The following is a 72,089-nucleotide window of genomic DNA, read 5'->3' as shown; positions in this document are numbered from 1 at the left end:
CGTAAGCCAACTGAGTTAGCATCAGGTAACCTTTCTGCCGGGTAATTAGGCCCAAAGCTAAACATATCATACGACCAATTTTGACCAGAAGTTGCCATCAATTTATTCCTTATCAATAAAAAAAGATAAGTTCTATAGCGTATTTCAGTAGTAAATTTTTTTTTTCATCAATAAATCTAAAAGTAAATTAAGAAAATCTGTGTAAAATACAGCATGGTGTTATAATGAGCACTTAAGACAGAAAATACTGGGCATTGCTAAAAGTATCATTTTCAGCCTCTCTATGGAGATTATTAATTTTCATGTATTCAGGCTTCTCAAGTGAATTTTTAGTAGCAAAGTTACAAACTTCATGTAAGATGCTATAATTCAATATAAATATGCTGAAATAGGGAATATTAGGGAGGTGTTATTGCTTTGTGTGAGGAATATATTAGCGTATGGTGTATAAACTGGGATGGTCCGGCTGTTGTCCAGCAGATCCTCTCTGGCTGTTGCCTGTTTCTGGAATGTTTCTGCCCCACCTGCCACAAGCCATAGGAACTGGTGATCTTTGAGCAGCTGAGCGGCTCCTGCGCCCATGCACAGCGCAGTCTGGGAAGGGAGACGGTGCGGCTGCCAGGCCCCTGGAATAAAAAGATGTGGGACCAGGGACCTATTTCCCCCAGTGCTCCTTTGGTAAGAACAGAGCCTGAGATTCTGCTGGGCTCTTGGACGCGCTCTGTCATGGCCTCTGCAGCAGTGGACTGTGATAAGGAACAGCTCCGACCACCCATGGATGTACCATTATGCTGGAAAACTTCGGGTAAAATATATTTGCTAGGGTTAGATCTTTGCAGTGCAAAGAACCAGAACAGATGCAGAATCAGAAAGTGAAAGGCATGAGGTAGGCAAACGAGTGGCACACATTCACAAGGACATTTTGCCTTGTCCCAGGGTGCTCACTTTTTCATAGTTGAAGTGTCTTCACTCCTTGTCATTCTTTGAAAAACTGACATTGTTGCGTGATATCCTCTCACGAAAATGCACCGAGATCCCATCTCACTTTACATTAAGACACAGAATAGCTGTTTGGGAGCAATACTTCGAAAAGAATTTTCCAAAGCACTCAGTTGCCTTTTGGGCTACTTAGAATTTCTATGTTATTTCCATTTACCAGGTACATTGCAATAGCACCAAGGTGCTCCAGATAAGCATCTCAGTCCTGCTGTGCAATGAACAGTGGTCTGCAATACATAGCAGCACTGTGTGTGGTGAGTCCACGGTGTCTAAATGCAGATGTGAATACTCTTGGCAGCGGTCATCCCTATTTCTTGGGGTTTGATTAACACTAACATGCTATAAGCCACGGAAAGAGAGATCAATATGTCTGAATATGCACCACCCAACTCCTTACAATGTGTAAGAAATACATTATACGTAGTTAGAATCTGCGTTTCCTTCTCAAGCTAGATTGTTCCTGCTTCCAAAAGTGCGAGACTGTTTCTACAACTGATAGCACAGTGTTAGCTGTCTGTGTCAAGTTAGATAAGGAAAATTAATAACAAACGGCAAAATAAAAGCTCTTTCACTGGCAGACAAATTCATAAATATAGATGACTGCTGAACCTAATACAACATCAAAACAGACATCAAGTTCCTCCTTAGCCACTGAAGTGGTGAATGTTTCCTAAGATATAAACATTTCTGCAGATAGTGCTGAAAATGAATCAGAAGACAAATCACAGCCAAGAGAAAATCAGCAAACTGGGACAAGGTTAACTTTATGACACAGAGCCAAAATTGTCTGATAAACATTAAAACCTTTAATTTAATTTTCATTGTATTTTAGCAAGCAATGCCATTATATAAGGGACCTAGTTCCTACGCTGTAATCAGTGGTTTGCATTACCACTCAATTTTCACATCAAGACTTAATTTTCATCTTTACTTTGAATTTAATATTTTATATGTGTCTCTGATCGTCAGCTTCCAGATGTTTCTCCTAATGATTCTTCTGCTTTACACGAAAAAAAATTCTTATTTCCAGTTTGTGTAGAGAAGAACAGAAGAGAGGCACATTAATGGCTCAGTGCAATAATTTTATGATATATAAAATATTTATATTTGCATAACTGTAACTGGGGAAAACCTTAGTTATGTAATAACTTGGTTCAACACAACTTTGTGTTGAAAAAAATAACATCATGTTAGCCATGAGTTGGTGGCCCAGGCATGAAATGCCCTTCTCTGTTGAACAGAAAATGTATTTAATAGATGATTATGATTTGCCTACCTGATTTTGGTCAGGATATTGTGGCTGAGCCCTGACTCAGCTCGTGCAAGCTGCAGAACTGCTGTTTGGTGGTAGCAATACTTTGGCCAGAGTTTGCCAATGCAGTGAGGTCCCATGAGGGCTCCTTCACAGTGCAGTGTCTGGGGGGGCTCGCCTGGCTTCTTGGCTAAGCCTTGCACTTGCCATGGCAGTGACGTTCCTCACTACCCAGCACAAGCCCTGCAGCTTCTTTTCTCACTTAGAAGGTCACTTCCTTTTGTCAGCATTGCCAATAGGAAAATGTTTGGGACTCGGTCGTGTAGGCGTTCATGCCTCTTGGCCACTTGCAGCCTGCTGAGAGCAGTGATGCACAAGCCAGGGTGGCACCGCCCCTGCCTGTGACCTTGGACCAGTGCTAAAGGCAGAAAGGTTGAACAGCCTGGTGGTTGGTTGTGTGCGTGTTTTAGATTTGATTTTCTGTATGTTCATGAGAACTGATTTATAACAATATCTAGCTGTTGCTCAGCACTTCCTATCAGTGGATCTAAGGCACTTTATGAGGGAGGCCAGGCTTGTTATACCAATTTACAGAAGGATAAACTGAAGCAAGACGTTCTCCCAGAGTAACGCAAAGGTACTATAGAAGTAGACCCCTAAGACTGGGCTCCTGTGAGCTTTACAGCCAGCTACATAGTGCCGAAAGTTGTCGACAGTCTGCTCACACGTCACAAAGCAGCTGGCTCTGGGACTCTCCACCCATGGCATCTTACAAACCATAAGAGTGCTCCCCTCTCACTGCAGCTCAGGTAGGTCACTCTGCTGCTGGTAGTGATGAGGCGGGTGCTATTCCTGAACCCCGTCCCTTCCCACAAAGTGCATTTCAGAACAATTTTGAGGGCTCCCCACAGGTCCCAGTGGCGCGCAGCAGCGCTCCACACCATGCTCCTGTGCTTGCCTCACGTGGACGTTCTCAGTACACCCAGCCAGTGTGCTGCTGGCAGGGAACTTCTTGTGACGGTGCTGAGACTTTTGGTGCCTGGTGTGCCTATCAATTTCACCTTCTGGAGATCTGATAATCCCTCAGTTGAGAAAATAAGGGGGAGAAGTCTCCTAGTTTTACTGAACTGTTTGATGACCGTTAAGTATTTTTGCTGCCTTCTAGTTCCTTCCTTCTTTCAAGAGCAGCTGCTCCTCCTCATCCACTTTGTGGCATCTCTCATTTAACACTGAACAAAGCTTTCATGTAAAAAATACATTTTAGAAAATACTATGGTGCTGTACAGCAATAGAAATTATGCCAAAACCAAGCTGCAAGTGTTAGGCAAGCCTGATGTCCTGTTCCCCACAGCAGTGGGGCCAAAACCCGAGGGCTGTCCCCCGGAGAGATGCCAGCACTGGTCCCCGAGGAGAGGGAGCCTGAGCAGGCAGAGGTCCTGGGGGGCAGCAGGGCCGTGGCGCAGCTCCTCGCCAGCCGCAGCCACCCCCTCCTTCCCTGAGCCCTTCTTGAAGGCTTCGGCAGTGCTGTCAGAAGGGAGGGAGCCGCAGAAAAGAAAATTGTCCTTCTTCCCATCTGGGGAACAAGATTTCTGCTGGGTGCAGGGGAACAGAGGCATTTAATTGACAACTAGTCCTTGGAAAGGACAAGGACACAAATTTGTGTCCACCCTGAGGGTGGCAGAATTGAAGTAGGCCTCTGCTGCTGAGAAGCCCAGAGTTACTCTGACCAGGTCCAAAAAGATATTGAATGTAGCTACAGTTGTCTTCCATGGGAGCTGAGTGAGCCCACCACACCCTGGATGAGTCTCTGCACTTTGCATCATCATGCATGTATTTATATTTTTTAATATGAAAGAGTACCATTGCGGTTGTTTCTAAGAGAAATTTTGACACAATAAAATAGGTGGCTGGCTTAGCTGTACTTCATCAGAGAGCAGGGTTTTTTCAGTCAATGCATGCATAACTCATTTTTGAAAGCTCTCATGATCATTATTCATTGCAGCTTCCAAGAAAACATGGCTGTGAACCCAGAAGTGAAGGCTTTGTTTAAAATTATTTATGACACTAAATGTATTCACAGCATTATGATATAGTTTGCTTAGAGCATTTTGTGGTAATTTTATTTGTCTACATTGGGAATAAGCATAAAATTAAGGTCCACTTTTTCATGTTTGAAAATTACCTAGTGCTGGGCACTTTTAATCAAGCTTTTGTACTGTCTGCCTGAAATGCAGAGAGGGGGTATTTTTCCTAATTATACATTAAATCTGAAGTACAGAGGAGAACAAAATTCCTGTCAGTTCCTCATGCCCAGGTTTTACATTGAAAGGCCAGGAATCCCATGGATGGCGTGGCTCTAAGTTCACCCTCTGCACAGTTGTGTATTCATGGTGCAAGGGTTTTGGTGACTCAGTGTTGCATGACTTATCGCTCCTCCTGCTTCCCCGTCTCTCCTGTCTATGCGCTGCCTGCAGCTGAGCACCATACCACCAGGGTCCATCTCCATGATCTCACCTGCACCTTGGTCCTCTCCCTTGTCCTGGCTCCTGTGCTGTCAGACCCTTCTCAGGGACACTTTGTCATGATACGCTGATAGAAACTTCTGGCTGCATTTCTTATTTGTTTTTATTGGTACTATATATATGGCTCCAGTGAGTTGTATCTAAACATGGTGTATTTGGGGACAAAGCAAACTTACTCAGATGGACTTTGTGTTCTGTGCTTGTCAACCTGTATGACTACTTCAGAGCAAGTCAGCCAAGCTCAAGGAAGGAAAGAGAGCAGAGTGTCACGTTTATCACTGCCGCTCAGGAATGGCTTAAAACTCAGATGGAGATAGGCAGTGTTGAGCCTTTGATAAAAGTTCAAAAGTCTTAGGAAGCTTGTGACTCTGGATGAAAGCTTCTTTGCTTGCTCTGTAACTATTGATCTATTTGTCACTCCTGCAGATTAAGTACTTTGTCATTTGAATAAACAGTTTCTTTAGCTTTGCTAATGTTTTTTTTTTAGTATATTTTGCTGAATTACTGTGGCTAGTTGCAAAATGTAACTTGTTTTTGTTTCCGTAATTTTCTTCTGGGTGGGAATGTTATAAATAAGTGATGCTTAGTTTAATGCATACATTGAACATTTTCTTCCATATTCTCTACAGACTGAGGCACGTGTTATCTTCAAATAGGTAAAGTAATAAGCAGTTATTTTCAGGCTGTGGGACCTGTGCCTGGTGATGGTTCAGGGTTGTGTCACACAGTTCTCGAATAAAAAAATCTATTATATGATTGTTGGTGACAGGAGGAATTCCCAATGCACAAAACCAGCCTGTATGTGCACCATACAAAAGACAGGGTAGGACTTCTCTTTCTTGTACCTTACTCCAAAACATATTTAGTTACTGAGAATCTCTGTGGACTATGTCCTTCAGAATTACCCAAGGAAAATAGTAATTTCCAACAAGCTAAGAGAAGGAGTGATTTAAAGTATTTATCCCCTGCAGACGGAGTCAGGGTGGTGCCGTTGCTGCAGAAGGCAGTGTGGGATCAGCATGGGCGAAGGATGCCCGTGCCAGCACTAATGGTGCTGGGCAGTCTGGCTGAGACCCCTGGCAGAAAATCCACTACTCGGTGAGAGTGGAAGGCTTCTGTTGATCTTCATGGGACTTGACTGAAGTCTTTACTATTTCAATGTTATACTCTGCAGGGGTTTCTCCAATCTTTTCTTCTGCTCTCCTATTTTTCCTCTGAGGTTCCTTCCTAACAAGGGATTAATTTAATAAGACCTTTTATCTGGCCTCTTACATGATATTTCATTAGGATTTTGTTCATGAAAGTCAATTGTAAAAACAATTTAAGTGAGAGAAATTTCAAATTATGTTTACATTGAAAAAGAAACCTACAGATATGTGAGGAACTTCCTGTTCCTGAAGATAAATCCTGTAGGACACCCACAACCAAAGATGCTCCACAACAGACAGATACATAGATGTGATGTTCTGTCAAACGGCAGATGGGAATTTAGTGTTTTTCCTTTTTTCTCGGGAATCTCCGGGGTAGGTGTTAACACTTATAACACCATCAATCTCATAGAATGAAATTTAGCCGTGAGAGAATAACAGACTTGGCCCCAAACAAGTATAAATAAATCTGAGTAGAAGGCAAGGTCGTGTTATGTTTGATTTATATCACGCTAATGAGATACCATTGGCTGGATAGTGACTCTTACTGATTTTGTTTTGTCAGAGAATTGCTTTGGAAAACTACCTGAGGAACTGGAGCTCAGACCTGAATCAGAGTCTACTGACAGACATAAATGTTCAAATTCAGGCTTTAAGTAGAAAGCAAGAGATGGCCACTATTATAGTTCACAACATAGCTGGCTGTGAACGTCTGGCTAAACAAATGGATGTAACCAAGTGCACAGGCCAGTGGTGTCCATGCTGCTTCAGAATAGTCTATATTTTTAGAAATTGCAAGTATGCAAATAATATTTCCCTTATTTCAGTACCATACTTCCAGCTAGGATTACAGGTACCACAAAGAAAGTGATTTTGAAGTTTTGGTAGGAGCCGCATAGGTCCTCACCAAGCTTTCACATACCCGGGACCCATCTCTCTTTCTTCCAGCTCTCTTCAGGCCCTGCTAGCAGAGGACTGCATGGGAGAAAGCAGTGCCATGAACTATATTTATTTTCAGCTGCATGGTGGCTAAAGGGTAGAACCCTTCTGCTTGTAGCCTTGGGCATGGCTGAGCAGCAGCGAGCCCTAGCCGGGCTACCCCAGCCTGGTGCTGAGGGTCGTCAGGGCTGTTTGAGTGGGAGACTCATTGCCCTCCCCTGCACTGGCCCATGTGAGCAAGCAGGCAAGTGGATGAGTATGTGGACAGTGGCTCCTTGTTGTTCCTGTATATACACCCTGGACCTTAGAACATAAAGCCATTAAAGTACTGTTTACTGACTGTCACCACTTAAGGCTACATCTGTACTAATCAACTACATGGGTTGGGACATAGACTTGAGCACCAGCATGCAAATGTTCGTATTCCTGCTTGTTAGCCTGTTCCTGACATGTTTTGGGTGAGATCAGGTTGTGCAGACCAGGCACGGTCTGGGGCTGCTCTCAGCAGCCACAAGCACAAGCCTTTCCTGCGGTGAGGAGGAGGAGAGTGAGCTAGATGGACAGATGTGCTCGTGACACTTGCACAAGCCCTGTCCCAAACCTAGATTCTTTTTTTAGGGCAGCATATGCTTACAGTTTAATTTCTGATACCTAAAAAAATATAAATAATAAAGAAATAAAATGACCACCAAATCAGTCACATGCTCACCGCAAGCTATGAATTTCTGAACTGTAGCCAAAAGTACTTGGCATCCCAGATCCAAGATTTTGTTTTGGCTCAGTTTTATTGGGAAGTAGCTTTTAATATGGGCATCAGAGAGGGATTTGAACAAATATCTTTCATTCAAAGAACTTCAGCTTTCAGGGATATTGGGACTTGGAGTTAAATATTGCAGTGTCGGCCCATTTCTAAAGGAACTAAAAATTGACTTCCCAGTGCTGGTGCTAGTCTGGTGCTCACTGTAGCTGTGAATGCTGACGACATTCTGAGCCTTCTCGTTTGCTTTCCTCCCGTCCACAGCTGCAAGGAGAATGTTAAAATGTCTGTATGGACTCTGTGCACCTCTGTTCAGTTTGCCAAATGGAAGAGATTGAGGTTCACAGGGACTTTGCCATAAAGATTTTAAGTGTTGAAGAAAACAAGTTACGTGAATGAACAGAAGATATTTGGAGTTTGGGTTGTTCTGAGATTTTTACTCTGTCTTTATTGGGTACCTAATGAACTTGTGAGCTAAACACTTCTGAGCCTGCAGGGACTTGCCTGCAAGGTCTTTGTGTGAAGTAGAACTGACTGCAGTGCTCACATAAATCTTCATGAAACCAATTTTAAAACCTCGTATCTTTTATTGTTTTCCTTGAACAAGTAATATCAAAAGGGAATGAACGTGTCTGTTGTCTTTTACCAGGAGCGTAAAGCTACAGAGTGAGAAAGTGTTGCCTCTGCTGGAAGGAGAGAAAAAGTCACCTTGTGACCTGCTGCTGTCTGAGGTCTAGACATGATAAAAATTGGACTTTGTTACAAAAATTAAGTTTAAAGTCAAATGTTGCAGAAAGAGTTTGTGAATATTGTAGGAGAAATAGAGAGGGATTTGTTTGCTTACTTGTGTTCTGCTTTTTTTGTGCATAAAGGCTTTTCTTGCTGCTGTTAGGTTAATTGCTCAGTGCAGAGCCAGCTCTAGCCTTGCTGAGGGCATAGAAAGGACTGGCTGCTCCTGCGCCAAGGATGGGGGCAGATTCAGTTTTGGAGGAGTTTGGTAACATTTCTGCCCCTGACAGTCTCCTAGTTCCCAGCCAAGACTGGCCCAAATGCCCTTCTCCTGCCTGACCCAGGTGTGCCTGCTGCATCCAGGGGCTGGTCCCCACACAGTCCAAGAGCAGGACGGCTCCGTGCTCTGGTGCTGTTGGGGCTGGTGTGCCCCATGGTCACCTCACAGCCGTCTGTGCCCTCCTGAGCGTGAGAGGGTGACATGGGGTACAGATGGCCCCAGCTGACTGATCTCCGCCATCCCTCTGCCTCTGGGCCAGAAGGGACCCTGAATGTCACTCGAGTCTGGTGCCCCCTCTGCGCCTCAGTGGGCTAAATCAGCCCGTACTGCACATGCTGATGTGACTGCTAGGGTAGAGTCTTCACTGATTCACAGCCTCTGCTATGACTACAATGTAGAAATGCTCGTATTTATCATTCGGCCTAGAGAAGAGAAGGCTCCGGGGAGACCTTATAATGGCCTTCCAGTACCTGACAGGGGCCTACAGGAAAGCTGGTGAGGGACTCTTTATGACGGAGTGGAGCAATAGGATGAGGGGGAACAGTTTTAAACTGGAAGAGGGGAGATTGAGATGAGATGTGAGGAAGAAATTCTTGGCTGTCAGGGTGGTGAGCCCCTGGCCCAGGTGGCCCAGAGAAGCTGTGGCTGCCCCATCCCTGGAGGGGTTCAAGGCCAGGTTGGACGGGGCTTGGAGCAACCTGGGCTGGTGGGAGGTGTCCCTGCCCAGGGCAGGGGGTGGAATGAGATGATCCTTAAGGTCCCTTCCAACTGTAGCCATTCTATGATTAAACGCCTGAAACAAATGTTACAGAAATAAAAATCTAAAAAAAACTCCTACATATAATCACTCCCAAGAAACACTTACTCTTAAGATGATGGTGAGAGTCTATTTGAGCATTGACTTTTAGGCCCCGATGAAACTAGTCATGGGCAAGGGTAAATATGATGACAAATGCAAAGCTGCAAATTGTACTCTGACCTTAATTTCTTCATGGATTTGGTCTCTATCTAATACCAATGTAGGGCAAATGCCATATACTGTCTTTAGGGACTGAAAAACAGATAAAATTTATTTGATGTCTCTAATAACAAACTCTTTTAATAATGGTTATTAATACTAAAGATTCTCATGTGCATGATCCTCCTCAAGATAGTAAGATTTCTTGCACGATTAAGTCCTCTTTCCTCTGAATGAGGATTTCATAACAGAAAAATCCTCTTAAATAAGAAATATCATGTGAACAGTTTTTTTTACTTTGAACTGCCAGGTGAATACACTGGATAACAATTCACAATGATCTTTTGGGGAATTTACAATTTCTGAGGAAAAACAAACCACAGAAGTGTTCTTTTGCTCATTATAGTGACACGGTCAGCTCTTTCAATGCTCATGGACTTTATTGCTTATTGTTAAAACAACAATTTCTTTCACTGCAGTGTTAACAGATTAGTATCATGTGAAAGCAAGTGGGTGAAAAAACTCAAAAATCTGTGGAAAAACTTTCATAGTGACAGCAAAATAATGTCAGTCAGAATCAGTAAAAGTAAAAAATCATTGCCTTTTACTTAACTGCTTTTATGCAATGCCCAAGGAACTGGGTTTAACTGTGCTTTGCAAAGCACTGTGCTATCATAAATTAAACAAAGCCTTACCTGCTCAGATGAGGCCCCAAACTGCAAGATATTGTTAACATGGCTTAAATAAATATAGCCTGCTAACAAATTATTTCTCTTTCTGATGCTCAGTGTGTGCTTTTTTTTTTTAATTTTAGTTTCTTATTCATAGTTAACACATTTTGTTTAGCTACCAGCTTTGTTATACATTGCTGGTTACTGAAATTCCTGCAACTATGCTGGTATCTTTCCCAGCGTAGAACACCTCTTTTGTACACAACTTTTATCTTTTGACAAAAAGAAATCTCCACTCCCATTCTTTTAATGAGTAAAAGAGCAAAATAATTCCTCCAAGTCACCCAAAAGGGCAAGGACAATTTTTTTCCATTATGATAGTTCAGTGTTTTCTGACAGGCTTCAAATGTGTAATTGCTGGCTTCCAGGAACTGTGAGAAGATAAAACTGTAGCCAAAAAGAAAAAGAAATGGTTGTAGGAAATCAGTTTAAAAAAAACAGGTGCCCGTCTCTGGAGTACCCTCTGTAAAGGCACACTTGCAAACCAGCCACCTAGAAACGAATGCTTCAGCGAGACAGCCTGATCAACTGGAAAAGCCCACTTTACTGATGATTTTTTGCATTGGCTCTTGGATGTTCAGCGTGTTTTTTAGACAATATCCTCTCACCGAAGCTTTTGCATGGGTTGTATGAAGGTACTTTACAATATCTTTATAATATTGTACTGCACAGAAGCAGCAACGCTCTCCTCTGCTCCCACTTCTGATGCTCCGAATGATTTTGGTTCAGTCAGGCAGCAGGAGGAGATATTTATCTCAACGTGGCCTGGCCAGGTCAGTCCCTGGGACAGACACTCACATAGGACACCACAGCCTTTGATGCAGGCACTTTGGTTGTACCTTAAGTGAGTCCTTCACTTCAGAATCCCACAAACCATCTGTACAGCAGAAAATGGTGTTTGCTCTAATTAAATGTGACGAAATGAAATCCTTCTTGGGGACAAAGCAAATCTTTCACCATCAGTTTGAGGAGTGAAGGCCACTGCTGTCATTAGCTGGCAGCACCTTGGGACTGACTGTCACTTGCTCAAAACCTGCGAGAACCAATTCAAGTGCACCACTAGAAACCTCACACGGATGTTAGAGTTTAATTCGGGGCCAGTTCGCTAACTGCCACATACAATTTCAGGCACCAGATCTGATCTCAGTTAGCACAGTTCTTGTCATCCCGATTTTGCCTAACAGCTGGAATTATTGGCGGTGCATTACACAGGTGCTGTGAGTTACACGTCCCCTTCACCTCGCCAGCCGTGTGTTCCCTGCTCCAACCAGCAGCAGTTTAACCGGAGCCTGAGGCTGTTTATTGTCCACCAACTTACCTCTTCGTAGGAAGTGTTAGTCAGGAGCACCTTTGCCAAGGAGGCATGTCATGCTTCAGCTCTGGCCAGGAAGATGAAGACTTCAGTAGGTCAGTGACCAATGGGGACTCCTCAGTTTGCATGTGCGCCAAGTTAATCCACAAACTCTCAGTACATGGAAGTCCAGGAAAAGGAATTTAACACTAATGGAAAACTCAACCTTAATAAAAGGACCTAAAGATCTAGTGATGTCATGCCAGCAAACAGCTGCCTCTTTAAATGGAGGCCACAGACCTGAGATGCTCCTGCTCTCCCTGTGCTCATAGAGTGACGCTTTGACTTTCTGAATTTATCTGATACTGATTTCAGAAAAAAATCTCAACAGTACTGGGAAAAAAATAAATCTATGTCTGTATTTTTTGGGGGAAAAAAAGGCCTGCAGTGCAAGATTGGTAGCGAATGTAGAGCAAAGTAGCAAATGCAAACCCATCATGCTGGAAGAAGTGCAACTGCTGTAAGTTGTAATAGGCAGTCGAACTGCACTGAATCATGCCGTACAAGGACCGGTTGGAGGCATTTTAATGTTGCTGTGTGTTGATCCTTCTCTTATATATGTAACTTGGAATTTTTTAAGATTCCTGTTGAATAAGTATTATTTTGTGAGTATTTTTATTACTGGATTTGATCTGCTTAAGCACTGTCTCTTTCCTTTTCAGCTGAGTATATACTAACCATTTAAAAATATCTTTGCTATTTTGGTTATGGTAAGTAGGAGTTGGGGTTTTTTTCTGGTTCAAAATATTCTGAAATTTTCTGATGCGTAACTCTTACTGTAAGACAGCGTCCAGAAACCCTTTTGATTCCATTCCTGGGTACCAAAAGATTTTAACCTGCATTAACAAAGTGTTTCACACAGAAGCCAAAGCAAATGCAAACTCAAGGGAATGTATGGGCAGGTGATGTTACTCATTTTCACTCTCACTCAGCTGTTGTTTGTTTATTCATGTGCTGTGTGTGGTGTGTGTCCGAAGTGTGAAGTCTCCAAGACAGAAACTGGCTTGCTTTTGTGGTTTTGACTCTGGTTAACACTGTGAGGCTCTGATTAATGATTATGGTCCCCAAGAATTATCTCACAGCATAGCTGAATGATTTCCATATTATTGGGGTATCCAGCTTAATTTGTGGAATAATTACTGGCAGCCCTTTAGAATGGGAGCACTGGAATATCTGTCACAGTATTGTGTCTCATTAGGGTGCAGAGATGACTGAGCTGCTCGTCTTGGGAAGTGAACACAAGTAACCTTAGCTGATGATGATTATTAAGGAGTTCAGATTCATCCAGTCATTTTTATCAGAAATATATGACTAGCTATTTTCCTGCTGTCTGTTGTCATGCTGTACTGATTTTATTTCTTTTGTTGTTATCTGCAAACTCTATCTTTAAAACATCGTTGTGCATCTTTGAGTTTTTATCAATAAAACTGCAGTTCTAGTCATTATGCCTTCATCAGGGATAATATCTATTACTGTCTGATAGAAGCTGAAATTCCACTGAATAACATAGAAAACTTATTTAACTGGGAGCTTCAGCTCCGAGGCGGTCAGCCGGCCTGAGGTGTGGGCAGGGTTTGTAGTGCCAGCTCCCTGCCCCGTCCACAGTGGCTGCGGTCACCCAGCGTTAATCTTCTCAGGGCTGCCCTTTTTCCAGACATCGACTCCAGTGGGAGCCTCCCCCTTGCTGCGCTCCGGGCAGGAGGAGATCTCTCCACCCTCGCTGTTAGCCACAGGAAAGCTTCATTTTCACAATGCTAAAGGTCAGGGCGGGTTCCAAGCAAACGCTTCATTTTCCCCTGCAGAGTGGGGTGATCTGAGGGATGTTTGAGCTCTGCTGTCGGCTGCTGCAGAAGGAGGAAACCTGCAGCTTCTGTAGCCAGGTTTTACTACAGATAAAGACACGTCTGCAGCAGGCAACTACGGGCAGAGAGGGGCAGAGGTTGCTCTGAGAGATCTTCTCACTCATTCCTGTTCCCACATTCACTGCACAGCACTAAACTTTCCTCCGACCAAAATTTTGTTTCCTGGACTATTACCGGAAAGCAGAAGCATGGAGAGTGTGTTCACACTTCTGTTGGAGACAGCAAATTTCTCCTTTTAATCCTGAATATTATTTACAGATTAGAAACTCCAGTATTATACAACATTATTTTTGGCAGTGGGAGAGAAAAAATGGATGCATTTGCAGCACCTGAAAATGAGTCGCTGTTGCCCAGTTCCTCTGGTCCTGACAGGTGGGATCCTTTCCGCCGTCCCCTGGACTCCATCCAGCCCTGGCACTTCAGGCTTCTGGCAGCAATAATGTTGGTGGTGACCTCCCTGTCGCTTGCTGAGAACCTGGCTGTAATCCTGGTAACTTTTAAGTTCAAGCAATTGAGACAACCTGTCAATTACGTTATAGTCAATTTGTCTGTGGCTGATTTCCTGGTCTCACTGACTGGTGGCACCATCAGCTTTTTAACGAATCTGAAAGGTTATTTTTACATGGGATACTGGGCTTGTGTATTGGAAGGATTTGCCGTCACATTTTTTGGTAAGCCAGATTTTGTTTGTAGTTGTATGTTCTTTTGCTTCAACTTCCTTCAACGTATTCTGCCAGTTTTCCTGCAGTGTCCCAGGTCACTGACTTTGCATGCTCTGAACTCACTGGTTCCTTCCCCAGTTACACTTTGTGTAGCGGATCTCATGTGTGAGTGAATAACGTAGATCACTATCTCTGTCATGTGTCAGTGGCTTGTCGCATGTATACTGGTCATTCAATATGTTTAATATAATGAGAAAAAGCTTGCTAATAGAAAAACAGCGTTGTGGAGGGTTTGGTAAAACAACGTCAGGAAAAAATTCACTATGTTTAGCTATTTTCAAGGTTTGTATTTAGGTTCGTGCATATGTGGATAAGTAAGAGAGAGAGAGAAAAACAGCGAGTGGCTGCTCTTAAACTGTGGAATGTATCAGGGCAAGGAAAGATCTCATGTTAGCCACCCTGCAGTGGCTCAGGGACCGGGACACACCGGGAACAGGCACTCCAACACCAACACCTTTTTGTGATTCTTTTTCTTGACTTTGTTCTACTAACACAAAAGTATTAGAACTAAAAGGGAAAACCCTCACCACATAGTTCCCTGTGTAAATACAGCTCTGCGGAATAAATGGGGAATTAGTTTAAAACGGGACATCTTATTTGAGACAGATGTTCACTCCTGCCTCCCTGTTCCTGTTTGTGAAGCTGCGTGGCAAAGGCAGCCTCCCAGCTCTTGTCACTGCTCCAAACCAAACACGTTGCTGATCCTCAGCTGAGGAGTCCCGCAGGTGCTCTCAGCCTGGTTAAGCTAGACAGAGGTGAGGGACAATGCTACGAAACCCTTCTGTGGGATGTCAGCCATGTCCCATGGGGAACAGTCAGGCTATTTGAAGATTTTGGTGGCTAACCAGGTGATATGTGCCTAATAAACTGATACTTTGATGTTGTGGGCTGCTGTCTGTAGGTGAGTTTTATAACACTGATATATGACATTTTCTTGCAAAGATAGCATTCAGAAGATATATCTTAATTTGTTAATTTGGAAGCTACACATAATTTGCAGCTTTTCAGAGTAGAACCAAATGAAAAAAAAAAAAGTAATTCAGTTAAATGGCCAGATTAGCTGATTGGTTTTGTAGTCATTATAACTTAGACTGACAAAGTAGACAAAAAGAAAATCTTGTGCTCTTAATACATATTAGAATAATGCACATAAATTGTACGCCCTTTCATAACTTGGCTTGATGGAAAAGACGCCTGATGTGGTGGGCAGTCAAACACTGGAACAGGTTGCCCAGAGTGGTTGTGGAGTCTCCGTCTGTTGAGATACTCAAAACCCAACTGGACTTGGCCCTGGGCAACCGGCTGTGTGGACCGTGCTTGTGGGGGGTGCCTGGGTGTCAAAGTAGATGGATTTCAGAGATGCTTTTCAACCTAAACAATTCTGTGATGTGGGGTGGTGTTTGCTTTTCAGTGAATCTGCCCGATTTTTGATGGTGACTGTGCTTTCTTACTACAGGCATCGTTGCTCTCTGGTCTCTTGCTCTGTTGGCTTTTGAACGGTACATTGTGATCTGCCGCCCTTTGGGAAATACGCGCCTGAGGGGGAAGCATGCAGCCCTAGGCATTGCCTTTGTGTGGACCTTTTCCTTCATTTGGACCATTCCACCAACAATGGGCTGGAGCAGTTACACCACCAGTAAGATTGGAACTACTTGTGAGCCCAACTGGTAAGGCCGCTCTTGCAGAGTATGATAAAGAAATGAAACTTGCAGCTCAGAACGTCTCAGGGGCAGGAATTTAAAGGAAAGGTTTAAAGATGATGTACATCTCTGCAAAAATGGACATAAAGAAATTTGTAACAAAACTCAGCAAAATTTGCTGTGAGCAGATTTAAAAAAGAATAATTCTAAAGGGAGGATCTTCCATCTCTAATAAAAATAACCGTCCTATACCTTGTGCTTTTTTCAGAATTCAAAGAGGACAATGAGAGATATTTTTCAGAAGACAGGACAAAGCCCCGAGCAACCTGGTCTGACCCCATAGCTGCCTCCACTTTGAGCAGGAGGTTGGACGACACGTCCCTTCCCACCTGAACTGTCCCACAGTTCTGTCATACTGTCCCTATGGCCACAGGATCCTTTCCTCAGTTCTGTCATACTGTCCCTATGGCCACAGGATCCTGTCCTTGCCACAGCCAGGGAGGTGGCCCAGGGCTCCATCTGCTGATAGGACTAGAGCTGTAAAGAGGCACTTAGAATAAAAACAGTTGACAAAAATACTAGGGGCAGCTTTGAAGAGCAAAATTAACACTTCAAGAAAACAATACCACATGTTAGTAATACATACAGAATGTATTTTGTGTTTTATACAGGTACTCGGGAGCTTATACTGACCATACGTACATTATTGCATTCTTCACCACCTGCTTTATAGTGCCTTTATTGGTGATTTTGGTATCCTATGGAAAACTGATGCGGAAGCTACGAAAGGTAAGAGGCAGCACTTACAAGTAAACTTTTAAAATGTGTATGTATGCAAACATTGGGAATTTTTCTGATTGATTTTCTATAAAGATCAGACATAAACAGATCAAATTTCCAGGCAGCAAATGCACTCAGTTATCATCCCATGTTATATAGTTATCCTTAATACATAGAAATTCATGCTATGGTTACAAATGACTTTTCAAAGTGTGCAGTTTGCAGCACTTACCAGTACATCTCATCAACCAAACATCATACAAATAATGGAATGTCTCCCTCATAAATAAATAAATTGAATGACCCACTATTGGTTTATTTGCAATTGTACTTCAATTCAGTGACGTTTCTTAAGACTTGAACCAGGTATATCAGAATTTAGCTTAAAATGACTGCATTTGTAAATTTTAAGAGTGCTGGCTAATACTCTATACCATTTGCATGCAGAATAAGATGTAGCATTTGTAAATAATGTCATACTGTTTAGTAAATAAAATATGAGATTGTCCAGGAACATTTAAAAGACTTGAGAAATGCTTTTGAATTTTATTTAATGATTATGTTGTTGATCTGATCCAAAAGAGAATCTGCAAAAAGTGAAAAAGAAGACAATAGAATAGGAAAATTCCTATTTGGGACAGGATTTGGGGACAATATTTTGGGACAATATTGCTATTTCTGTTTACTGAAAAGTTGCTTTGTCATAACTGCTTCAGAAATAAATTCAGTAAAGTTCTTCAATTTACTCATGTTTTTAAAGTATTTGGGGTAGTCAAATGCTGGTATTTATTCTGAATGTTGTTTTCTCTAAATAAAACAAAACAGAAGGGAAATGCAAAAATATTTTATTTATTCATTAGAAAATACAGGTTAGAACGTGCGTAGTTCGGGTGACATCGCAATTCCTCTAAAGTGATTTTTCTTGATCTCCTCCTCCAGGATGCATTTAGGGGCAGGAGGTTAAATGGCTGTGGGAGGCTGATTTCAGTATTAAGCACAAGACGTTTCTGGAGTCGAATGTGACCTGCAGCATGGGCGCGTTGCTGCTGGCAGTGCTCGTGGTGGGGTAGTACAGTGTCTGCTGGTGGGGGGTGCAAATGACAAAATATAGAGATGACTGAAGAAAATCATTGCTGCTGGCTTTGACTCTCCTAAGAGAACTTGTAAAACCATGATTCTGTTTTCTGAATATCCATCTGCAGGGATTGGGAGGGGGCCACCTCCAGGAGGGTGTCCTGGGAGGGAGAGCCCATGGGGTGGCCCGGTGGCCGGGCATGAAAGGGAGGGATGTTAACCCAACACAGGGGGTGTGAAGGAAACAAGACCACTTGTCAAGCACCCAGCACTGTGATGGGTCTGCCAGAGCAGTGGCCAATGTTCTACTGAGATGCTTCTGGAGATGCAAAAAAAGGACCATTTCCTTCCTCTGGGACAGCCACTTAAGAGGCGGCAAGTTAAAAACAAAGTAGGGGAGATGAGGAACAAGGGAGGCAATGAAGGAAAATGTCACCATCAGAAGAAGCCAGTGGGTGGTCCATCTTGCCATTTGGGCCAGGTCGGGATGTCTTCTGGAAGACTGATCTGTGCCATGCGGTGGGTCCCAGTGTTGGGCTGGAGGCACTATGGTGTGATCTTCCTAGGCTGTCTCTCCCACTCCTCTCTCCATGATCCAGAAAGAATAGCAGTAATATTTAAAATGTCACACTTCTCGGCAAGTTGTGTGTTTCACACTCCCCTTGCAGCTTGGAGACCTGTCAGACCACAGGGTCAGGACATGCTGGGGCGGCTTCAGGACGCCTTGTCACGAATGGTTTATCCGTGGCTCATGCCAGTGCTTGCCCTTGGCTTTTGTTGGCTTTTACAGAGAGGTGTAACTGACGGAGTTGGCCTCTGTTACTTAGAACAGCTTAAAACACAGTCTGGTGCAGAAGAGCCAACCACCTGCAATATATTCTGTAAATTTATAATGAATTGCCATAAGGCTCTATCTCACAACTAAGCTAATATTTGAAAATCTGACTATGGTGAATAGGCACCAGAACTGGGGTCTTGATGTTTCCAACCAACCCTCTTCCCAGATTTTGCCTGCCCTGTCCCATGGCTGCCACAGGGCGGACGTGGTCCTGAGTGGCACCGTCTTGTCGTGGTACACCCTGCTCGTCCCTCAGTCCCTCTGACCCCAGCTTCACGATACCAATAGTAGCTTTCAATACAACTGCAAAACTAATGAAAGAAATGAATCTTTAGGAAAAGATCTAATTAACAGTTTACAACAGAGATAAATTATTGTGTCTCTATTCCTTTGTTTGTAAGATAAGCACCAGTACATGGTTCCTTATCAGTTTCATGTTCTCAGTTTTACAGGGAAAGGAATCCACTGCCATCCACGAAAAGCCATAGCTGAGAAAGAGGCCAGGCTGATGAGACACAGACGAGACAGTCAAAAGCACAATCCAGGAGATTGTGTTCCTTCCGCAGGGTGACTGCAAGGGAGGCTGGGCTGCTCTCTGTGTAGGTACAGTGAATACGAAAAAATGCTATAGAAATGCCATATATTGGCAGAGAATATCTTAGGGATACTGCTCCTACCAGTATCTAGAGACAAAATGTTGTCTAGTCGGCTTTCCTGCAAGCCAAGAAGTCTAGTTTTATTGGTCTTTGGGCAGATCCAGAGCTGCTGTAAGCTGAGGTAGCTCCGTTGAAGTTAGTGATGTACAGCAAGTTGTATCACCCAAAAATGTAGCCCTAATTTCTGTTTCACATTTTTAGAGGTGACTTAGTGTTATCAGCCACTGCCAGTCACTCATTCTGTCAGGGGTCATTGTATTCTGTTATTTGGCGTTCTAAATAGAGGCCAAATCTTGTTTCTGATTTGACTAAAATCATTAGGATTACTTTTCGCACATGTGGACTTTAAAGGCATTTCTGCACTCCTTGGGGCAGCACCCATGAAGTTACCTGAGCTACACTGACTTTTCTGAGGCTGGACAGCAAACCCGTGCCATCGCTTCGCTCCTCATGGCCTGGCTGAAGGTGGCTTGGGAGTGTCTGCAGGCTGCAGTCGTGATGGACTGCAGTTTCTGCATGGAGATTGCCCCAGTAGTTACATTTTCCTCTCAGTTTGGCAATACAAATATAAAGATACTTAAGCCAAGGAAAAGTTAATAATGGCAGTATGCAGTAATTCATGTCCCCCAGCAGTGACATCGCCACCCTGTGGTCCAGTGACAGCATCCCTGTGTGCCGTCGTACTGAAGGAGAGTACATCTTTCCTTCTGGCGTGGCAGAGGATTAGCCTTCCTAGGCTCACTGGTTGAAGGCCTTGTTGTTTGTTTTCTCGAATCCCCTGTCTTTTCTTCAAAGGTGTCAGATACACAAGGCAGGCTGGGAACTACCAGGAAACCTGAAAGACAAGTGACCAGAATGGTGGTTGTTATGATTGTTGCCTTTCTAATCTGCTGGACGCCGTACGCCGCCTTTTCTATCCTGGTGACTGCGTACCCCTCCATTGAGCTGGATCCTCGTCTGGCGGCAATTCCAGCTTTCTTTTCCAAGACAGCTACTGTTTATAATCCAATTATTTATGTCTTTATGAACAAACAGGTAACGTATGCTCTCAAAGTGTCTTTAACACTCATTTTGTTATTTTGTCTTGCTTTATAATGAATTATTTCTACCTACCTACATGTTAGTTAACTACCATGGCAATATCCAGCATTTAGAACTAAAAAAACCATAGTCACTGTGTATCTATCTACTGGAAGACAGTGTAAGTCTCTGTGCCTTATTAAAATACAAACATGAACAATTATTAGGTTTAGACAGTATAAAGCAAAATCAGCCCTTAGTGAGCATCAGCTAGTTTTCTGTATGAAAATTCTATTTTCGAGGCTGTCCCACCACATTTTTGAAATTCTTTAGCAATGCAACACCAGTGGGTTGATTTTGAGATGGGGTAGAAGTTTTCAATTGCTTGAATTTGTGTCAGGGGAAATGCTGCGTTTGTGGTTGGTTGTATGGGGAGGGTGGAAGCATTGCACGTGCCTATGGGACAGCGACCTTTCTTCTCCGGGCTGGGGCAGAGGATTGGATGCAGAGAAAAAGAATTGACAGGGGGGTGAACCAGAGTGGTGCGTGTTCACTCTGGTAGCGGGCCTGATAATAAACTCAAATAGATTTATTCGAGCAGAGGGATGGCATCAAGCAGAGTATAAGCACAAAAGTGAAAAGAAGAAAAAGAGTAAGGTGACTGTTCAATAAGAAGTGATGAATACATTTATTTATTTATTCAGTGCTGCAGAGAACACTATTGCTTGTCTCACATTTTGTGGACAGTACCCTGACACAGACTGCTTTATTAGAGATATTTTAAAATTGCTTATGTGTTTTGATTGATCTCCTTTTTTTCAACTTTCTAGTTCAGGAAGTGTCTGATTCAGATGTTCAGCTGCAGTGCCATCGAAACTGCAGAGTCCAACATGAACCCAACCTCAGAGAGAGCGATGCTAACCCAGGACAAACGAGGCAGTGAGATGTCCACCATGGCAGTACGTAGCACCATCTCTAAGAGGAAAATTGGAGATGAACACAGGAATTGCCGATCTTTTGCTCAGTTGGAAGCTTCAGAAAACAAAATCTGTCCCATGTAGGGTGGGAGATATGACCATTAGCGCAGTGCTGCATCATATTTCCTAGTTACCACCACTTCATAAAAAAAATGCTGTCAGTGGGGACATGATGCTCCTGTGGACACTGGCTTTTGAGATTCTGGGCTCCTGAGTGCTTGTAAGAGTTTCTTGGCTCTGCAGTTGCAGTAAAACACCCAGCCATGAGGTCAGTCCCTTCCTCCTCTGTGGTGCTCTTCCCAATCCACAGCCTGCTTCTTCCTGAAAATGACGTCGGGAGCCCCGTGTTGCTCTGCTGGCTGTAACACAGCAAGGATAGGAGAGCTTTACAGTGGTGATGGCGCCTTGGTACTCTGGACAAAAACTTGAAGTGGCGCATGGCTTCAATATGCTAATGGTCAAATAAGTAATATATAGCACCCAGCTGACTCCGTTTCAACCAAAGGAGGTTCAGGGAGGAACAGGTCTGAGTGCTTTTTTGGTTTGTTTGGGTCTTTTCACTAAAAAAGCAGAGAAAGCCAGAGACTTCTGCAGTTATGTCCTTGATGAGAACCTCATCTGGGCCACTAAAATCTCCATCAGCTTGGACAAGCCATTCAGACTCCCAAGCACTATTTTACTACAACAGGCCCTGTCAACAGCTGTTCATATCCTCTTTCTGCATTCCCTCTTTGTCAAGAAAATCTTCTGTGCTCGTGGCAGCTTTTGAAGTAAACTAATTTGGCCTAGATGATCATTGAAGGTCCCTTCCAACTGAACTATTCTATTAACTCAACTTTAGAAGAGGAGCTAGTAGGGTATAGGAAAGAATAACTGTGCAGGAGAAGGGGCCAGTACACAGCTTAGAGTTGTGAAGCTGAGCTTTGAGGGGCAGAAGTTTTTCCCGTATGTGCCTGCACTGTGCAGAGCTCACATCTGTCATGGTCTTGAGACCATGTAGCTCTAGGTGACAACTATAATTTCTGTTTCTTAATAATTACAATTTTCAGAAATCAGTGGTTAGAGAATACAAACATTATGCATGTGCTGGGCCACCTTACGTTGGAGCATGTTGGATGTCTGTGTTTTCCACTTGCACATTTTTACTTTTCTCACGCTGGGCCGGGGCCTGCTTCTCCAGCACAAACAACATCCCGGCCCAGTGGGCAACCTGCAGCAGCCAGTGGCACCACGCTGCTCTTCTCCTTGGAGGAGCACTTGTGTCTCTGTCCCTGCAGTCCTTTAATTCCTGTTTCTGATGAAGTCACATCCTCACTACTTTTAATTGAGCTACTGATCCTGGCATAAATCATTAACTCGTCATTACGCCTTTCGTGTCAGAAGTAAGGAGTGCAACATAAATACACTTTCTGTAAACAGTGAAAAAGAACGGAAATTGCCAGCTTTCCATGGTTGTATTCCATCTCATATATTTAATTCACACAATGACATGCAGCAATATACTTAGATTTAGAGGAATGTCACTTAGGCACAGGCAAAACCAAATCAGGCCATGAGCATAATAAAGATAGTGTTTTAAACAGCCATTGGTGAGCATCGTATGAAATGTGGCTAAGACTCGGCATATCAGATTTTGAGTCCTGTGTAAGATCTATACTTAACTGAATGCATTGTAGAGGAAAAGGCAATGGCTGATGATATTTAAATGTTTTAGTGTGGAAAAATGTTATTTCTAGATGAGACATTAATACAGTGCCAGTCGAAACAAATGTTGCTCCATAATTGTATACAGAAGCTACACCAGCTACACACTGTACAGGCCTTAGCGATAGAAATGTGATATGGAATGAACCATCCAGTGTTCGGGTTTACTTCAAAAAATTATGGTTTCTTTACACAGAATAAAAACATTTTCTTTCTACCAGATTTTTTCTTCTCTTTTTATTTTGTTAAGTTACATTTTGAAAAACAATATTACCCTGAGAAGGAATGACAGGCTACCTGAGATGTCTGTGGTCAGACCTGGTCCCAGAGCAGTACTTTGCTGAGTTGGACGTTGAGAATCGTCCCTGCAGCTGATGGGGATGCGGTGGATCGGGGAAAGGTAACACAGAAACAGCTCAAAACCTATCCTGAAACCCTGGTGTCTGGCGACGGCTGACTTCTTTACAATTCTCATGCTCAAGAGGAGAAACACCACAGCTCCTGACAGGGTGGAGCGACAGGGCTGGGCAGCGTGGCCTGCAGCCACCCTGGCCGTGGCGAGCTCACGTGGCTGCTTGGCCACCCGTCCTGCCCGTGGCCCCTTGCGGCATTTGCACTGACTGATGTACCGAATAATTCAGCTCCCGTATTTCTGCACAGCCCTGACCTTCAGATGCATTTTGCTCTAGCTGTGTGAAGGCACTCTGAACACTGGAGCAGCAGTGACAGTAACATGAGGGAGAAACCATGGGCTCTTCAGTCCTCCTCCCTGTCACCAGCCTTCTCATGGGGATGTGTCTGGGGGGTCCCACCATCCACAACCCGCGCTTCTGGAGGGAAGCCGAGCTCAGCCGGGGAGGAAGGACAGCCTGCTTCGTGTTATAATAGGAAACTGTGCACACCTGCTTTAGGTAACTGCTGATGATTTTTTTTTTTTTTTATCAATCAAATATGTGAGAATTATTCAATAAGATCTTTCTGTTACAAGAACCTTTATAGGTGCCTAGGTAAAATGTGATCCCTTGAGCAAGTGTACTTCTGTAAAGCTTTCCCTTAACACTCTAAGGGGTCGGTTTCTCTGGCCCTGCTCCTTTTCCCCTTTCCCCACCTTCCCACTGCTCTCACAGGACAGCCATGAGCACAAAGGACCCAGTCATGCTCTTTGCTTTGCATCTTATAAAAGCACGAGACAGCTCTTCGGACCTTTCCTACATGTGTCCTTTGCAGAAGACGAGGAGCCATTGGGAAGCAATGGTGGTTGACCGTGCACCGGGTGAAGGGCAGCTGAAGTGCTGCGAGCTCTGTGGTTGGAGGCCCAGCACGACGGCTGGGCCGACACAAAGCCGAGCTACTGGAGTTACTCGCTGGAGCGAATGAGCAAACGCGGGAGGGCGGGATGGACACCTGTACCGTTGCTCCAGAAGAGAGATCTGCATCACGGTGAGTTCTCCTCACCCAGCGACCGCTGCTGCTGTGCCAGACACCACGAGGCATGGATGTGGTCTCCAGCAAGGGCCAAGGTGTCAGGAAGAAGGCACTGCTCAACGAGCAACACTTGGGAGCACCCAGGGCTCCTGCTTCAGCCAGCCTGGTTTACTGCTGTCCCACCCTCGGTGGTCCAGGCCAGCGCTTGCTGTAGGAATCTTTTACCTTCTAACGTTTCCCACAAAGGGCAGCCATGCCTGTGCCACCCCGGCCCCACCACCCTTTACCCTGCAGGGGTCAGGCTGTGGAGCTACTTGACAGTTCCCTTTGTTAGAGAAATTTAGTTGCAAGACATAAGTAATCTGCAACATTTTAAAAACCTATTTTTAATAAGCAATTTTTATACACGGTGATCTTCCTCTTAACTCATCCTGGACTCAAAATTGATCTGAATTTTATTCCTTTTACATTTTCTGAGTAAAGGGATTGTTCAGATTCAAATGCCCTGTTTTCATTTTAGAATGGTAAGATCCAGAGCGGGGAGTTACTCTACAAATAACATCATCAGCTGCACGTGGGAATTCACTGCAAGACAGCTACGGTCTTTGTATTCATCTCACAAAATTTCATGAGGTGAGTGTCTTTTACAGTATAATTTTGGCCTCAGTGGGCTTGAATTTTTGCAGTGCTCAATCTCAAACCCAAACTATGAACCTCATTCTGACAGCCACATCCTTTCATGATTCATACGCTTTACCATTAATCCTGTGGGATCTAGAGCAGAAAAGTGAACAGATACATATGCCTCTTTTAAATGTTGTGGAAATACTGTGACTCAGGAAGGGTAAGGTATTTGATTGTTATTTGTATATGTATTTTTGTGCTTATTAGTCTCTAAACAGTGAGGTATGATATGAAAGCAAAAATTCTTGCACTTAAGACTCTGGTTTTCTCTTTCAAGGATATGTTGACCTAGGTTAATCACATGTTAATGGTATTGGCTGTATTAAATCATGAAGAATTGGCAGAAGTGATAGTATTTAATTAAAAGCAATAGAATTATTTTATCTCCTGAAAAGGTGAAGATATGTAGAGTATAGCTCTGTGGTACAAAATAAAGCATCAAAACTTAAGTAATGGCAAAGAAAAACACAATGCAAAAATGCATGGAAAACCTTAGAAAATAGCAAGTTAAAATGAGATTCACCATCTGATAATTGGTTATATCATGCTCAATACAAGTCACGATGAAGTGGTACTGGGGAGCCTTTTAGATTATTTCACCAAGGAAAAGTTGTTTTGCATCCATAAGTTAATAAGGACACCAGTTTGTAAAGACAGTCAGAGACAGTGTCTCCAACTAACACAAATGGAAACGCACCCACGTAATGCACTAACAGCCGATGCGAGGTTAGCGGTGGGTCATGCTGCCGTTGTGCGTGGCGCGGTGGTTGCTCTGACACCAGGCTTTGAATCGCTGCACTCAAAACACCGTAAGGACGGTGTTCACAGGGCAGTGTTAGGGCAGCAATCACGTTTCAGCCACGGAGCAGACAAATAATCTCGAGGTTTTATGAGGAAAGGGGAGAACTACAGCAGAATAGGAACAACACGGGAATCCTCAGAATGAGAGAACGTACAAGAATACACTGAGAAGTCAGGACATTAAGCCCTGCTGCCTTTTGTCTTGTCAAAAGCAAGTGCTAGACAGAGGAGGCAAGATTTTCTCCCTATGCCCAGTGCAGGAGCCCACACCTGCAGCGCTCCCGCCACAGCCACCCGAACGCCTTCACGGGCACAAGCTCTAACATGACTTTTTTGTCTGTGCAAAAACAACTGTCACATGCATTTCTTTCATGGGAAACAGTTTTGAGATAACTTTCAGGGAGTGACTTTTAGAAAAAGATTTGTTTAAATTTTGTTTAGAAACTGCAGCATTTTCTGTACTTTTTGGTTATTAAAGTTCAAAGATTATAAGAAAACACGGAAAAAACCCCTATTTTCCTATAGATTATTAGAGGCTTCGAATTGTTGCTGTTCTCTGGCTGACAACAAAGCGCTGGCAGTATTCTTTTCACAGAGAAGTCTTGGTCAAGGTGTTAGTTTTTAAAATCAAAAAGAAATTTTAACCACTTTCTTACTGCTTGCACTTAACCATTCTGCTCTTGTTCAGATCACTAGTTGAAGGTGTGACAGCATTAATTAGACATACAGAAGATAAAAAGTGTTTACACATTTCACAGTCAACTCAAATTTGGAGAAGCATTGTGCAGAGCCAAAATGGCACAAAAGAAGATGACAGATAATTATGAAAAAGCAAATTAAATATGTGTTAAAGATGATAAGACTTGCACTCAGTGACAGGAGTAACAAAAAATGAGGAGTGATTAGGACAGAATTATGGAGACTCTTGCCAGGGAAGACAAGAAACTTCTACATGCAGTGCAATAGGTGCTGTGGACATCGAAGAGGTGCAGCTAAAGTACGATAGAGGCTATGGTTACATGAGATAAGGCAACATAGGAGTAGTGGCCAGAGGAAAAAATGACATAGTAATAATAATAATAATTTCAGACGTGGACAGAATATTTGTGCCAAAGTGGAACAAAGACGTTTCCCCAGGTCAGAAGAGACAGTTCTGTCACTGATGCTAACAGGACTGTGGGAGGAAGAAAGAGCAGCAGCCGTGCAAATCTCAGAAGAAATAATCAGACATACAGTTTTGGACACACAACTTTTTGAAATTGATTATGAAACATTCAGAAAACAGAGACTGCCTAAAACACAGGACTAGAATGGACGGAGACACATTAGAAATAAAAAGCTAGATTTCTGTGCTGTTAGTAGAGGAATCCACGGGAGTGGAGGCAATTGGTTAGGTTATGCAGGAAAAAGTGGATAAGGAGATAAGGAGAAAGTCTCATGCCCTGAGTGACTGGACAAGGAGTTATATCAGAAGGAAAACAATGTTCAGTGGTGTGAGATACAGCGCAGGACATTAGGATGGAGGATGTAATCAGTACCAAGAAGACAAGTGGGAAACGCAGTCTGGAGCGCCAGGTTTAGAGATGTTAACAGACATTTGTTGAGAAGCAATTTATCAGAGCGAAAGACACATGAGCCTGAGAGAGGGGGGTGTAATCTGAGGCACCGCGGGAGAGGAGATGGTAGATGGCCACCGACTTTCAAGAGTATTAGCGACAGGAGGTGATGGCTGGGGATGGAGCAGGGCGCCCGGCACCTTTCTGGAGAGAAGCATTTTTTCATTGCCAAGGGAAGTAAGCAAGGAAGCAGGAGAAATTGAGGAGGTAAAGAAAGCATATGAGAAAGACAGGGATAAGCGAGCATTCGTTCATAGTCTGTTAGGAGCAGTGGGATTAGCATGAAGGTATCAGTAGTTTATTTTCAACAGAAAAGTTCATAATTTAATTAAATATACTGAAAAACACGCAAGCAGGATCTAAATGACACACAAGGGTTCATCACCTAAACCTGCGCTCCTGGTGTGAAGCTCTGTCTCGGGAGTTTATGGAGAAGCAGTTCACGTCTAACGCCACATGTAGCTCCTGGCTCAGCTCCCCCTGCTCAGGTTTGAATGGTTCCCCTCCCGCACACTTTAATAGATTACGGTTATGGTTGTCTTATATCATTTTGCCACCCCGTTAGACAAATGCTCTGACAGGCAGCAAGCGCAGACATAAAAATGTGGGCTGCAACAGGGTGATATGAAAATTAGTGATTCTGGACAAATAGGAAATTAATATTAGAGTCTAATTAGTCCTTCATTTCATTTGGAGAAGGAATTAATTAGTCTTAATAGGACCACAGAGGCATCACAAATGTTTTCTTTCCATCAAGCAAAGCCTCCATTGAACAACAATTAATCAATCATTCTCATAAAGCACAAGGTGTCAGCAATATTTCTCACTGTCCGTAACACTGTTATTTTTAGGTCCTCACAAGTATTCTCTGTTAGGACCAGGTTTTGTTTGGTTTATTAATGTGAGTACTCCCATAACTGTGGGAAAAACCATTTTCTTGACCAAGGCCATTGGCTCTTACCTTCTGCACATATGAAAAAATGCTTTTTTTTGTCAATGTTTACCAGTTCTCCAGCATTAACATTCCCTGTCTCTAGTGAGATGCCGTCTCTTATGGGAGGTTCCCATCTTTGATACAAACAAGGAATAATAGAATCTGTGGGAGTTTTCATGTTAAAACACCTTCAGTAACGCTTTTCAGAAGGAGGATACCTTTTTTCCTGCCCGTCAGAGAGTACTTTTTAAAACATGTCGTCCAACCAAACAATATTAGCCCTGACACAAAGCATCACAGAGTTCCCAGCAGTTCATTGTTAAGTCTTTTCATGTAACACAATAAACCAAAATTGTTAGAATTGCAAGCAAAAAAAAAAAGGGGGGAGGGAGACTCTTTTTTTTTTTTTTTTAAGAGTTGCACACAGTGCATGAAGAGACACCTCTTGCATTACTTGGTAAGAGCACAGCACGAACATTTCACCATATGCAAAAGGACGTTATGCAATGGATGGTGTTAAAGATGTTAAGATTTCATGGCTAAAAGGTGTGAACACTGCCAAAGTCAATGTGCTCACACTTGATTGTGGACTAATAAACGGCCTCTTGTGTCCTTGCATTTTTGTCTTGCCATCCAGAGTACGCCTAGAAATCACATCCCTTTTCTAAAAAATGTTTTATAGCATTATCTACGGTTTGCAAAATTAGCAACGTAACACTATGTCATTCTTCTGCTTTGTGATCATTTATTACATTTTAATGATGCAACCTAGATGAAATAACTGCCCTTTCTATAAATCTTCTATGACATTGGGGGATAATCTCTTTGTGGTTTTGCTTAAAAACATCAGCAATAATCCATCAATTTACTTGTTTATAATGGAAATAGCATTGTTATTTTTTTTTTAATATTAATTATGGTTGCCATAAGAGCTACTGCTGTATTATGAGGTCATGGTTGTTGCTTTGGGATAATAGTAATTTTCCATAGTCTCAAATCTAGAAGAAGAGTACATTTTAAAATGTGGTAAGATCAACTCAACTCACCACCCGCTAGCGGGGAAGAAAGCCAGGGCTTAGCCACTGAATGACATGTTGGTGCTCTTTAAAAAGTTTTCATGTTCTTGCTTTAGCAACAGACAACACAGCTTCTCCAGGGATTCGCTGCTGCTTTTTGAAGATACAAATACCTTAATGCGCAGATTTTGTTTCTCCTAAAATCATACGTAGCTAGAGGAGACAGTACCTGCTCCAAGTGAAAGGGCGTGGACAAGGGCAGAGATTCTTACTGAGGACTAGCTCTACCAAAAGTTCATCGTAAGCAGGATCGCTCCGGCATAGCTCTGAAGTAGGGATATGGAGACTAACTTCCAATTCATCCATTTGCATAATAATCAGGTTGTACCTTTTGCGAGTATTTTTACTTTGGTTTTTTTTGGTAAAAATGCACTTAACCACATGTCGGTTTCCACTTCTGAGTAACACTTTTGAGTGTCCTTGCCCACACTGAGTCCTATTGCCAAGGGCTCTGAAAGCAAAAAGGCAACTAGCAATCAAACCAAGTTTGATAAACACGTTTCTCCATGTTTCTGGCCTTAATTGCAGTATCACTGCTTTTTCTTTCTTTCCTGCTTTCTCTTCCATTCACTGCTTCTCCAGGCTCAGACCAAAACCCCCAAAACAAAACACTTCTGATGTTCTCCTTCAGCTTGCTCTGACCTGCAGTTCTGTGACCCCACTCAGAGGAGCCCTTTCCTGACAACAAATAAAGGAGGGAGGGGGTTGATGGGATCCTTATGTGAGATGGGGTGACTTGTCTAAGCCTAAGTAGGTCTATTGACGTATGCTTTGAGTCTCTACGGTGTTCCTCTACCACTATTCCACCCTGACTGTTCCCACAGATGCATGCAGGGCAGACAAGTTTGTTCACAGTCCAGCTAAAGGAATAAAATACATATTCACCAGCTAAAACCTTTTCTGTTTAATTTTGACCTCAGTGAAAACGATTATCCAAGAAAACAGTCATGAACATTAACAGTAATTCTCATTTGAATTATTGAGAAATATAATTTGTAAATGATTAGTGAAGAGAAGATTCTTAGAAAATTTATGATAATGTTCTTTATTATAATACTTCTTATTATAAATGGTACTATTCTTTCTCTTTATTGCATTTATATCGAAGCCTCTTTCCTTTTCTTTGTCACAAAGAGTTAAAATCTGTAAGAGAATTTAAGAGCTTTTCAGTAATTTGGCACATCAGTTTTAGCTCAGCTATTATCTAGCTGCATCAAGATATTAATGTAGTCATCTCTCTTTAGTCTCAATGAATTGCTATAAAAATGTCAAACAATTAGATTATATTGGCCAACATAGCCCTGTTTGATTGAGTACAGATGTAGGCCATGTCCCTTGAATCATACTGATGAAGAAGCAGAAAGGCTTGTAGAACTCCAGCACAAATTTATTTCAATATACGTACCATTTAGGTTTCCAATGTCAGTACTTGCAATACTAATAACCAAAAAATGCTAAATAGGTATTTTCAGATGGAATAAAAGTCAATGTCATTCAGGACAAATACTAATGAACTCTGTTGGAGGAGGAAAAAAAATACCTATAAAGATAGCACCGAAGCCAGTTGGCTGGTACAAACATAGACACGGCTCCATTGCACAGCTGTGACTATACTGAAGGAGCAAAATTAACAACTCTCTTACTTATGGAAATAGTACTACTTAAATTCTGCCTCTGCCTGGACCAGAAAATATAACACATACTTTTGAGTCAGGAAAACAACCTGTGTAAAAAATACTTGACAAAGATACCTGGGTAGAAATGTCTCAGTGTTGGCTGCTATGCTGTTTTGGGGCTCAGTAAGACCATGGACATCCCTTTTTCTGCGTGTACAACATGTGCCCTCCAGCTGCCTGTGCAGCCCCGCCGTGGAATGCACAGGAAGGTACAAGTCCTTCCAGCCAAAATACCTCTCAGCCACCTGGTGTCCACACAGACCACATGTAATTAAAAGCTAAAGCTATGCTGTTACAACTTAAAAGCTGAAAACAGTTTCTGTTCCGTATATGACAGAAATTGAGAACATGGTTAAGTTGTTCACATTTTGCTAGAAAAGACACATAATAGGCAAAGCACACTGGCGGTGTGTCTGCATGGTATGGTCTTCCTCTGCTGAAGAAGTCCATTCCCATTCTACCCCAGCAAATCCTTATCCACGTGCATCTGAGCTAGTATTTGGTCTTGAGCAGCGGTGCAGCAGAAAGCATGCACCTGTGATGTTAGGGTCTAAGATTACCGGCTAATTGTCATAAACAAGAAGGCCTGGTGAGGATCAGCTGAACAATGACAAGGGAGGAGCTCAGGTAACCTGAGGTAAACAGTGTCAGGAGTCAAGCAAGTTGCTACTCTTAGGGCTACCAAAGGAGGACGATCAGCCTGTTGCCTTGGGATGAAACTCTCCGAGATGGGTCAAGGAGAGGAGCTCCCTTCCCGTACACCTTGTGGAGTGAAGGAGGTCACTGTCTACAGCAGAATAGAGGATGCAGGGAAAACCAGTTTTGGAGTTTTAAAATCTAGTATGAGATGTTTTAAGGCATTTATGGGAATTGATGAGACTTATGGCATGTTTAGAGGAAGGACCAAAGCTGGGAAAAGGAGGGCTCAAGATATACCCAGTGCAGGGAAATAGAGGCGAAAGTGGCGGCCAGTTGCACGTAAACAGGCTGCTGGTCAGTATGTTGTCTGACTGGACCTGCACTTGATCACCACAATCTATCCTATCTTCTCATTAATCCTACTTCTAATTCTGTGTGGGTGTGCTCTCTGTTCTGAGTGGGCTTGTGTGAACATGAGTAAACTTCCATTTACTAAATTAGCCAGTGAGTGGGATAAGAAATCTGAGTACCAGCATCTGGAGTAGGGACATGAACATCCAAGGCTGTATCTTTGGGTGCTGGCAATCGGGGATATTATGCTCTGCATAGACTGAGAAAGAGGAACTGAGCCTTGATCTGACCCACACTTCTGGGTTCCAGGGAGAAGATGACCAGCAGGAATAACTAGGAGACAGAGATCAGGCAAGAATGTGCAATGGAATACAATAGCAAGACTCAAAAGGACTTCGCTAAAGTCAAATGACAGAAGAAAACATTTCCATTTATTTCTGCAAGACATAAAAGTAGTGGCTGCTGTATATGACAAGAGCACCTGTTTATACCTTTCTCAGGCATTGTGAGTGATGCTCTGAGGGCACTAACGCAGGTAGGAAAAACTGAATCTGCTTGCTTTCTTGAAAAGTAATTTCACAGCATCTACCTCAGGTGATGAAGGCTGCTCGGGGCTGTGAATTTGGGAAGTGTTACTGTGCTGGACTTGGATAACTGCATGGAAAAGATGGCATAATTCTCTCCAAACCCTTCTTGAACTGCCTTTTTTTCTTTTTTTTTTTTTTATGTGCGTATCACTGATTTCATAGATGAGAGCTCTGATGAGAGCCAAGACATTTTGTTCTAGCTTTTTATTAATTATTTGTCAATGATGAAGACACTATGTTTAGATACTCTTATGAATTTTAAGTGACATTGGGGTCCTGATTCAGTGACCATGTACCTAAATAGTTTTTCCTCTTTTAAATGCTATGCCAGCATCACACTTATTGCTATATGCAATTTAGCTGCTACCTCTCCATCAGGATTAATCAACTGATTACAGATAGCCATCTACATACTTCAGCTGCAGCACACGATTCTATGATTCTACACTTCACACTAATTTATCTGATATTCTGTAAGCTAATTCAAGAATTGCGAGTCTAGATAAATTCTGAGGATAGAATTTATCAGATATATTGGATATATTCATATATGTATATATATATATCAGAATTTAACAGAACTGCAAATATTTCTGGAAACCAATTCTTTTCTTCCAACAGAAATTCTTAGTTAATTCTCTGACAGTGTATTGACAGGTAATTAATAAGTACCTGTCACATCAGTAGAAGAATAAACTGTTCTGCTGCTCCAGGAGTGCTGAGAACTTCAGCAGACAAGCTCGTTAATACTAGAACGAGAGTCAAGATGTCTGCTCTGAGCAGACTAAGTGTTTTCCTCACAAACCCTTTTCCCCCCACATTCCTCTTCTCTTCCAGGACATTGCAGATTACAGCTCTGCCTCCAATTCCATTGTCACTGTTCTCTCCTCGGGTTCGCTCTGTACTTACGAGCTCCTTCTCCACGCCATCCAGAGCAGTGTTCCAAATGCACGCTTCTGGCCTACAGCGTGGAACCATTTTCTCTTACTGATTGATTGTGGTCATGCCTTCACCATGCTAACCAAAACAAATTGTGAGCAGTCATCTGTCTCTTAAAACTTGGCATTAAACAGAAAAACAAAAGAGAGAACAGCAGTGTGGACACCGTCCTTGTGATATTATTAATACATATCATGTAGTACACAGTACCCAGTCAGATAATAAAACACCCATGATATATATATTTATTTTCATAAGGAAGTCAGTACGGCTTATTGTTGTTCAGGAAAATTACTAGCTGCATTTTTGAAAAACACAGTTTTGGGGTGGTTTTTTCTTTGCTGCAACTCTCCCTGCAGTGTAGCTACTATGGACTTCCTTCACAATTGATGTACTTCTGCAGAATTAAGTAAAAAAAAAAAAACAAAATGAAAAATAAGTTTAGACAATAAAGGACCTAACTCGGTTTACTTCAGTGTTCTTATCTGTAGCTTATCTCAGTTCACCTGTAGCATGGAAAAGTTGTTTTGTCAACTCTTGAATTATTGAAATGTTGAATATGGGTACAGTATGTCCATTAAAAATGGAAATCTGAACTACCCATTCTGGTAAGAAACATGTGACTGTAACTTTGCTCTGTTTAAAAAAATTAAGTCATCAAAAAGGCTAGGTGGAAATACAGAATGTTATAAAAAATATTTTCAAATGTATGTTCAGAAAATAAAACAAATTCCTAATTAGTACAGCCCTGTTGGATGATTTCTGGAAAAGCTGTTCATCTTTTGAACATCTAGTTTCTCCTAACAATTTCAAGTGGCAAATGTCAAGTATGACACCATCAAGAAAAGTGATAGGTCACCAACATTCAGTTGCAGGAGAGGCGGCAGTACTAGAGCTCAGTACTGATCTCGCTTTCAGTTCCGACTTGCCAGTTTTCACCCTCTTCTGCCATCATGTGTCAGGCTGAAGCATTTTATGACATAAAGAAAAAATAAATCACAGTAGTAATTCAGTGATAAAGAAGTATCTCCCAAAATATTTCCCACAGTAATGGGCGCTGCCACCGAACTGAAAAGCTAAGTGAAAAAGGAAGATGTTATGTTTGAAAATTTTCAGGAAGCTAGTCAAATTTCTGTAACTTCTGTTAATGACATCTTCATTTGCTGATTGATAGTGACACAAAACACTGAGGCTTATTTCCCTTTTGATATCTTGTATCTTCTTAGGCCTAAGATATAGGCCTTTACTTCTGAAAGGGGTCTTTATTTTGTTGGCTTCAGCAGTATTGAACATTAACACTGACTTGGTATATGTGTACTCTCTTAACAGCAGAAGAATACATTCTATAGAACCATAGGGTTGGCAGGGCCCTCTGGAGCTCACCCAGTCCAAGCCCTGCCAGAGCAGGGTCACCCAGAGCAGTTGCACAGGAACGCGTCCAGGCGGGTTTGGGATGTCTCCAGAGACGGAGACTCCACACCTCTCTGGGCAGCCTGTGCCAGGGCTCTGCCACCCTCACAGGAAAGAAGTTCCTCCTCAGGTTTAGGTGGAACTTCCTATGCTCAAGTTTGTGCCCATTACCTCTTGTCCCATCGCTGGGCACCACTGAAAAGAGCCTGGCCCCATCCTCCTGACACCCCCCCTTTAAGTATTTATAAGTGTTGATAAGGTCCCCCCTCAGCCGTCTTTTTTCCAGACTGAAGAGACCCAAATCCCTCAGCCTTTCTTCATAAGAGAGGTGTTCCAGCCCCCTAATCATCTTGGTAGCCCTTTGCTGTCCCCTCTCCAGCAGTTCCCTGTCCCTCTTGAACCGGGGAGCCCAGAACTGGACACAGTACTCCAGGTGCGGCCTCACCAAGGCATAGTAGAGGGGGAGGATGACCTCCCTCCACCTGCTGGCCACGCTCTTCTTGATGCCCCCCAGGATGCCATTGGCCTTCTTGGCCACAAGGGCCCATTGCTGGCTCATGGCCATCCTGTTGTCCACCAGGACTCCCAGGTCTCTTTCCACAGAGCTGCTCTCCAGCAGGTCAGCCCCAACCTGTCCTGGTGCAGGGGGTTGTTCCTCCCCAGGTGCAGCGCCCTACGCTTGCCCTTGTTGAATTTCATAAGGTTCCTCTTTGCCCAACTCTCCAGCCTGTCCAGGTCTCTCTGGATGGCGGCACAGCCTTCCGGTGTGTCAGCCACCCCCCCCAGCTTTGCGTCATCAGCAAACTTGCTGAGGGTGCACTTTATCCCCTCATCCAGGTCATTGATGAATATATTGAAGAGGACTGGACCCAGTACTGACCCCTGGGGAACACCACTCGTCACTGACCTCCAACTGGACTCTGTGCCCCTAATCACCACCCTCTGAGCTCTGTCTTTCAACCAGTTATCTATCCACCTCACTGTCCATTCATCAAGCCCCCTCTTCCTAAGCTTCCCTATGAGGATGCTGTGGGAGACTGTGTCGAATGCCTTGCTGAAGTCAAGGTAGACCACATCTACCGCCCTCCCCTCATCTATCCATCCAGTCATGCCATCATAGAAGGCTATCAGATTAGTAGATGTACTACTCATGGTAGATGTACTACTGTAAATACAATGTTTAATATCTTTAAAATATGCATGTATATATTAATAGACATCAAGATTCAGATTTCAAGGAATAGTATAACTGATATATTATGTACCAGCAACATTGTTAACATATCATACTGCATTTTTGTAAAAATGGGATTAAGTGACCTAAAATTATTCCGCGTACCATAAGTCTTAGGCAACCCTCTGGAAAGCTGCTATTTATTAAATTTGTGTCCTCTCATACTTAAATGAAGACTTTTGTGACTACTGCTTTTGAAAATAACACCTACCAGGTTCATGAAAGACCACCCGTGTTCTGCTCTCGCTGGCAGAGAAATGCTCTATCTACTCATTACCTGGGTAATGACTCAAGTCTTCTGCAGACTGGTAAATATTTCAGGGCACATAAACACGCCCTCAGCTTTAACTTGACCACATTCTTAAAATCCACACTAGTAACTGCCCATTATTGTATCTGCATAAAGACACATCAGTTGGAAGCATGAATTAATACCTGAGGGAGACGTTAAAAAGCTCTTCCTTCCGGCCTTACAGGTGCCGAGCTGCTCTTTCATCCACATACAGAGGAGGGGATTTGTGTTCACAGGGGATGCTGGCTCCCCTCTGACATCCTATTCCCCGACAGCTTTCAGGTCAGAGCAGGTGCCACAGTAGGGCTCAGAAGGTTTAGCAGGTTGTAAAGTCATTCAATTAGTGTTCAAATTCAGAGGAATGGGCTTAAATAGTCATGGGGATATATCTTTACCACAATCTCAGATCTGCTCTACCACATCCCTTTGCAAAGTGGGGAGACACGTGCCGAGAAGAGCAGCTCTCACAGCTTTGGGGAGAGTGACACGTGCGATGAGAGCATTTACACCAGGGACTAATGACAGAGCTTATCTTTTTTTGTTTTATCATTTTGCAGCAAACTTGCTGTGGTTCTTCCCTGCAGGCCATTTAGAACTACATGCTTTTTTTTTGGACAGCTACCTACTACTCAAATTATATTCTTGTCCTAGAATATTATCAGTAAATTCACCATGATTTTTTTTCTCCTCACATTTTTCAGATTACATAAATTTTAGCTGACCAGTTCTTTTCATGCTCAAATATATTATGAAATGTCATTTCTGTTATTAAAGCTAATTGATAATGTGATTTGTTATGTTGCTGAGACATAATTCAGAAAGTTATTTTAAAGCCGTTGATACATGGAATAGCACTAACTGTTTAATATTTCTTGTATGAATGGATACAGAGCAAGGGAACGATGTGGTGCCATCTAGATGAAATATTTTCAGAAGCTTTTATTCTTGTTGTTTGGGCTTGTGCCAATGTCTTTCTAGTAGAGAGCTCATACGTCCTAAGCTGAATTGACTGTAATTTATTCCTTGGTCATTAGTTAGTAGGATTTTTTCCTCCAAGTTGCTGAACAATATATAATATTTTAAGAATTAAGATCTCACAGTCAAATAAATGAAGAGTATTCTCTAGAATACTCCTCAAAAAAGTAGAAAAGTATTTTTTAATAAAAATATTTTTATTTATTTTTAATTTTTATTTAACAATTTCTCACTCATTATAATAAAAATAATTTCTCAGTCTTGTGACCTCCTCCTGCAGTACTGCGTCCAGCACAGGAAGGACAGAGAGCTGTTGGAGCAGGGCCAGAGGAGGCCACAGAGATGCTGGGAGGGCTGGAGCCCCTCTGCTGGGAGGACAGGCTGAGAGAGCTGGGGGGGTTCAGCCTGGAGAAGAGAAGGCTCCGGGGAGACCTTCCAGCCCCTGCCAGTCCCTCAAGGGGCTCCGGGAAAGCTGGGGAGGGACTCTGGAGCAGGGAGGGGAGCCATGGGACGAGGGGGAACGGTTTTAAATTGAAAGAGGGGAGATTTAGACTAGATATAAGAAGGAAATGTTTTATGCTGAGGGTGGTGAGCCCCTGGCCCAGGTTGCCCAGAGCAGCTGTGGCTGCCCCATCCCTGGAGGGGTTCAAGGCCAGGTTGGACGGGGCTTGGAGCAACCTGGGCTGGTGGGAGGTGTCCCTGCCCAGGGCAGGGGGTGCCACTGGGTGGCCTTTAAGGTTCCTTCCAACCCAAACCATCTATGATGATATTAATACTAGGACTTGCCTTTTTGAATTTGCTATTTGTATGTACTTAATGAATGGTTTAAAATAATCACATCAGCATTCCATCATGACTATTTCCATTGCAGTTACTAAGGAGTACTCTTTCTATACAAAATCTTACATGAAATCAACTGTCTTAATTCCATTATTGTATCTACAGATGGAAATTTTGGTCCACTCATTTCATATTCATTGTGGCACCTTGTATGACTATGCTACTATTTAGTTCTCCAAATAATTTGAAGCCAAGGATCCTCTTGAGGGTCTCACATATTAGGCTGCTACAAGATAAACACAACCCTCTGCTCCTTCTGTGCTGCACACAGATCTTCTTTGCTTTCATTGCCACCATCTGTTAGCTCACTCTGTGGGGAGAAAGCTCGCTATTGTTAGTCCAGATAATTTGCAATAAGAGCACCTCATTATTTTTTTTTTTTTGGGGGGGGGGGGTGGTGTACCTTGACTTTAACAGAAATAACATTTACCCAGACCTTCGCACAGTCTGTTTGAAACCCGACATGGATTTCATTCCATGATCACAGAAGACAGCTGTTTTTTGTTTTTGCAATCGCTCTCTTCCCTAATTCTAGACTCCACGTTATAGTTCTCAGCTGATGGGCAAATGACTCATCAATAAATGGAAACATTTCTATTTGGTCTGGTGAATATGCCCTAAACTGTCTGTCATGTCCCATTTCTTGGAACAGAGTTGGCTGACCGTAAAATTCTCAAGTGAGAACTATGCTTGTGAGAAAATGCTTGTGTATGTGACAAAGATGTAAATTTAGGACTTAGATTCTTAAATGCTGAGACTTGTTAAGCATATTACAGTACACTTATCATTGACTGTAAGTGGGGCCTTTTTATGTTTCTTAATTAAAACTCATATTGTGCTCACAGGAGAGTCCTCCTGCCTAAATTTTCAACCACAATCTGAAGACTATCAGAAAATTTTAAGGTTTTAGTCATTCAAATCAGGTTCTGAAACAGAAATTTTCTACAGTGTTCCTTCTCAACCTGTCTTTGCTCAGTTCCATTCCTATTCACTGTCTTTAACAGACAAGAATTCTGAACTCTAAAGCTGTATCAGCTGAGCTGCTGAATCCTTCCTCTGCGTAAGCAGGTTCTTCTCTTTTGTTAAATTGCCATTGTAAATTTAAAAAAAATATAAGAGATGGTAATTTGTCTATGCTCTTTTTCTTTTGAAATCATTCCAAGTTCTGCTATATATCTTTTCCTGAAGTGACTCTCTACTTTTGTACAATCATGTCACTGCACATTGCTAGAAACATATAATGGAAAAGAAGATATTATTTCCGGTACTAATTCCTGAAGGAATGAACTAGATGTCTTCTTATGTCACTGAATGTATATCCACTGTCACCTGAAGTACAGTTTATCATCTACTCATATAGTCCTACTACTGTTAATGGTTTTACTGACTGGTATTTAGCACAGAAATACAGAGAATACTCTCCTAATACCCCAGGGCAATTTGGTTACGACTACACTTCATGGCCCTAAGTCAATTATTTTTAATGCCTGAAACGCCAATCAAACATATTATGTAATTTTGCATGCCACCCACTTTTGCTACACTTACCCAGCATACATTACCCATTTGTAGGTATTCTGCCACAGTTTCTCTGATCAGTATTTCCAATATCTGACTCTTACAGGTCTGAAGTTTCCTGGATAAGGCCATGACTCTTTATCAATGCTTTCTGATAAAGTAGTGCTGTCAGACTGTAAAGAAATTTTTGGTCATACTCATTCATCTTTCTGGCAGAGGTTGCGGCAATGTGGTTAGGGCTAAAGTATCAAATACAAATGGGAATATTTTTGGAGAAAAACACTTTGGTAGATTAAGTTATTGCCATCAGTTTCATAAAAAAAACCACAGTAGTAAATGATTTAATAAGCCCATTGTACCTGGATATCAATGGTTTTTCTAACCTTTGCTATCTTGCAGTTTTTATCCTGGATTATTCTCAAAGAACAATGCTGTCATTTCTGAAGCATCGGAACTTTTCTGGACTTTACTATTTGTGAAATTTCTTATTTCAAGAAGGTTGAAGTTAATACAAATTCATGAAAACTGTAATGTAGCAAGGCAGACAAGACTTCATGATTCCCATTGAATACACTTTTTTTCTAAAGCCTTTTACGTTACAGAAAAAGGGACAGCGCTAGAAAGATGGCATTCCAGGTAAAAAATGCCATTAACAGCAGGGAAATACAATTTCATTGCAATGAATGTGTTGGAGAATATGTGGAAACTAATCTAGGAAATAATTTAAAAAATTAACAATATAGCGGACCTTTGCTATACTGAACAACAAGTGTGCACATGTGCTAAAGTCAAGAGAAATTGCTTCTTCAAACTCAGAACTACTTGTGCTTCCCAAATACCATGCATGGGATTTTCAAAAAGCAGCTGTGTAACAGTGATGCAATGAAAAGGTACCTGGTAAGACCTAAAAATAGACAAACAAATAAATGTGAGAACTTGAGGAAAGGGACTCATCCCAGTATGTGGTGAAACATGGCAAGTTCAGAGACTTGAAAATATCTTACACTGAATCCTTAATTTTCAGGCTGGATAGCTTACGTACAGTCTATGATCTCTTCTTTACTTAATTTGTATTGTTACTGAATGCCCAGATACATGCCATAGAAAATATATGTCCTATGTCTAAATAAAGAAGAAAATTACATATAAAGCAAATAAAAATCGTGCAGGTTATGAAACACAGTTTGACAGAGCAGCTGCAGTTCATATAACACCACCTAATTAAATTGTGAGAGCAAGGGGGAAGGAAGCACAAATTTATATTGTGTGCATAAAAAAAGTATTTTGCAGGTCATGTTTTTGTAATTATGGTCTATAATAGCGCTCCTCTCTTATCAGGTTCTAATTCACTGTAGCACAGCAGGTAGCCAAGAACCGGATCTTTTCAGTGTCATTTTAATGCTCTATCAGGAACACCAAAAAACTTATCATAGGAAACAGACATCACCATTTTACTGGGGGGAGGGAAAAAAAAAGAGACTCTTTAAATGGTTTTAATTGCAATAACGATCAAATCTTTGTATTTTCCATAAGTGCTATATAATTTTACATTTATTTCTCCTGTTATCACTACAAATAAAGTGTTAAAGTATGTATTTTAAAAATGCATTGCTGAACAACAGAGCATGTTACAAAATCTAAACATATAATAATCTTATTTGGGATTTTGGAATAATTTAATATATCTTCATCTGTTATTCAGGAAAACTACAGGGAAATAAAGCAAGCAGAACTTATTAAACATTTTGTTTTCTAATTAAACTGCAGCTACCACTATATAAAAAGTTAAAAATCAATTTACTCAGAATAAGATGACTTGGTAAATTTTTCAGCTATTCTCCTGATAAATCTTCCATGTCAAAAATAAAATACATCAATTAAAAGTTTTTCCAAATGGAAGCATTGACAATGTTACATTCCAATTCCACTCGTGCATCAGTGCCCAAAAATACTAGCCTAGTTTCCTTTAAGAAGTGTTGGTAGTCACCAAATTCTTTTAAGGGATTCACTGAGTTCAGAAAACCTTAAGAGTACTAACTGAAATCTCTAAAATAAACGTTCTTTGATGTTTTCCTGACACTTACTCTAATATCAAACTGCTTACATCTGAGCCAGAAATCAGTCTATCAGCAAAACGCATTTTCTTAAGCTCACCTCTCCTTTGGCCAAACAGAAATAAGTATCTGCCACACCTTTAAATGCAAAATGTGCCCTACGCACAGTGCAGTGATACTGCTAGTGTGAGAAGTCTGACAGAAATTACATCATCATTATGTTGGGTAAACCATATAGCACACAATTAAAAAACGATGGATGAGTTGCAGGAAGATTTGAGGAAGTGTGAATGGTCTGTTCTTCTCCTTTGTCCCCAGGAGAGCTGTGAGAATCTGCTTCCACTATAAAAATATTTTAAATATATTATTATTTCTGAATATGACTGAACATAAGAATGCTTTAAGTGCAGTAATTTATCACATCTTCTCTTTGATTAGTATTTGTGGTTCTTTTACATTCTTTTTATAATATTAATAACTGCCACTAAATCCAAGAAGCATTTTCTGACAAAACAGAAAACTAGGCAACGTTTCTGATCTGAACTCTCTCTCTTCAATTCTATGACAGTGTAAGTTATAATTAAAATTTATTTCATTTACCCTTATTTTAAGATGTAAGTCAGATACAATGAAAAATACCTATATAATTTTATAAAGAGTATATTAAAAGTTGTTTTACTCAAAAATCCTTCTCCGCTCTCCAACAAGAGGCCAGGTGGAATTTCGTGGATGTAGTGCGCCCCTTACAATGCAGACTGTTCAACTTACTGTTTTGCAGTCTATAATCCACACCATTTATATTGTTCATGTCACACTCCAGATGTAACTTTTGACTCACACTGTTTCATTTTGTTACAGTTCAGCGGAGCGTAAATTTTAGCTTTTTGTGAGCTATGACAAAGTGTCCCTAAAATTTTACATAGGTAAAATACAGCTACTCCAATTATAATATTGTATCAGTGGTCTTCCCACTCTCAATTCTTGTGTCACAAAAATTTGTCATAGCTCATCTGAAAGATTTCACTTATACCTGTGAACTACCCGTAGGTCTACCAGGTTCTAGTTAACATGCACTGCCAGTCTTCTCTACTAAGCTTTTTAATTCTTACTTTTAATAGAATCCCTTTCCCTGTGAATCTTACTCTTTTGAAGAATATGGACTGTCTGCCCAGTTGTTCTACCAATGTTCAACAAACCTGGAAAGAAATATTAGTTTCTGTGAGGTTTTAAGGAAAGTTTTGAAAAACAAGAAAATATCAACCATACAGCCTGAGGTCTTTATGTTTATATCTTAATGTAAAAGGATACCTTTACAGATTTAGTTTTGTATCTCTGAAGATGTGAGTTGTCTCCAGCTTTTTTCCCCCCCCATAGTTTATGTAACTACAGATTGACAAGTCCTAGGACACTGCTCCTCACCACAGAAATCCTATTCTTACCATATGACCATAAACACCACCCCCTCCCAAAAACTGATTTAAACAGGTTACTGTTCTGTTTGAAAGATCAACCTGTCAACAACACGGTGGCTCCTGCACGCAGTTTACCTCCCATGGAAACTCCAGGCAAATTTGGTGGTGAGCAAAGAAAGAAGAGAGATGGGAGACAAGTAGATATGCACTCTATGAGTGCATATATACAACTGTCTGAAACAATATACACGCAAACAAAGATGAATACAAATACTTACTCTCGGAGAAAATCTCTAGCCTTTCTGCATTCTCTTGCAAGGTAGTGTACCACTGGTTGGCTATTATAGAACGAACACCAGTAAGGCTTAGAAGCACTGCCGTCTCTGTTGGTCTCTCTATAGCAATACGTAGACAACTAAAGAAAAACAAAAGTATGAGATCAATAAACTAAAAATGAACAGAATATATGAAAAAATATAACTTTTCTTTATATAAAACACTTTTTAATAAAAGGGGAAAGAGAATGCCAGACTGCATTTAGAGAAGAGGAAAGGAGAGGAGACATAATAGACATACAGTGAAAGTATATAAACCCTGCCACTTGTCCACTTAAAAGCAAGGAAAATACTGAGGTGCTTTTAAGGCTAAAGAAGCTCTGATTAATAATATTAAAGATTCTGAACAGGTTATTTAACATGCCATAATAATTTATTTAAATAAAAAACTGGCTGACTATTAAACTGCTCAGTGTATGAAACCTTAGATGGACTCTTAATGGTTTATCTGTAAAAGGGAATTTTTATGTATCTTATTAGAACATTTTGAGAATCTTGAACTCAGAATTGGGAAGTATGTGGATGTAGCAACATTTCTGTATCATATTTTCTTCATCATTGACTTGTAACAGAGCTTTCATCCTATTTAGCCCTACGTAAAGAATGAAGTTACAAGATAAAGAGGCTAACTTCTCCCTTAGGTGCAGATACGAGCCCTTCTACTTGCAGAAGTAAATGAGAATATTTACAACTCAGCATTTTAACTTTGCTTTGAAATAAAAATAATCTGCCGTATTGGGGACTTTATCAAAATAAACTTTATCCTACCTTTTGTGGATATCAGACTTTGTAATTCTTTGATGACTTTGCTTTGATCGCATCAGATCTAGAAGTATGATCAAATGGCATTCTGGAAAAAAGTGTTATAGCAATGGTATCTGCACTAATAATAATGCCCAACATAATAAATATAAGTAAATCAGGCCTTTCTTAGTTAATTGCTTTCTTGAACACAGTCTAAACAACTAATATAAAATTTATATATTTCAGCCAGAATTGTTAAGTATTAAGTAAAAGAACACTAATGAAGTCACCTTAACATTATTTGATGTAACTTTGATACACTTTTCCACAGTGTTTTGTAGGTTTTTTTTTTTCTTTCACCACCTTCGTATAACTAATAATGAAGTCCACATACCATCTTATTACAGGCTAATGACCTATCTACATGACTCCATTGGAGGTATGGAAATGTTATCTAATGCAGCTCCTCTCCACAAGTTAGGACCAAGTTGCATCTCAATCATCCCTTATTTTCCTTAAAGTCCTTCACTGAAATAACTTAGAACACACTTAGAATTAAAAAGCTTTCCCTACTGTTCAGTTTGCTGCAGCTTAAACCTGCTACTCTCAAGCAAATGAGAACTAAATTACCTTTCTGCTTGGAAAGTCTTTGACTTACTCAAGAACTATTACCATGTATCCCCTCAATATGTCAGTCTTTCCTCCTAAAGTATGTTTTATAAGCACATATACACATGAATGCACGTACATATTTATTAACAAAACTATGCACACAAATCTGTGGTATAGCCTTCTGTTCTCCACTCTTAATGTTCTCCACCAATAACTTATTCTATTTGTTCAATATTCTTCTCCAGGTGAGACCTTTGCAAAACTAAGTAGTGGGGAATTATTTCATATATCTTGGAAATGAAAGCCCTGTATAGTTACCCCTATACAGAGCTTTATGTTTTCTTTTTCCCCCTAGCAAGATGACATTGTTTAATTTGTGATCCACCTCTTGACTCTACTCTGTAATTCTGCCCTTTAAGCAGTCATTCCCTAACTTATCAATGTTTATTTCTCTTTAAGCATAACACCTCCCTCTAGGCTTTTGTGAACTACCTCCTGCTAAACATTTCCATAAAGCAAGGTTAATTTGCATTCTAATTCTGCATTTCAGGAGTTGCTGAACCACCTCATTCTCTTTCTCAGCCTGGTCTCATAACTAGATTCAGCTATGATATATTCTATTTCACCACATCGATGATCAACAACAATATTTAATAATAGTGTCTCCAGGTTAGAGCCCTAAGAAACCTCAGGCACACTTCAGAGTTATTAATAAAAGTACTTTTAACATGAAGATTGGCTCTAGAATAGACTCAAACTCAGTCTGCAAGACAACAGTAATTTTATCAGCTAACAAGTACAAGTTGTGTAGGTGGTCAGAAAATAGAACAATCCTTTGAGGACTAAAATCAATACATTTGAAATTAATTTATTTTCCATTAAAGAAAATAAGATGCACTGGAGAATTAACCCTGGCATATTTTAAGGGCAGGACACAGGCTGAGGGTTAACAAGGTGCTCCGAAACTTTCCAAAAGTTGCCAGACCTGTAACTATCAGGTCTACAGACAACTGAAACCTCATATTCAAGAGTGACCAATGTGTACAGGAAGACATATTTTCTTGTTTTCCAATAATATTTACATATACATGTTTAAATCACTTTGAAAATCAACGCTTCCTGAAGAAGCTTCCTGTTGCTTTGCAGGGCTTCACAACCTGATGTGTACTCTCCTTCTTCATTTTACATCTCAACATGATACAGCGATGTAGCAATTTGGCTACCGTGACAAATTAAACACAACTCCAAAGTTGAGCTCCTTCCAGATGTGCGAGGGGAATATGAGGGGAAAGGAAGATTGGGAATCCAAAGGAAGATTGGGAATCCAAAGGAAGATTGGGAATCCAAAATCTGCTAACACAGCAGAAAGACTAAAGAGTTGTGAAGAAGCAGCGAAAAAAAACCAAAACAAAAAAAAACAAACCAAAAACCCAAACCTTCTCAGAGTCTATAAATGCTCTGTAACATCAGAGTAATCATTCAGATCATTCAGCGTTAATGCAGTCTTGACAGACAATTCTGCTTTGCCTGAGTGGAGACTGAGGAATTTTGGAGAAGTGGTACTGCAGAGGGTGTTCTTAACAATAACAAATACCTTGCTACCAAATACTAAATTCCATAGAAAAGAACAGGAGTCACTGGGAAAACCATCGGATGATGACTCAGTTTTTGGAACATAAGAAATTCCAACATTTGGAAGTGGAGATGGACTAAACTTATTTGTGAGGAATAACAAGAAAGCTGTGAGAAAGAATAAAATCTACATATTGCAAAGGTTTTCTGATTAAAACCCTGAATCTTGAAAAAAGCCCTTAATTGCTAACATCAATACTGTGATAACGATACAGCATGAAATAAACACAACTGGGAACAAAAGGCAGTGTAATTAAAAAAATATTTTTCAGTTTTCTTATCTCACTTGGGATGTTCATAGCAGCCAGTCTGTTGAGTAAAATATGAGACATAAATCTCTCCATCCCGTAGAACAGAAACGCACTGCAGTTTGTCAGCAGCTGCTCCCATTCAGCTTGGCTGGAAGGAAGGAAGAGAGAAAGGAAGTTACTGAAAGAATATTTTTCAGAAACTATCCATAGGAAACACTTCAGTGTTATTTACTCCAGAAATATTTGTAAGAAAAGTCAGCATGCAAAGCAAGGAGACAAACAAGACTGCAGAATTCTACGGAAAGTGTAATAATTCACATGGACTGTTAATAATTATTATTTGAATACAGAGGTATACTCAGTGTAGTAACATCTCAAAGTAAAAGAGAGGCATAGTGTATTTTTTGATGAATACCAGCCTCCTAAAAACAAAAATAAATCATCGCTGTACACACTGTACAGCTTTGAAATAACAGTATTTAACATTCAATGGGAGTATTCATGTATGCACCCATCGGGATATCAGGAAATTAGGTTTTGAAAAGAGATGTGAATAATCAGCCTAGCTGGCAGCAGAAACTATGCAATTTGATAACAGGTAACCATCTTTGTAATTGCTATGAAGAAACACTAGAGTAACTACACAGTGATTTTACCTAAATAGAGAAGATTTCAAAGGACTGATTAAACCAGCAGTTTTAAAGGAAGGTCCAGCGATGACTGAGGGTCATCACTGCTTGACCTCTCGAGATCCCTTTTATCCCTCTATTGCTATGATCTTAAAAGTACTTCTGTAAATACGAAGTGTGTTTATGAATAAACTCCATAAAATGGTATTAGTTTTACGATCAGATGTTTGAAATTGTAAACTGTGAGATGTATCTGCACTACTTTGCTTCTGAAATCTGTGCTCCAATCTTAGAGCTGCTTAGAGATGCTATAGTTTTTAATACTTGGATTTAAAAACAGTTATGAGCAAAGCCAGAAATGACACTTATGCTCACATATACTTAAAATATTCATCAAACACTGCACCAGTAGACTTTTTGTCAAAACTGCATTATCTACATATACAGCTAAATCACTTTGTGGCACTATATTTCAGATCCTTAAAATATTCTGTCTACAAATCAGTGTTTGAAACAAAGACAATTGTTAGCTATGCGTTTACCAGCTCAGCAAAACATGACCCTATTTTACGACTGAAGCCTCTAGGAATAGGCACAATTTTAAAAAGAAAACATGGATAAAACATGAAAGCAGGTAGAATATTACAAACCTTGGAACACGTATGTTGCCAACAACTCCTTCCCACTTTAGTGTAAATAGGTCATGGTATTTTTCCAGGATTTCCTTTATTTTTTGGGAAGGACTTACAGCTTCTGTAACAACAGAATTTCATCATTATGAGCTTAGCATGCTACAAAGGAGGTTGGGCAATCTTAATTTCAATATTTTTAAAATGAAAATATAATATTCAGGGGGTTTTAGGCCATCATTAGATCTTAAGTTTTTTGAAACCTAAGTCTGGCTTTTAAAACTGTAGCAACTGTGACATCCTCAGAGCAAAATTGTTTGTAATTCCCATCTGAAAGGTATATTTTATAACTGACAAAGATTATTCAGCAGACAGGGTAAAGACTTTAAAAGTATAAAGAAAAAGTTCTAGACACCCTGAGAAAAGTGTGAAGAGTTGAAAACAGCAGCACTGCTCATGCAGTTCTGTTCCAGAGGCCCAGCGAGGACTTCAGTAGATGGAGAAAATAACTGCGTTTCCAGAGCCCTGATTTCAGAAATCAAGACTCCACACTCTCTGCTCTCTGCAGACATTGCATATTTAATGATAATTAATTTCGTCTTTTTCTGAGTACATTTTCATACTACTGTAAATTAAAGATACACTCTAATACGCTCTAGAGCCAGATATTGAGCACATGGTGAGCAGCATTATATTTATTTCGATCTGCTGTGATTAAGAAACTGCAGACATATGGAGACAAACTCTGTTATGCTACTGAATGTTCAGTAGCTCCTTTTGCATTGAGTTTAGGTTTAATAACTATCTCAATTAAAGACCTCCATTAAATCAATTTTTGGCATTTGACACACATGTGAGTGTGTTAACAAATGTGAATCAGTTAAATTATTGCACACACTGGGAGAAAAAGTGAGGTAAAACAGTATTCTTAAAGTGTTTGTGTCAGACTGAATTAATGTGTCCAGAGGAGGGCACAAAGCTGATGAAGGGCTGGAAGGAACGTTCTGTGAGGAGCAGCTGAGGACTCGGTTTGTCTCCTTTGGAGAGAAGGAGGCCGAGGGGCCACCTCATGGCTCCCTCCAGCCTTCTCGGGAGGAACGTGGAGAGGGAGGTGCTGAGCTCCTCTTCTGGTACCCAGGGACAGGACGCCTGGGAATGGGTCAAAGCTGCGCCCGGGGAGGGTCAGAGTGGACATGAGGAAGCATTTCTTTACGGAGAGGGTGATCAGACCCTGGAACAGGCTTCTCAAAGAGGCGGTCGATGCCCCAAGCCTGTCAGGGTTTATAAGGCATTTGGACAATGACCTTAATAAGATGCTTTAACTTGGTCAGCCCTGAAGTGATCAGGCACTTGGACTAGATGATCACTCTAGGTCCTTACAACTGAAAATATTCTATTCTATTCCATTCCATTCCAGTAAATGCCCACTGCCTTGATAAATACATTCCAAAAGGAAATAACAACCCTCTCAAACATCCTTACAGTACTGTTTGTATCTGTCATAGTAACTTTCACCTTCCAAAGGACCGCAAACACTTTACGTGTTACATGTGCTTCGTTGCAGTCTTTAGCTTGAGAACTGCTGTTTAGGTGTGGCAAGTCTGACCGATCCTGTCCCAGCCCATTCCCACCCACTACCATTTGTTCCAAGCCCATTCATGGCTTTCAAGCAAAGTTCTTCTATAACAAAGAAGATCATACAAAGCATCATTCAATTAACCTATATCCTTCCCTGCACTACTGATAATGTATCTTAATGGCATCTATTTGAAAAATCAAAAATGCTATAATAAATTCTTGAAAGTAAGCATGTGTTTTTAATTGGATTATATAGCAAGAAAGATTACTGAAGTAATTATTTTCTTGGTGACAGATCAATATTTAGTGATATGAAAGAAATAATACGACAATCTAATTTCTTTCCTGAAACAAGTTATATTGTTTCACTGATGCACCAGTTGACAGGTGATAAGAAATACTGTTCTGATGAAAAGCAAAGCTTTTTTTGTCAGCATCTTGATGTCATGACTTCATTTTCTGTTTATAAAAATTTCTAAATTCCATGGATAGCTTGTGGAGAAAATATTATTTAATATATATTACCTGCCTCTCTTCCTTCATTATAGGGGTCCACAATATCTGATAAACGGTTAAGCGTAAACAATGCAAAACAAAAAAAAGAAAGTTTAACAGATACTAATAGCTAATAGTTTCTGAAAGGATACATTTAAAATTATGAGTATCAACAGGCAAGCAATTAGAGGGCAAATCACGATTAACTGGGGCCTACAATTAAAAAGAATACATATTCTATTACATGCAGAAGTTGTAATCAAATATTAACAGTATTGCATTCTTTGTGTGAAACAACTAACAAAAAGATACCCTAGAGTTTTGAAGGTAGGCTTAAAAGCAGCATGATACTCAATAGTCAATGGAAATGAAAAGCATAAGCTATTCTACAATGCATATACATATATATACACGTGTGCGCACACAGATATAGATATATATGCATACATACCTATATATTTATAAAAATACATGCATACACTACATAAAATACACTATATTGTTGGGGGAAGTATTTTAGTAACTTTAAGCAGCTCCCTTGGTGGGTTACTAAATATGTCACATTTACACAAAGAGTACAATTTTTCAAAGAAACAACAACTCTGTCATTATTGCAAAATCAACAACAGCAAAATTCTTATGGACTGATGGTATACTTATTTCACTTCAGAATTCTAGCATATATAATGAGCTTCTATGCAAGCCGCCACAAGCCGCCTGTAGTTCTTTAACATTTTTTACACAAAAATAAGAGATACTCCTATTGAGTTTATTTTAAAAATGTGCAAAGTTTACCGTTTTGACATTCTTTTTCTGATGAGCTTTTAGTTTTGTTTCTTTAGATATTTCAACGCCTGTTTTAACTTCAGTCTCTGTGGAATTGAAAAGAACAGATTTATTTTTTTAAAACTGTGGACAGTTTTAGAAAATACAACTTTCTCGAAGGGTTACTTACATTTTTATGTTGTAAAAATTAGCATCAGTCTGCTAATGCAAAGAATGTTTATCTAATAGTACCTGATTTAGCCAGATATATTCGATTGTAGAGAATCTGGAGAGAAAAATCTCTGGATACAGAACTTATTCCTTCCTCTTTAAAGATACTCAGAGCTTCCAAAGGCAATTCCATAAGTAATGTATCTCCTAGTAATACCACACACAATCCTAAATCCAGAGGTGTACCTGAAGAAATGTGGCAGAATACGATTGAGATTTTATAGTTCTCAGTGTGTATATAAATAATTGAAGTTACATGTAAAAACCTAAATTTCCTCTGTTGTATGACACCTGAACTCTATTTTACTGTGGATTAAGTGCATTATACAAAAGTCACTCCTAAGATGTTGTTAAACTTCTATGCATAGGCACTTGTGAACACTGATTCTTCGGAAAGAAAAACATCCCTGTATTAATAACCAACCATGTCAGATTGAAGTCCAGATGTAAGCAGTGTATTTAAGAAAATCATATTTGAAAATGCAAAATTGCCTTAGCAATGTTTGGCTAAACGGTACAGAGTTGTAAAGGAGCTCTTATCCAGTACTAACTGTGTCTTTCTGTAGGAAACTTTTTGTTCCTGTTATTTAGAAAAAAAGCACTGACTGTCATTATGACAACATTTTCCTGTTCTACAGAGAAGCAACAAATCTGTGGAAGACAAGTTATTCAGTCTTTGCAGAACAATGGAAGCAGCCAGCTACCAGATTGCAGAAAGAAACTCTTGCAGGTAAAAGCAAATGCAAATGTGTATCTTTCTCTAGTAACTTTTAATTGAGAAACTTCACTGCTCCCCACCGTAAAGCAAAAAACTCATCCCCAAAGCAAGCCATGGACTTGGCTGCCTCTTCCCTTGAACATGTTTAGGGACATATTCCAGCATTAGGCTTGCATTAAAGCACACAACCTGTGAGTCCATAAAATAAAAAGCAGGAAAAGACAAAACAAAAAGAGATCAACAGACTTAAGAAAGTTCATTCCTTTGGCCTTTCTCCTGAAAAGACTGTTTGTAACAAAGCCGTTTTATTTAGCCGTCTAAAGTATCATTTGGAAGACTAAGTACATGCAGAAGGACAGCTCCATCCAGCGTATAAATAACTCAAGAGAGCACATACCATGCATTGTAGTGTGTTTAGTCTCCTTATCTTTCACCTTTGTTTTTCCTGATTCAGGTGCTGAAACTGATGTCCTCTGTTCTCTGGGAAGAGGAATTACAGTGAAAACATTACCAGCGCTAATACTTATGTAAGTAAAAGTTTTCACAGGAAACACGAAGACAAAACTGCTTCAATCTCAATGAAATTTTACACAAAAGATGTACTCCCTTTGCAGTTGCTGTCCTTCGGAAATCCCATCCTTAACTAGTTAAATTATAATATTTCATCCTGAACTCAGTATTGTATACCTCAAGCTTGAGAACAGTGCTGTCACATGGTTCAATCCTCTTAGTCTTGCATATCCTGCATATACGGTCTTTCAAGATGTAAAAAGTTCATTCATTGGGGTCTATTCTTGGTAAAACCATTCCTGTATTTGTAGTAGGACCTGAGTCACTATTCTAGTTTCACAAATGATGATGAAACAATTCTAAATGTCTTACCCAATATCAGAAAAATCAATCTGTGACAGGACTGGTTTCAGATATTCTTCCATCATTTCTAATATCTCAGTGAAATCTGATGTCAAATCATGTCCATTATCGTCTTTTTTATCTGTTGGAGTCTATCACACACATTGCAAGAGAAAACAGAATACTTATAAAATGCTATTTAACAAGGATGGAGGGTGTATTATGTTAAATCAGAAGTTAAATCAAATCATTTGAAACATCATAAAATGGAAAATATAGACAGTCAGTTTCAAAACTACTTTACTTCACAACATCGCTCCTCTCAGCTTTTTGCAAAATATTCTAACATAGGAATCAGTACAACATGCCAATATTTATTATTTAAGCCATTAATATACTTCTGCAACTTCAATGGGGAATGGCAGGGAAGTCCAGTAGAAAGAAAAGATAACAGGAAGAAACTGTGAAAGGACAATTTGAGAAGTAAACAGAAATTGAAAGATAAATGCAGAAGCAGCAAATGAAAGTGTATGAGGGATCAGTGGAGCCAATTTAGGAAAAAAACAAACAGAATGAAGAAAATAGATAAGGAGAGAATGGAATTACGTAGGAGAAGCTGACACTAAGAACTGAAGCTTCTAAAAGGCAATATAGATGGACACAAAAACACTAACTGGAAAAACGAGCTCAACTAAATGGCGAAGAATGTTGGTGTTAATGAATGGACTTCTCACCCAAAGCTCTGTTCGTGTGGCTCTGTGCAGGTTGCACACGTAATTATTGAAAATTGAATGTGCAGGCATTTTAAAAACCTAAGCCACTTTTTTTTTTGTCAGTTCTACCTGACATTATCTTATCACCTTTTTCTTTACTTATGCAATTACAGCAATCTTTACATAACTTGCCATTACAATAAAGGCTGGCCATGGACAAGATAAAAAGTGATCAACACTTCAACGATCTGCAATAATCGGTATTTCATCTGAAAGAAGCTAACATGATGAATAAAACAGAATTATAATTCAAGAAACAGAGTTGTCAAAATGGTGTGATTAAATTAATGAAAACTTGAACAGAAAATTCAGTATGATCCATATTTTTTACCTTTAACAATGAAAATAAGTCTATACCAGCTTTTCTTAATATGCTATATTTAACAGTGAATTTTGATTGACATTGAAAAACCTAAATTTTATCTAACTGAGCTAAAATTGAAGTAAATTAGAATGCTAGGATGTAGACTTGCACATTTCATGTGTAGAAAACTTTCTGTCACCTTGCAGCTTAAAAGCTTGTGTGAAAGTCACAGGCTTTTCCAGTGCATCTTTATGCTACACAACTTGTGTTCACCGACCATGGAAAACAATGTCCTTATAGAACTGAGCCTTCTTGCAGTAACAAAAAACTTTTATCATTTACCATTTAAAAGTGTTCAATTGGAACTGGAATTACAATTGAAGCAAAACTTTGTGACCAACGAACTTGGATCAACTGCGTCCAGATCAACAGCTGAAGTGCAAAAGATACCGTGTGCCCTAGAAAGAAACTTTTTTGTGTTGAAAATCAGTAATAAATCTCTGGGTAAGATAGTTTTATTTTTATTAAAGGGTTGAGATCTGTGATCTCATTTTTTCTCTTGGGACAGCTGAGGCCTTCATGTGATATGAAAGCCAACGTACATTTGCAAATGCAAATCTTAGAGGTACAGCACATTTTCAAGTAAATTGATCTCGATTGCATCAATTTTCAATTCTAATAAACTACTGGGTATTTCAAAACTGCTGAATGACACTGAAAACAGCAACAGAACAATACAGCATGATTAAATTTTCAAGCAGAGTACACAGCATTTAATAACTGTGAAGACTAGGGATGTTTCACTTGGATAAACTGAAAATTCTGCATAAAGAGTGTTTATGATAGCTTTTTAGTACGTGTTTTTCACTCTTTTAAATATAAGGTAATCAAATATATTACCAGATCTGTTTTGGAGACACACTCTTGCAAGTTTTGAATGACAGTCTGTTTAAGTTGACTCTTCATCTTTTGCTGCTTGTAAACACGCACTTTTTCCAACAATACACAAAATGTATCAGGATTCACAGGAAATCGAGAAATTTTAGCTTGCACTATTTAAAGGAGAATAACAGCATCTTAAGACTACTCTTTTTGAGACATCATACTTATACTTGATGAAATGATTGCACAGAGACCATCAGTTTCTAAAGCCATGGTATTCTTTGAAAATTAAATAACTGTTTATATATATATATATATTTATCACAAAATACATACACAAATGTACAATGAAAGAATCTCTACAATTAATTATCTATAACAACTTTAGCCCTCAAATACAAACAACAATTCTGTAAATGGTGACTACATACATTGTATCTGATAATGAAACACATGTATTTATGTATTTACTTTCCTCTGGTATTAACGAGAGTTACATTATTTTAAACATTATTTTAAAATTTTACTTACTGTAACAGTGAAAGTTATGAGTCTTCTCATAACATCAGTGCAATTATTTTTATCTCTTAAATGTAAGAGGCACTTACCCGTCAGCTGAGCGGGTTTTCCTTTTTGCTGTGCAGTACCTGCTTTTGGCTTCTCAATCAATGAACTGTACAAATTTGATCTATGGAAAGAAGAAAACTACTGAGTAGATTATTTGACCGAGTAAATTATTTGACTGTTCAGCCTTGTTTAAATGAAGCAAATTTATTAACTGAGTAGTTATTACCCTCTAATTTAATATGCTTACAAATACTCTGAAGATGCAGTATTTACCCCCACCTTGAGATGCAAAAACCTGCAAAATCTAACTGGAACAAACTGGGAGCTGTAAGGAAAATTCTTTCATTGCTATATATCCAGTAAAGTGGATTTTTATTTGTTCCATGACACTTGTTTAAGGCTTTTCACAATTGGTAAAGGTATGCATACTCAGCTGCTATAGCTCAAGTTATAAGTATTCACTAATTAGGCTGCAGTAATGAGATTATTTGTGGCTTTATTAAACAAAGTATGCGAACTCCTAACATTTTCAAGAGCAGAAGCAGTAAGAGCTGGAGACCACTAACAGAATTTAGGAGGATACCAAGAATGGCCTGAAACCTTTCAAGTGACATTTGGAGATTAAAGAGATAACAGGGGAAATCAAACGTACAGAAAAACGTACAGCTTTGAGCTACAGGCTGTTTATTTATATATTAATTTTTTCACTATCCTAAAAATCAAGAGCAGCAAAATTAGAAGTATAAGGGAATAAACAACCAAAACAGTGATTGTTTACAAGTAAAAAAACATTACATTTGTTACAAACAGAATGCTAAACCAAAGTGATGAAATTTTATACCTGTCTTTCGAATGCTGGAGAATAACTATGTAGAAATTAGAAGGCAATTCATCCATTATATTAAAATGTTCAACAGGAATACAGAGATTTCTCCATGCCTGTAAAATAATTCAAAAGTAGTTTGCCACAATTCATAAATCCTTAAACCGTGCCAGCTACAGCTGATCCTTTGTATCTAACTTGCTAGCAGTTTTTCATTTAATTCATTTCTAACCTAGGGTCTTCCAATCTTAGTTCTGATAGCCACTTTTAGATCTCAGACATTTGCAGAATACACAGTTTTCAGCCAGCTTAGACCGAAATGACAGAGCATTTGTCTCCCAGAAAAGTTTATCCATTATTTGCTCCAGAACAACAAATTACATGAATTACATTTTATTGGTTGGTTTCTTTAAATATCCAGTTTGCAACACCACAGTTTAGTTGATGCCCAGACTGATGGATAGGCTGTTTGCTAAAAAAAGAAAAAAAAAAATTTAAAAAAGCAGGCTCTTTTCATAGGGAAACGCTTGCATGGGAACCTTAGTGTCTCAAACAGGATGACTGGATGCTCTCCAGACAGCGACAGGAGTCTGTTGCTTCGTTACAACAGCACCTTCAGCTGGATTGGGTGAGACTCACATGGAATTAATGATTTAAGTGTGCAGATAGTACAACTCTGACATCCAGCTATAGCAAATTGTAACTATAAGACAAACTGGAATTGCATCCTTAAAATCTCACTTATCACTTAAATTATGCAGCTCATGCCACACAGATAGCCTAGCATAAACAAAACCACAGGACTGTACATACCATACTCATAAAGATGTATTTTGATTCATGACCAAGTCAACCCATGACTCAAATAAGGAGGAGGAGGCGGCGGCTTAATATTAACATTTTAAACTTTTTTTTTAATACAAGCCTTTCTGGGCAGGATAGTAACTGAATTAGCAGAATGTTTTGCCCAGTAAAAGACATGACTACTTATGGTTTTGGTGCCTTAACATGCATAAGAAAATAAGAAAAAAAAAAAAGGTTTAATTGAGTTTAAAGAAAACAGATGAAATATTATTTAATTCCAGGAGCAACTGAAATGATAGATATCTGTGTATGTGTGTGTATATATGTATGTATATGTATATATATGTATGTATATATATGTCTCTCTCTGTATATTTATATAACATGCATATAAACTCCTAGTAAGCAGCACGTCTCAGAAAGTTACCATTGAAGTAGCAATCAGTTGCTGTTCCACATTTTTTAGAAGATCACTTGTGTTTCTATTTTGTTTCAGATGATTCTGAAGATGCAGTAATGCTGCCAGCTGAGAGCTGCTGGTGTTAGATGTAGCTGTTAGAAGGATACGCTCCATCATCATAGACGCTGAACAGCTCTGTAAAATTTGTTATATCTATTTATTTTCCCTCCGCAAAATAATATAAATACATATATACCCTGTGTTTGTTATAACATACATATATGTTAAAGTCTCTTGCTTGAAAGGTGAGATGGATTAGCAAAAGCCTGTCTGCTGTTTGCGCTTACAACCTAATGTAAAGAGTCTGGCAATAACTTATGAAGATTTCTTAAATATGAACAGCTAGAATTGACTTCTTTGTCTACATTTATTATCTATGTTCCTGCATTTTGTCATCTAAGGTCTACATGGAAAGGTAAATGCCTGAGTTCTGAACTTGGCCTTTCAAGCAAGCTGAGTCTTTTTGTGTTTCTGTGCCTTTTACTGTATTGCCATCACATCACACGTTTTACCAGACTTCCTACAAAGAGCAATATAAAGGGTAAGACTTTATATCCTTTTCTTTCAGTAAACGTACCAATCCTGTCCTTTGAACCGATGCTTGCTAAGAGCTAAAGTATCTTTTTTTTCTTTTAATGCAACTGTCACATTAAAAAAAACGCGATTCACTTTAACATAATCAAAAATTCTAAAGGGAGGCTTAATATTGACATGGAGTGACATTTTAAACTTTTTTTTTCTGCGCAGGATAGTAACTGAATTAGCAGAATTTTTTGCCCAGTAAAAGACATGACTTCTCATGGGTTTGGTGCTTTGGTACGCATTCTAGTTAGCTTGTTCACTAACAAGTATGAAGGCAAACCATAAATAATATGGTGTGATGCATGAGTAGAGGAATAAAGTACTGAGCTATGAAACCCAGTATTAGCTGCTTTCTGATTTATCAGAAGACCTCTTTAGTCCATTCTATCCGTGGGTGGAGGTATTTTCAAACCTAAGTGTTGACACAGGGGCAGGTGCTTACTGTCTGTCATAATTTCCTGCGGTTGCCTTGATGTGGCAGGAAGGAAATTAGTATAAGGTGCATTTCTGTATTTCCACAATGAATCACAGAATCACAGAATCTTAGTGGTTGGAAGGGACCTTTGAGATCATCGAGTCCAACCACATAAAAAAAAACCAACAAAACAAACAAAACACACACAAAAAAAAAAAGCACCCACCAACTAAACTCCACACCCACAACCCCACACACAACACCCCACCACAAACCAATAATCTTGGGCACTAGAGCATGCCCTGAAGAGCCTTGTCTACATGTTTCTTAAATACCTCCAGGGATGGTGACTCCACCACCTCCCTGGGCAGGTTGTTCCAGTGCCTGACCACTCTTTCAGTAAAGTAATTCTTCCTAATATCTAATCTAAATCTCCCTTGCCACAGCTTCAGACCATTTCCTCTGGTCCTGTCATTGTTCCCTTGGGAGAAGAGGCCAACCCCTGCCTCTCTACAGTTTCCTTTCAGGTAGTTGTAGAGGGCAATGAGGTCTCCCCTCAGCCTCCTCTTCTCCAAGCTAAACATGCCCAGCTCCCTCAGCCTCTCCTCATAGGACTTGTTCTCCAGACCCCTCACCAGCTTGGTGGCTCTCCTCTGGACACGCTCCAGCACTTCAATGTCTTTCCTGTAGTGAGGGGCCCAAAACTGAACACAGCACTCGAGGTGAGGCCTCACCAGTGCCCAGTACAGAGGCACGATGACTTCCCTACTCCTGCTGGCCACGCTATTCCTGATACAAGCCAGGATGCTATTGGCCTTCTTGGCCACCTGGGCACACTGCTGGCTCATGTTAAGCCGGCTGTCCACTAACACTCCCAGGTCCTCTTCTGCCGGGCAGCTCTCCAGCCACTCAGCCCCAAGCCTGTAGCGTTGCCTGGGGTTGTTGTGACCAAAATGCAGGGCCCGGCACTTGGCCTTATTAAACCTCATCCCATTGGCCTTGGCCCATTGATCCAACCTGTCTAGATCCCTCTATAAAGCCTACCGACCCTCAAGCAGATCAATACTCCCACCTAGTTTGGTGTCATCCACAAACTTACTGAGGGTGCATTCAATCCCCTTGTCTAGATCATCAATAAAGATATTGAACAAGACTGGCCCCAAAACTGAGCCCTGAGGGACACCACTGATGACCTGACGCCAACCAGATTTTGCTCCATTAATCACAACTCGCTGGGCACGGCCATCCAGCCAGTTTTTTATCCAGCGGAGGGTACACTTGTCTATGCCATGATTCTCCAGTTTCTCCAGGAGAATGCCGTGGGGGACAGTGTCGGTCAGGTACCGAGGTCAGGCTGACAGGCCTGTAGTTTCTGGGATCCTCCTTCCAGCCCTTCTTGTAGATGGGCGTCACATTGGCCACCCTCCAGTCATCCGGCACCTCTCCTGTTGACCAGGATTGTTGATAGATAATGGAGAGAGGCTTGGTGAGCTCTCCTGCCAGCTCCCTGAGAACCTTTGGGTGAATCCCATCCGGCCCCATAGACTTATGTGTGTCCAGGTGCATAAGTAAATCATTAACTACTTCCTCCTGGATTACAGGGGAGTTGTTCTGTTCTCCATTCTTATCTTCCAGACCAAGAAGCTGAACACCCTGGGGGTAGCTGGTCTGACTATTAAAGACAGAGGCAAAGAAGGCATTAAGTATCTCAGCCTTCTCCTCATCCTTGGTTGCAAGGTTTCCCCCCGCATCCAGTAAGGGATGGACATTCTCTGTCACTCTCTTTTTGTTGATGTATTTATAGAAACTTTTTTTGTTGTCCCTTATATTAATTGCCAGGTTGAGTTCCAGCTGGGCTTTTGCCTTCCTGGTTTTTTCTCTGTATGACCTAACATGATCTCTGTACTCCTCCTGAGTTGCCTGTCCCCTCTTCCAAAGGTGGTAAACCTTCCTTTTTTCCTTAAGTCCCATCAAGAGCTCTTTGTTCATCCAGGCCGGCCATTTTCCCTGCCCTTTAATTGTGTGCCTCATGGGGACAGCCTGCTCCTGGGCCTTTAGGATTTCCCTCTTCAAGAGCGTCCAGCCTTCCTGGGCTCCTTTGTCTCTCAGGACTACCTCCCACGGGACTCTCCCAACCAGGGTTCTGAACAGGCTAAAGTCTGCCCACCGGAAGTCCAAGATGGAGGTTTTGTTAACCCCCTTCCTTACCTCACTATGGATGGAAAACTTAACCATTTCATGGTCACTAAGCCCAAGACGTCCTCCGACCTCCATGTCCCCCACTAGCCCTTCTTTGTTTGTGAATGAAGATGACGCTGTAGGAAGTGTGTATTATCTGTTCCTGATGTAGGGAATATAAGCCTTACAGCCTTTCCTCATCTTCTCTGTGATGAAGGCACACACTCACATGAATGGCTCTTACACCTTTGAGCCATCTATGGGGCCACGCTGTGTAGGTGTTGATTTGACAAACTGCACGTAAAACTTTCCTATCTACTTCAAAATAATGAATGAACAAATCCAGAGAAACATTTTTAAAATTATTTGTTAGGGAAGGATGAAACGGTATTTTGTGGTAATGTCTTACTTTAGCTAATCACATTATACTAATGTATTCATATTAAAATCTTTTCATGTATGCAATCACCAATGAAAACATCAAGTCAAACACAACAGATACTAGAATTATTAAAAGCCACTGATCAATTGAACTCAGCAAACACATATTTGGCTACCTGTATTACTCGCTAGTTCTTACATGTTCTATACATTGTGTTCTGTATGACCAATTTTCAGGCTATAGGAATAGACATTTTTGCTTATGTAACTTAGACCACCCTTTTTATACTGGAAAGAAGCACAATCCATTAGCTGCATTACCTGATGAAGTGCCAAAAAGTGGCTAGTTGAAACTGGATCAAATTGTTGAAAGCATTCAACCATTTCAAAACTAGCAGAAGCCAGAACATTGGTAATATTATGACTGAATGCAATACCCATACACTGTAGCAAAGCTTCACTGGATTGAGAAAGATATTTCCGAGCCAACCTATGTTCCTTCTAGATGATAAAAATAAAAAGGTTTATATTTAAAAATGTATTATTATTATTAAATATTTATTATACGTATATAGATATTAATGTGTTAGAAAGGATAAGTATTACTTTTTCATAACTAATTTTAATGCTTTTTCTCCTTTCTAAGGCATTTACTTAATGTATGATCAAAATATGCAAATACAGATTAATTGTTTAGCAGACACCAACATCTGTTCTAGAACATTAAACAATAAATGTTTTAATAAGATCCTTTCTTTAATATAAAATGTGTACTTAGCAGAATAGTATTTAAATTCCAGGCAGTATGAGCCATTCAGAACACAGGAACTTTCTGTTAGTTCTCAGTACAGTTGTTTCCATTGACAGTTAAGTATATTTAATATAAATAAACCACAAATCTCTTATCTCACATATTTATTGATTATAGTAGCAACACAAACTGTACATTCCCAATTCCTAATGTGCTTTGAACTGCAGTAGTTAACAGAGATCACCTCACCACACAATACAACTTGAATTCTGTAAGAATTTTACAAGTGTTTTGTGGTAGTTATTTCTTTCTTTGTTCCTAGTCTGCAAAATGCCATGCTCCCTTAGAAGTGCATGTCTGTGAAGCACAGAGCAAGCTGCCTGTTCACCTTGCCCTGGCTGCTGCATGCTCCATCAGTGGGAAGCCACCAAAGGAGAAATTATTTCCTTCTGGGAGCAACTGGGAAAGCTCAGCCAGGGGCTCCCACAGCACGTACTGAGGGGCAGGACAGACACACACAGCAGAGGAGTGATGGAAAGCTGTTTTTTGGGGAGTGTTTTGGATATTTTTTTTCTTTTGTAAGATCAAATTTATGTTACAAACATTTCCCTTATTAGTTCAAACAGAATTGAAAAGGTAAGGTGACTATTATTCCATAAAAAGAAAGCACTCAAATTCAAATGCAAGCACATATGCCCATATACCTTTAATTCCTGTATTTTTCTCCTATGCTTATCGTATTGACATTTATTAGTCGGGAAACTGCTGTCTGTCACTTCCTGTTCACTGCATTCTGCTGAAGTCAGGAAAGATTTTGCGATGTCTGATTTAGCTTCTTCCTACTCATCACAGTATAAAAAAAGACAAATTAATCATTTCATTAAGTATGGCTTGCTTCATTTCTTCTGTGAAAAGTCCAGGTGAAAATGGAACTCAAAAGAAACGTTAAGATGAGAGATTTAGCAATATTATCAGGCATAGAAATTTATTAATATGTTATGATGACAATATGACTAACAGAAACTAAAAAGGCCCCCCATACAACCTCTAAGATTTTGATTTTATATTTGTCCCCAGTTAATTTCTTCTGAACACTTTAATTCATCACTGAATTTATAATGACTGAATCAATTTTCCTTTTCTTACATAGCGTTCTTACTACAACACAAAAAGGAATTTACTAATCTGAAGTTTTCATCCATAAGTCATTACTTCTTGTTTGCATGGATTCAAAAACCAACCTACCTAGCCCTTTAGGCATTCGAGGAATTTTTTTTCTCTCTTGCAAATATTGTAATTAGCAAATCTCAGGAACGAATAAAATAATTATCTACACAAGGATGGCATGTAGGCAGAAGCACTTTTCTGAAATTACTTAGTTCAGTATATATTTGTATTATGGCTTGCATGAAATATGTAAAACCTAGTTCTAAATAAACAGTAGCATTATACAAGTGTATCAGAAAAAATATTGTGGCAGACAAACTTTACACATAGGAATGAATTTAAATGCAGAAAAGAATGCATACCATAACATTTGACTTCCAGTACATCTCTGAATGTACAGGATCTGCGTTAATGGCAAGTAAATGAAGAGTTTTCCCAGTGAGATATAGGCATTTGGATTTGATGTCAGGACAGCCTTTACAAAGACTCTGTAAGTTTGCTAACTGAGCCAGTGTAATATGACCCACGGTGCATTCCATGCGCTTCCAATCCTGGTAAAATACGTATTTATTTTTATTTGCTCATATATCCCCACACATACAGAAACATACTTTTTTAAAAAAATGTAACACACACATATTTACATACAAACACATTTGTTAAATGTGATGACACTGTCAACTACAAATGAGCTGTCTTTAAATAGATATACAAATTCATTAACAATTGAATAAAAAAAAAAAAGTACATCGCAACATCCATAAGCAGATAACAATCAGTGCTGAGCAAAACATGGGGTAAGGGGAGAGTACCGTGGAGAACGGTGGGGATACTGTGCTTTCCTGCAACAGCTCTTCCTGTTGTCATTGTCAGAGACAGAATAATGGGCAAGAATTACTACTCTGATCCTGTGGGGCACATCCTATGTTCTTATTCATCAACTCAGCTAGGCAGTTCTGCTTAAAACCAACTGTTTTATAGAGAAGAGACAATAATGCAAAAAAACCCTCCATTAGTTATAAACTCAGTGGTTTCTAAGTCTGCATTTGGGAAACAAAACCTTTCCAAGCAAGCAAAACAAACAAACAAAACCCCAAATCAATAAACCATCCCCAAGACAAAATCCAACTTTTTTTGCTGCAGAACTACATGAACGGTCTGGGGACCCATTTCCTCAGCAGTGGAAGTTCTGCTATGGAGAACATCCCTGGGAAATTTTGTTATACCTTTTATATGCAGATCATAGGACTAAACATTTTATATTACCTGTTCTGTTGCATCATCTTCAATAGTTCCCCTGATGAATGCCTCCACAATTTTATGAGATGATGCTTCTCCCACTTTTTCAAGCTTTTTCTCAGTAATAACAAGATTAAAAATATCCAAAAGAATTTCTACAAGATTTATTTTCCTGTTAGCTAGTTGCCTCATTAATGGGATACTAATATTTGTAGTCTGAAAAAAAAAAGAAAGGAAAGCAGAATTCTAACTTCAAATATTTTTGCAAATTTACCTGATGAGATGTTAGCATGTTGCATTTCTTTTAACTAAAGAAGGAAACATTTTAACAATATCACATCAATAGATCAGGGATATTGCTATGAAGATATTTAAGTAATTTAAAAGATAAACTCCAATGTCAAATATATTACAAAGCAATCGAAGTAGCTGCATAGAAAAAGAGCAGCTGCATTTTTGGTTTTCCCATTTTATGTACTTGGTGCAGATATCTAATTCCAAAGGAGTTACAAATGTATACATAAACCCAGAATTTTTATATTAATCCTTTTGGTAGCTGCACAAAAAATACTTCTCTTTAAAAAGGCAAAGCAGATACAAAAAGCTGAATGCTAGCGTATAACAATGAGACACTATCCAAGTAGGCTGCAGGCTTTCATGACCCAAAATACACTATTTTGAAGACAGGCTTTCTTTAGTTATTAATGTTCTGTGTAACCTTTTTTTTCTCTCTCCTGAGAAATAAACAATTTATTGTGGAGAATTTTAAACTTGTGAGGTATTTAGAGAATAAAAAATATCTCCAAGTTTAGACTTTCTCTTTTGTAGCTCTTAGATAAATTTTAAAATTAAAAAAAAAACCAAACAAAAAACAACCAAACAAATCCTCTCATTTCTGCTTCTCTTCTTCCCTTTTTAAACTCTAAATTCTTTTGGAATGCAATGTTTCCTTCCATATTCAAACAATGCATCTCATTTGGGACTTCCAGGAATTATCCCAGAATGAGTGAACGATATGTACAACTAAATTAGATTTCTTTTCCATTAATAAAAAAAAAAATAAAAAAAATATATATATTCATACCTCATTAACTGCAAATAAGCTACAAACATTATGAAACACTTCCTCTGTTTCGGATACTGCCCTCTGAGCTAAGTTATAAGCATCTAGATAGTGACTGTGTTTTTCATTTCTTTCCTGCTTGGCAATCATCCTGAAAAAAAACCACATAAACCCAAAAGAACTAATGTAAGAAAGCATTTATTTTTATGGTATCAATGCTATTGAACATATATAATAAAATAAATAGATTAATTAATAGATAAAATAGATTACTTTTATACCTATGTTTTCTAAATGTTCAAACAGGAAAAGTGAATGTTCACACATTACTTTTTCAAGGTCTGATTCTTGGAACTGTACCGCTGCAATGCAAGAAGATGCCAAGACGTAAAGAGAAGGCAGGCAGATAATACTCTAGAGCACGTATTCCCCAGGAACAAAATGGCACAATAGCCAGGTACAAAACGTATCGCAGTCGCTTTAAGGGGACGTCCTAGAAACAGCTGGGAGTCACGCCATACTGCATTTTGCACTTTTGTGGCAATTTCTAGAGAACCATTTCAACAGTAAGAATTGTAAAAGCCTAAAATACTTGAGAACAATTGGCGTGGCTGCCAAAAATGCCTTTACAAATGGGAAGAAAAACAGCTGCCTTAAGAGCCCTTGATACTTTGTTTTGACCTCAAAAACAGTACAAAAATCACCACTACCATGTACAATTAACTCTGCCTTCAGTGACAGGAATTTTTGATTCTACAGTATTTTTCTGAATACGGAACACATCAGGAATGCAAACAGACGTGTAACACCAAGATATAAAACCTGACATTATCTGCTCTTTTCCATCTTTAATTAGACTACAAAGATGTAAACAATACACTTCGTGGAATAGTTAAATAAAATTTTTCATCAGAGGTATAATCTTACCTGTGAATATTTGCACGTTCTAGCAGTATTTCAGCACTGCAGTTTTTATGCCCACAATGGAAGAAGTCCTCCTCAAGTTGAACTAATTTGTTGTATGATTCCTGTAGCATACGTGGCACCTGACAAGACTCAGCATTAACTGTTATACAATCTTGGGCAAAATGTACCTGAATAAGTGTTTTCCTAGGAATAAAAATTAAGTACAAGACAGCAGTCAGAAAGCACAGGCTTTGTTTGACAACAGACAAGTTTCTCTCTGTTCTCCTTTAAATTGTAAGAAAATTAGAAAAAGCCTCTTCATTCTTTAAATCTGTGCTCTACAAATTATAGTAGGTCCTGGAAAAAATAAAACTATTTTATTTTCAGATTAGAATTGAGGTGTCACTTCTTCCATGTATCTAATTATTCAAACTGCCTAAGCCCAATCAGTCTTCTAAATACAGTTGAACTGAGAAGACCATTCATCTTCCCTTTCTAATCCAAGAGTTTCACATTACTGTAAAGAGAAGGAAATGGAAATGTTGTATACTTCTCTCCTTTTAGCAACACGTTTTAAGTGCTCTGTACTTGGATTTCAATGTAACCAAAATCATTGTTTAGTTTCACCATAAAAAGACTTCTTGGATCACAGTGAGGAGAGAAGTAGGTCAATTACGCAGACTCCAGTAGTGTTGTGGGAACATCTGTGCTCAAACAGATCCCTCTGCATAGGGAAATGTGTCTTGCTCCTTTGGGTAACCTACAACACAAACTATGCACAATAGGTTCTGGTATCTGAACTAGCTTGCTAACTTAACAGATAGTAGGGCTACAGACAAGAATGAAGAAATTGGAAAGGAAATTTAAATTTACAAAAAATAATAAACATAAATTACTTAGAAGAAAAATATTTGAGAATTGACAGAATGCACCATATTAAAATAAAGATAAATGGTAGAAATCACCATATATTTGCAACGTAGTTGCATAGTAGAGGCTGGGTGTATTTCAATGAAAAGACAGTTACCTGGCTTGAAGGGATGTAATTATAAAACCCAATTCTGATTGTCTGTTAGGTCTCTTCAGTAAAGTAGATCTCAGCACATTTACAGTGCGTTCCAGTATCTCACAAGCCTGCAGGTAACGTCAGAAACTGCATAATTCTGTTTTAAATGTCGGTGTATAATATTAAACATTTATCTAGAAAGCTTAAATTTTTTACAGAACATGTTAAGTATCTTTCCCTAATGTTCCCCAAGATGACTGATTCTTGACAACTGTATTTAGATATTATATTTATATTTATCTATTTAGGTCATATTTAGATATTTTGATATGATGAAGTGAATGAAGCACATTCACTTAGGGAGGGAAGATGAATCCAGACTCATCTTAGAGGTACATCGCAAAAGGGGCACCAGGCAACAGACACAACTTGGAAAAAGGGGCATTATAAACAGATGTTCCGGTGTTTGGCCACCTTCCTAGGCACTGGGGTTTTTTGTGGGGGGAAGGTGTGTAACAAGGGCCTAGAAAGGTTGTGGAATCTCCATCCTTGTAGACATTTGAAAAGCGGCCATATATATGGCTCAGAGCAACATGATTCAACAATAAGGCCAGATTCCACTTCCAAACTGCACCTGTTTTTCCTGAGGTTAGACCACATGACTTCTAACCTAAACAGTCATTTGATTCTATATTTCACAGCCATCTTCTTAGGGACCAATTCCTGCACCCTTACTTACGCTGACTAGCATATTCATCCACAAGTAAACCTTACACTATTATAGTTTTGCCACCTGGGGATGTAAAAGAAGTCCCCAACTAATAGTTTTGAATGAAAAAGCCCTTAGATGATGCTCAAAACCTCAGCCACAGATTCATCCTTATTAAAAAATTCTGTTGCTGCAGTCATGTTGGTCAGACATAGGGAGGGGAAAAAAACCACCACCTTAAACATTTCGTTAATAGCTATATTGGTAAAACCTTAGTAAACACACTCACTGGTGACCAGGTATTTTGTCCATCAAGGATTGTGAATCTGAGTTCATCCCAAATCAAAATAATCCCTCTATACAAAACAGACTCGCACAGATTATCAATAAAGGACAGAACATCATTGACACAAGAAGATTATATTTATGCTGAAACTCATGAAAGTTAACGGTTGACCAGTAAATGGATACTTTAACGTTAAGGGTCAAGTAGGAAAAGGTTTTTAATAAATATATATATTATACTTACAGTAGTATCTTTCAGAATATAGAAATAATATTTGTAAAACTATTTGAAATATTTGAAAAGGAAGTGCATACTAGGAAATAATATTTAAAGTTATAGTCTTTATTAAATACGGAAAATAAACACATCAATTTTAACAGAATTGTCTGAGTTCAAAAGCATTCTAACCAAGAGAATTAGATCTCTGGGATTTAATTACATATACTACGTTACAATTGCTCTTGTTTCCATATAAGAATATACAGTTTATCATAAAAACATCCTAAACTTCTGTGGGTAAAAATCTCTTCTTCCTGGCCTGCATCTGTTTGGAATCTGTAAATTAATGTTTGTTAAATGCACAATAGAGAAAACAACAATAACTGCATTTGACACCTATTTTTGCTTTTATTAAAATGCAAAGGCTATAACATTTCTCTTCACTGAAAGAGAGACACCACTGCTGCAAAAAAAAAACCAACCACCAAACCCAAAAAAACTTCCTTACCATGCTCTGTTTTCCTTCCCCCTCCTCCTCTAGAATCGCTTCTATGAGACTCAGAGTACTGTTGTACCAAAACCACTCGTTTCCTCCCAGAAGCTGTGCTTTCTCCAGGAGTGCTTGAGCTTGTCCATGGTTTCTCTCCAGGTTAGCCAATACAGCAAACAGGTACAAGCACCTTGACACTTCGTACGGGGCCCTCAATTCCTAGAAAGAAAGATACATGACCTATGTACAAAAGATCCACTACTGCTATTCATATTTACTTCTATTTGTATTTTAGATTAAACTTATGAACAGGCACAGAAATGAGAAGCGAATGGTATTTCCCCAATTATCTGTCAAATTTCTTAGTTACTCCTTACATTACTTTGGTTTTTTCAAAACCATACAGTACTTCATACCAAAAACTTCAAATATATTTCTTCACGTTACCGTATCTTCTAGCCTACAAGTTAAACAAGCTATTTTTCTGCTGTTACTCAGTATGTATATATATGCTGTCAGTTGTCAGTATGTGATGAAGAAACGTGGTGCTGAATTTATTTTTTTTTTGAACTGGGATCTAGATACACTAGAGCTCCAGTAAATTTACAATGCTACTTTATGCTAGTTATAAACTATATACTAGTAGTATACAAGACACAAATATAGCGTACAATGTAGACAGTATACTAGCATACAGACAGACAGGATACTGGTAGGAAATTGTATCATTAAAATTAGTGTCCTCCCTAATGTCTTTTGAACTTTTCTCAATGTACAATACTAAATTCATACTTTAATAACAGACAAGTATTATTAATGAATATATTATTCATATATTACTATTCAAAGTATTCAAAGTATTCATGATTCATGCTAAATATACACAGGCAGGTTTTTTTACATGAGAAAAAATTATTGTGTGGAATAACAGGCTAACAATTACATTATTTTTTTAAAACTAAGGGATTTTCTGTAATCTTTACATTCTGTAAGCATCATTCTGTAATGTTTCAATAACCTGTGTAACCAAGAAGAGAGCTGCAATGGAGAATGGTAAATATAGGAAGAATATCTTTAATGTAAACCCTTCATAATAATGAGATGATGTGGATTTGTTTGGTGGAACATACAGACACTTATTTCAGATCTGCCAGAATTCTAAGTCATAATTTCAGTGTCAGTGGCTGTTTATCAAAACACAGTTAGCAGTAAAACGGTAACAGAATTCAAAGTGATATAACTAGACTTTCAAATGATCAAAATGTTGAGAAGATGCAGCTAAATGCTCGCGCTCTCTCTCTCTCTCTCATGAGCAAATCTTGAACAACCCTAAACTATTTTAACAAACAAGGTTTAGATATACAGACATCTTCAAAGGTCACTGCAAAGCAGACAGAGATGTTGACGCTACTTCACTATTTGAAATAATTTTCAGACAATTCCCATAAAGTTGGACTTGAGTGCAATGTATTTATACATGCTGAAACTCAAAATGACGTAGGTTTGGGGCGGGGGAAGGTTTGGTTTTGCAATTTGATTATTATTATTATTAGGAACGACTGCATCAAAATGAACACTTTTCCTACCTGTTTTATTAATTTTTATTTTTCTATTTTATTTCTGATGTACCTGAGTTGCAGCATGGGCCTCTGAGAGTAGAAGTCTTGCTGGTTGATACAAGCCTAACTGAATTAGTACTTCAGCTTTTTCCATCCATAAGTAAGGGAAAGAAAGTGCACTCAGTCCTTTTCCTGTTACCATATTTAACTCAAAAAACTGAAAAATAACAAAATATTACACTTTCATAAACTTCAAAACTAAACCAGATGGAATAAAAATTGTTATTAACTACCATATTCAATTCTTGATATATCCCACAGTCCAGCTCTATTTTCTACCTTCGGAATTTGTTATATTACAGGAAAAACAGGTTTACTGTCAGATTTAGATTTTATAATAAGTATTCATTCAACTAATAAGTATATACTATTAAAACTAATTTTAGAACAGATTAACTACTTCAGATCTGCTACTGTTGCAAAGTAGTTGATTCTTGGTAATAACTAAAACAATCGAAGATAAAAACTGCAAGAGTTAAAAGAGGTTACTCGAGGGATTAGTAATTATAAAAAAAAAAGATATTTTACATGCACAAGAATGCAAAAATATACAAAGAGAGCAAAATGATACCAGGAAAACAAGGACAGAATTGCCATAATAAAGAGGAAAGTGGAGGTAAGCTTTAAGAGTATCAGTAAGGCAATTATCCTTTCCTAGATTCCTAAAGAGACAGAGCTGAAATATTTGCATGCCTTTAAAACAATATATAAGAGGCAGCAAAACAGTATGCAGTGATATAATGGAGAGATGAAGAAGAGAAAACTGAGACCAAGAGCAAATACAATGTCTTTTTTGCTTCCCAGTCCTTTTCATTGTTTTGCGTTAGTTACAAATTCCATTTGTAGAAAAGTAGTTATACTTTGTATGAATACAGATTATATTCCTGTTGTTCCACAATACAAATAATATACCAGGCAAACCCAGCTCACATTCAGCTGAATTTTAGTAGTAAGCATTTGTAATGATTTTTTGTATTCACGTACTTCTCAAGTATAAAATTATTTAAAAACAAACTAGCAAGTATTTTAAAATAAAAGTGAAGAGTAATTTATTAAAGAAACTGGAGTAGAAATAAAGACCTTTTCACTTAAAGTAAGGGTATTCTCACCCCTACTACCATTCAGCTGAGCATTTTCAAAAAATGTTTTTCTTTCTTCTGTCTCAGTATGTATTTTTTTTTCTTTTTTCAGTGCAATCTCTTGCCTACACCTAAATCACAAGAAAGAAAAAGTAAATTAAAGTATAAAGTATTTCATAATGAAGTATTACTGCGTTAGGCGTTTTCACCATACACTTACTCATGGATAGATACAAAAAAATCATGCACAGAATTCTAGGGCACAGCTAATATGACAAATTCATGCTAAGAGATCATTGTTTTTTAATAATTTTTCTTTTCCACCAACAGCACTCATCGGACTGTAGGGAAAAAAGCCCAAATAATACAGCCTCTGTAGTGAAAATACAATACATTGCTTGTTCTAATTCACTGATATGTGCTTCTCCAGCAGTTTTCTCATGATACAAAGATGCCCAATTCAGTTTTAGATCTGAACACACCAGGCAATTCTAGGAATAAAAGAAAGACATG

General features: G+C 39.5%; 2 protein-coding genes across 2 annotated transcripts; one reads left to right on the top strand and one right to left on the bottom strand.

The window, feature by feature from the left end:
- The first annotated feature begins 13,838 nt into the window (after positions 1–13,838).
- Positions 13,839–23,240, top strand: LOC134517142 (opsin-VA-like). The gene is made up of 5 exons (XM_063338357.1): positions 13,839–14,199; positions 15,707–15,917; positions 16,562–16,679; positions 20,034–20,273; positions 21,089–23,240. The coding sequence occupies exons 1-5, from the start codon at positions 13,839–13,841 to the stop codon at positions 21,317–21,319; spliced, it is 1,161 nt and encodes a 386-aa protein (XP_063194427.1). The 3' UTR covers positions 21,320–23,240.
- An 18,305-nt stretch (positions 23,241–41,545) lies between these two features.
- CFAP46 (cilia and flagella associated protein 46) lies at positions 41,546–72,056 on the bottom strand. Its single transcript, XM_063339760.1, has 27 exons — positions 71,970–72,056; positions 71,578–71,707; positions 70,508–70,654; positions 68,897–69,097; positions 67,196–67,302; positions 66,190–66,372; positions 65,284–65,413; positions 64,227–64,415; positions 63,323–63,511; positions 62,498–62,632; positions 61,364–61,543; positions 57,454–57,621; positions 56,241–56,338; positions 55,441–55,520; positions 54,851–55,002; positions 52,904–53,025; positions 52,419–52,501; positions 51,325–51,489; positions 51,103–51,179; positions 50,460–50,520; positions 50,338–50,373; positions 48,256–48,358; positions 47,012–47,124; positions 44,506–44,563; positions 43,681–43,817; positions 43,100–43,186; positions 41,546–42,332 (listed from the first exon to the last, which is right to left on the bottom strand). Coding segments are annotated over exons 1-27 (3,270 nt in total). The 5' UTR covers positions 71,972–72,056; the 3' UTR covers positions 41,546–42,195.
- Positions 72,057–72,089: the final 33 nt, after the last annotated feature.

Source organism: Chroicocephalus ridibundus, chromosome 6, assembly GCF_963924245.1.
Source record: "Chroicocephalus ridibundus chromosome 6, bChrRid1.1, whole genome shotgun sequence".
NCBI classification, from domain to species: Eukaryota; Metazoa; Chordata; class Aves; order Charadriiformes; family Laridae; genus Chroicocephalus; species Chroicocephalus ridibundus.
This window is presented reverse-complemented; position numbering and strand designations above follow the sequence as displayed.

What these genes read in the sequence shown, in the direction of transcription:
- LOC134517142 (XM_063338357.1), top strand. Translation starts at nt 13,839, where the DNA reads ATGGATGCATTTGCAGCACCTGAAAATGAGTCGCTGTTGCCCAGTTCC. An exon ending in ATTTGCCGTCACATTTTTTG is followed by an intron (nt 14,200 to 15,706) that starts GTAAGCCAGATT and finishes TTCTTACTACAG; the next exon opens with GCATCGTTGCTCTCTGGTCT. An exon ending in ATGTCTTTATGAACAAACAG is followed by an intron (nt 20,274 to 21,088) that starts GTAACGTATGCT and finishes TCAACTTTCTAG; the next exon opens with TTCAGGAAGTGTCTGATTCA.
- CFAP46 (XM_063339760.1), bottom strand. An exon ending in TGATACTCATAATTTTAAAT is followed by an intron (nt 50,374 to 50,459) that starts GTATCCTTTCAG and finishes ACCGTTTATCAG; the next exon opens with ATATTGTGGACCCCTATAAT. An exon ending in TAATGAAGGAAGAGAGGCAG is followed by an intron (nt 48,359 to 50,337) that starts GTAATATATATT and finishes CTGTTGTTACAG; the next exon opens with AAGCTGTAAGTCCTTCCCAA.